Source organism: Zeus faber (assembly GCF_960531495.2).
Source record: "Zeus faber genome assembly, chromosome: 16".
NCBI lineage: Eukaryota > Metazoa > Chordata > Actinopteri > Zeiformes > Zeidae > Zeus > Zeus faber.
In genome coordinates, this window is record NC_137202.1 from 8655660 (window position 1) to 8719509 (window position 63850).

The window sequence follows — 63850 nt, forward strand, 5'->3', positions numbered from 1 at the left end:
GGTGGTGAAATAATAACCATCTGAAACTGCATCCTCACTGAGGGAAGCGTGCAGACAAATCATCGACCTACTGTTAATACAACAGGGGAGACAGTGCCAAACCTTTTTTTTTCTTATGGTCAGGCCCCCTTGGTAGTTTGTGGAGAGTGCAGCACTCATGATTTCACTCAAATAAGTGAGGTTCAGCATTTATGTTAAGCTAAAGAAGAAAACTGATTTTAAATTTTTTTTTTTTTGCTGAGGCCCCCTGCAATTCTTCCTGCACCCTTGTTTGGGGAACCCTTGCAACACAGGAACGGGTGTTCAAGCGGCAACATCTTTCATTATCCCTCCACAAATCATCGACATCACACGTTGTTTCGTGGTGACCTTATCACCCGCGTCTACATATCATCCAGATATTTATCACAATACGTATGTTCATCATGAGTTTATAAATTGTTGCCCAATCGCAGCTAGCACAAGCACTCTGGCTGGATTATTATGAAACTAAACTGCAACTCTCTTTCACTTTCAAAGTTCCTCTTGTTCCGTGAAGGCTGATATTTCATAATAACGAAAGTTTCCTTCTTGTTTTGTTTTGGTGCCATAGAATGAAGGCTCACGCGGCTCGTCAGACCACTGCAACACTTATGATATATTTTCTTAACTCATTTTAAGATTTACGAGCCTACACAACTCATCCCCTCCCCCTTTAAACCTATTGTAAGATCCTTCTGTGTGTCATTGGAAGGTTTCGTGCGAGGCCTTGACCTGACATTTGAAAATGTCTGGCATGTGTGTGTGTGTGTGTGTGTGTGTGTGTGTGTGCGTGCACGTGCGTGCATGTGTGTCTGTGTGTGTGTGTGTGTGTGTGTGTGTGTGTGTGCGTGTGTCAATCATATTTCAATGTATAGCTCCCCCCTCCCAAACACATCAAGCAATAAACAGTATAATGAACATTTAAAATAAATAATTGCATTTCTGATCAGGTTACCGGATAATACATTTCAGATATGTCACTTCTTGGTGCAGTTGTACTACACACACACACACACACACACACACACACACACACACACACACACACACACACACACACACACACACACACACACACACGCACACACACACACACACACACACAGCATTTCATGGTTTAAATGTCTGGAGCAGCCTGGCGTTTGAGTGAGAGATGGTCCTCAGCTGCTGGCAGCTTCAGGGGTTGAGGTCGGGCCTTCACTAAAAATACTGCCTGTAATTTAACCAAACCCTCACGGGGTGTCCACGCCGGCCACATGCTCTTAATTTAGGAGCTCATCTCTGTGATTGCCTGCACCACACGGCTCCTTCCTCCGCCTGTCCTCACTTTGCAAGCCCAGATGCTGATTGGTGTCAGGTAGTGACAGCTACAAAGAAACTGTGCGTGTGTGCGTGTGTGCGTGTGTGCCTGTGTGCGTGTGTGCGTGTGTGCGTGTGTGCTTGCGTGCGTGCGTGCCTGTGTGCGTGTGTGCGTGCGTGCGTGCGTGCGTGTGTGTGCGTGTGTGTGTGTAGTACAGCTGCACCAAGTAGTGATATATCTAAAATGTATTATCTGGTAACGTGATCGGGGACATGGGACTGAAGAGCGCTTGCATTTGTTTGCCTTTCCCAAAATAGCAACGGCAAATGACTTGCTGGCCACAGACGGCTGCCTACTACAAATAGAATGGCGTAATAATACACACTATTGCCTACTTGTGTATTTTGTATTTCAGTTCAAAAAACGGTTTTGCGTTTTGCACACACCAAGGCTTTTTATTTTGACTGAGACTTTATTCAAGTGTTTATTAACACTTGAATTAACTTGGATTAGAAAGGTGCTATATTAATAAAGAATTAAAACATATATATGATTATTATTAATATTATTGTATTGTTGATATTATTATTATTTATTTTTATTATGTTTTTTTACATCTACTCCTTAAGTGGGACCATAATGACATGTACTGTAAATTATTTTAGACAGCAAAATCTCATTGATGGTCTTCACCTTCATAGTATAGTGTGGCAGAGAAATAGCTGTCCGTGCCAGCACAATCGAAAAGAGCATTGATGCAGTTCATACATTAAAAAGTTGAAACTCTATTTCACTGTTTATGAGAACTTTATTAGATATAAGAAACGTAGTGTATTTACAGGTTTTTATAAAGGTCCTATCTGGATTTGGGTTAGGGTTAGTACGTTAATCCCCATTGTGGTGAAATCATTTTTCATAATGTTAGAGAGGCCCACATTATAGTTTACAACAAGCTATTTTAAATACGCCTGTGCAGCAGAGTGACAGTTTGTCTTAAAATTAGTCAAAAAACAGAACAATTTGAGGACAGGATGGACAGAACGTTGAAACAGGAAGGGGACCAGCCACCAAGGAAGCGCCTGAAGATGCAGCTCCTGTAGTCGAAAAATGGTAGAAATAAATGTAAAAAAAATTCAGTCCAGTTGTATTCATTAGTGCTGTGTGTGATTCCATCTCCTCTTTATACGTAAAACCCTGCAATACAGCATTACAGCCTTCCCATGACACACCTGTCCCGATGCTGCAAACCAGTACTGTCCCAACCCAGATTTTGAAAACCACTATGCTGGAAGATGAACTGCACACCTCTTCCCTAAACCATCAAATTAAACCATTTTTCCCCCACAGGAAGTGTTGACCCTAATGGCCCATTTCACTTGTTCTAATGTGTTTGTTTGGTGGCAATTTTGTAGAATTCTCAATCGATAGACTTTATGCACAGATGCGTTATAGCAGGGAAAACATACCTATATACACCCATATAGAACATACACTGACAATAATCAGTGTATGGTCTTGTTCACATAAATCACATGTTTGTTGTTACGTATAGTGTAGCGCTGCTTCTTCATTTCCAAATCCAACAGGGAAGCAAAAAGCAAAGCAACCGACAAGTCAAAGCAAAAAAGAACAAACAAACCAAAACAGTGTATCTATCTATCTATCTCTGTGTGGGGGCATACAGCTGTTTTAGATGAATAAATGTTTATGTCAATAAAAAAAAAAAAAAACCTTCATTCATTGAACACAATATACACACATTTTATTTAATGAAACACTAGAAAAGTCCACTATTATTTTTATACAGAAATAATCGTAAACCTAAAAATGCATCAACATTATATAGAGTAAAAGCAGGAAATTGAACATTAAGAGCAAATCAATATTATGATGATGAAATTTTTTATTATCCCCTATTATAGTTGCCTGCGAAAGCTACAATTATGTTAACAGAAGCAGAAGTTGCGAACACGGTTACATCTCTTTGAACCGGTATGACACAAACATCTCGTGGTTCAACTTTCATCCAAATCGATCCACATGCGGAGCAGAAATTTGTGAAAAGCTGACAAAATTTGACCCAAATCACAGACGTGGTCTAAGTCAACAAACACCCAAGTATCTACAATAGGGCTAAAACTATCTGAACCACAACAATGACAGAAGTTACAAACATGGCTGAGGTGTCATTCCAACCAGTATGTCACACACATATTGTGGTTTAAATTGCATCCAAATCAATCCACATACTGTATGGAGCAGGAATTTGTGAAAAACTGATCAAATTTGACCCCAAGTATTCCGACGGACGTCAACTCTGCGGTGTAGACTCGCTTTGTAGTGGTTCGACAGTATACGTTTACGTGTATATTTATGTACTTTCTTACCTGGTAGATGTCTGTGGATCTGTTAGATTGATATTTTATCTCCATGGTCTCCATTACTTTGCCGGATTATCGAAAATTTTGAAAACTGTAGACCACAAAAACTCGTGACCACATCGAGTCGAATCCACTGAAATGTGTGACTGAGTGATGTGTTCAAGATCCAGTGAGGCGTCTGAAAAATAGAATCCATGAAATGGTAATTACTCACAGAAATACCACAACGTTCTTTGGATTTCATGGATACATAACTTATTGAGAATGTAATCCAAGTAAAAAATTCACCAATAACATTACGCAAATTCGACTACTATCGTAAATATCAGTAAATATGTAAACCTGCGTAAATATGTTATAATTGACGTACACAAGACTCAACGTCACCCGCCGTCACTGTGACTCCAGATGTACTTACACACAACAAGTTATAATAATAACAAGATATGGTTTAAAGACAAAAATAAACCCTGGTTTTAAAGAAACTTCATGTATATACAGTTTCCTACAGCCAAACGTAGCAAACTTAAATGAAAAAAACGGAACGCGTTAAGTATTGACAAGTTCTTCCATTATAATTCTAATGACAAATGAATGTTAAAGTTACATAAATAGTGTAAATGTTGAAATGGGAATGCAGAAGTTGGATTTCGTGGAATTACATGGACTCAACTATATGATGTTGGTAAGTTTAGTCAATTTTGATGCATTTCCCAGAAACCTGAAAAATGGAACGTGTACCTAAAATGACGAAACTGGATTGCCGCCTGCAGCTTTATTTATTATTTTTAATGACAATGATAACATTATTATTATTATTATTATTATTATTATTATTATTATTATTATTATTATTATTATTATTATTATTATTATTATCATTATTATTATTATTATTATTATTATTATCAGTCGTCGTTAAGCACCTTGATGCTGTTGCCCAACACACATGAATTTCAGGGTAAAGTATGAGGTAATTGTTTGGTGACGTTAGAGCTGCAGCAACTGTCAGACGTGATGATGCCGCTGCACAGCAGCTGGCCACGCCCCCCGGAGCTGATTTGACGCCTCAGATCTGCTTAGGGACCGTCAACAAGTAAATCGGTACGACGCAAAGGTTCCCAAACTGGGGTCCCCGGCTCTCCTAATGGTCTTTGAAGGAATTGGGGAAAACAAACAAAACGATTTTTATTTTATTATTATTATTATTATTATTATTATTTTATTTTTTTTAATACTTTTATACCTCGTTTTCTCTCCTTCAATTTATCTTGCGCCCAACTGAGAAGCCCATGGCTAGTGGGCGATACCCTGGTTTAAATACACAGTATACCTTTTGCTCCATCGTGCATGAGCAAATAAAGAGGATAAAGTTATCTCTGCAGCGAATTGTACTAACAAGATATGGGAAAGGGAGATAAAAGATTGCCAAACATTTTCCAGAGAGAAATCTTGGGATAAAATGTTTGTGTGTGTATTGCTTAACAGCCCTAAAAAAAAAAAAAAGCCCCCCCCCCGCACAGAACCTTGTTTATTAAGATGTCGACAGCTGGCTCATGTGAGGAGTCAGCGCAAACCTGGCCGACCGCACCGCGGAGGTCAAATCTCAGTAGCCCTGTTCAGTGGTGAGAGGAGTCAGCGCCGGGGCCCCGACGCGAGATGGTCAAAGCGGGCCCCCATCACCATGCACCGCGTTCCGCTTGCTGTTCAGTCTGTCGGCCTGTCCTCCTCCCGCCTCTCCTCCTCCCCTCTCCCTCGGGTACGTGATCCTTCCGTTACAACAGCAGCCTCTGGTTCACTCATAAACCGACCTCGACGGAATTGTGATCAGGCGTTTACATAGCCCCTTAGACATTGTAGTACCGATTGGTTCCGGCACACCTCGTCCTCACCATTTCCGTTTCCATTTCTGAAACCCGCTTTTGTGTTTGTGCTTCTCCGTCGTGCCGTCTTTCACTCTCCTGTGTGAATTTTGCCACACAGTGGTAGTGCACCGTAGTACGCATGTCCGTTATTACCAGGTGTTAGCACAGAATTTCGCACGGGCACATCATTTATCAAATTGCTCATTAATCCTTATTTAAACGTAATTGTTTAATAATATGTAAAACTGTTTTATATTATTGTAAATTGTGATTTATTTGGTGAATGGATGACATCAAGTATGTGACACCATGGAGCAGATGACTTGACTCATTATACTTACTTTTTTTTAGTATACTGCACTTGCGCTTACCATAAAAGTTTAGTGGCTGCGTGTATAGACTCAGTGAATGCGATTTTATATGATAGTGGCGAGATAAATAGGGGCCCGTGAGTGCGGGCCCCAATGCATTACGTGCATGTATGGTAGTAACTGTACGCCACTGTCGTCGCCAACCCCTTAGACCCTTTTAAAGCAACCCTGGCGCCCCCCGATCCAGTCTATGTCCCTGTCCATCTAACACACACACACGCACGCACGCACACACACACACACACACACACACACACACACACACACACACACACACACACACACACACACACACACAGCGTGTGTAGCAAATGCCTTGAATTCACCGAGGGACTTTTGCAAGGACCGTCCAGTACCCGACACATTTTTAAACAGATCGTCAAAGAACCTGAAGGAAGTCTCTTGTCTTGAGGATTGTTTAGAGCGCGCTCCTCTTTCTGGAATATCAGGTCGGTTTAATATTGTCCGACTGTAAAATTCCCAAATCTTGGGCATTCTCCAGTACAGGCTAGAATCCCAAGATGTGTGACCCCTCTTGGCACGCACTACGGGACGGTGACTGAAACAACGTTTTGAAATATGCAGGCTTCATCTCTGTATACATGTCTTTTACATCTGTTTTTTTTTTTTTTTTTTTTGGTTTTTTTTTTTTTTAAGGCTTTCGTCTCCCTGTCGTAACAGGCGTCCAACAGCAGCCCCGGGTGCACTTTATCCACGGTCCCTTGCTTTCAAACCGTAGGCCCGCCCCGCCCCTCCGCGGATCGCACCCACCTTGGTCCACGGTGCCAGTGTGGACCAAGCGAGGGACCCAGAGTCCAGGGGCAGGCTGGGAAACAGGCTCGGCCACGGCGGAGACCACACGGACACGGATCGTGGCCAGGAAGCCCACCCCCCACCAACCCCGACACCCCCCCCCCCCCATCGGCGCACACAGCTTGGACCCACGGAGGACCGGGTCCGGGAGTGGGAAGAAGTCTCGGGGGGGGGAAACTCCTTTTTTTTTTTTTTACACTCACATTTCGGAAGCCGCGACCGGAGGAGGAGGAGGAGGAGGAGGAGGAGGGATGCGGGTCCCGTCGGTCTCCGTGTGCCGCGCAGCGCGACCGGGCTGCCGGCGGTGGTGATGCCCGCAGCGCGGCTCGGCAACACAGGGCGTCCGGGCCGGGGGTGGTGACGGGGATGCGGGCAGCATGGCGAACGGAACCGGCACCGTCATGCTGAAGTGCGTCGTGGTGGGGGACGGAGCCGTGGGCAAGACGTGTCTGCTGATGAGCTACGCCAACGACGCGTTTCCAGAGGAGTACGTCCCCACGGTGTTCGACCACTATGCAGGTAGCACTTAAAAAAAACAACACAAACATGAAGTCACCACTGTGTGCGTGGGATCTTTGCAATGCCTGGTTTAGAATAACATAAGATAGTGATCAGAGGAGATGACACTTAATTCATCCCCAATCCACAGGTAATGTGTATGTAGATAACATAATTTATTAGTGATTGGATTATATATTATGTTATATGAGATCATAGAGTGCTTACAAATCCCCTAGTCTCAGATTGCATCAAGGTCCAAGGATTGCGTTTATTTATTATTATTATTAATTATTCTTCACACCTTATGGAAGCATATATTGCTGCATGTGGAATTCTTCTAGACAGAGGCAGCTGCAACGCTGTAAAAAAGAGAAAAACCTCCAAATAGTATAAAAAAAAATATATACAAAACTAAACACGAGTCACGCAAAGAATTTCTAATTATATGTACACCTGAGTAAAAGGCAATGGCATTCTGCCTGCATCTGTTGCTATAATCAGAACCACTTGTTTGCCGTCTGCAGGAGAGAGGGGGGGGGGGAGGAAACCCCTCCTCCTCCCCTTTCTCTCCCTCTCTCCCCCACCCAGCCACCCACCCAGCCACCCCCTCCCTCTTTTTTTTCTCTTTCCGTTTTTTCAATGCCCTCAGTTGATATTTCTCCTTCCCTTGCAGTGAGTGTGAACGTGGGAGGAAAGCAGTACTTGTTGGGACTCTACGACACAGCTGGTCAGGTAGAGTTTTATTTTAACTGTGGCCCGGTGCCATGAATGCCACTTCCACCCCATAACGGACTCTCTCTCTCTCTCTCTCTCTCTCTCTCTCTCTCTCTCTCTCTCTCTCTCTCCCGCGCTCTCTTTATTGGCATTAGAAACATTGCCGAACATTTGCCGAAGCAAGTGGAAGACCAGAAGTGAATGATATAGTTCAAATAAGTGACGATAAACTCAAACATAAAATGTGTAAACATAGAAAATATAAACAGGGAAAGACAACCTTAAATATACACATGGGCCATCGGCTGTTGTACTTGAGCCAACATCATATTTCTCCATCCCATATACAGTATATAAAAATATATAGATAGGAAGATATAAACATTAAAACACCCTCCTCCCCTCTCTCTCTCTCTCTCTCAGCACTCTCTCCCTACCCATGTGCTTGGGGTAGGGGGCACAAAACTATCTAATGCCGCTTGCCGACACGCCCACAGGCTCCATTTTCGGGGCCAGACACTAAGCTGCAACAGGTGACGGTTCTCTCGGCACATGAGTTTTTAATGCTGGTGTGTGCTGGGCCGAGGACAGCGGTGGCAGTGAGGAGGTTCAATGGGTCCATTATGGCCAGAACAGGGCTCCTATGTCCAGTAGTGATGTCACAGTTTGGTTAATAGGGCTCTCCGACGCCGGGGTCCTTTCTCCTTTTTACAATGTGCCATTCAGAAGGGCGCACGCAACTGTGCTACGCACACGCAATAATGTTTGCATACACGCACACACACATTTTTATTCTCTACCCGAGACCTTTAACTGGCTGTACGTCCGGCCCCTAAAATCACATTGTGTCACATGTTGATGAATAGTTAACACTCCAACCTCGGGACCTGATTTAACTGCGCAAAGCCCCCGAACGGAAACATGATCCATTCGATTGGTTAAAAATAAATAAAAAAATAAAAAAATAAAATAAAAAAACACACTGAAGGGATGAATTTTGGATGGATACTGGATGCGCAAGTCTAAATCACGCTTGTACATCCATTGTTTCCTCGCTCCACCCAAACGACGACCATTTTTTCCCCCCGGATGGTCTTAAAAAAAAGTCTCTTCGCCGACTCATGTTCCAAGCCTCTCGTTCTGTTTATTCCGGTGTTTTGTGTTTCATTCAACGTGTGTGTGTGTGTGTGTGTGTGTGTGTGTGTGTGTGTGTGTGTCTGTCTGTCTGTCTGTGTGTGTCTGTGTGTGTGTGTGTGTGTTTGTGTGTATGTGTATGTGTATGTGTATGTATGTGAGTGTGAGAGTGTGTGTGTGAGTGTGTGTGTGTGTGTGTGTGTGTGTGTGTGTGAGTGTGTGTGTGTGTGTGTGTGTGTGTGTGTGTGTGCGTGTGAAGGGAGGGGCTGTTTTTAGTTGATTCATAGCGTCTGTGAAATGGAGAAGTCGTCCCCCCCACCCCCTCCTCCACCAGATGTCTGGTGTAGGCGCCTGTGGCCTATGTGAAGAGTAGAGTTACTTGGCTTTGGAAAACACCCCCAAAAACCCAGGCTGACCTCTGGAGGGGGCCGAGCGCCGGGGCCAGCTGGTAATGTTTATAGCCGCAGTGTCTGATCAAAGAAGAACTGATGTCCTGGAGAGAGAGACAGAGAGAGAGAGAGAGAGAGAGACAGAGAGACAGAGGCAAGAAGAGGAAGAGACAGAGACAGGGTAAAGAGGAAGAAGGAGTCGGGTTAGAGAGGAGGGGGAAATGGGGGAGACATGAAGCGGGGCAAATTTGGCGTGGAATCCAGTAAATCTGGCCAGGATACTAATGAGTGCAGTTCATATTTAATATCATGTACTCCAGTACAGTGGTTACATGTCCACACTAGAAGATGAGGAAATCAAATATCACAGTTCTTTTGACCTCACCACCATTACCTCGATATTGATCATTCGACGATTTGTTGGGATGTGTGGATGTTAGGACCAAGCGGACTGAGAGGCCAAAATTCCAGTTGATGTCGAGTCTCAAATCACAATTCTACCGATATATATATCTCCTGGCCCCTCCTCTGAGTTTGGTTTTCTGAAGTTGTTGGACGTTAAAAAAAAAACCCCTCTGCCATCTTTCTGCTTCTTTACACTACACGTGTTTTCCCAGCTACAAGACACACCGCCCGCCTCCCCAACTCTCCTTAAATATTTATATTCCAGGCAATGCGCCGCAGCCTCCACACTCCTTCCTTTGCCGGAGCAGCAGGGGGAACGACGACACGAGCGGAGCGTTTTACGGCGACACGCCTTGACGCGACCCCCCTTGCGCCGCCAAATGCAGCGCAGCCACGGCAGCGGTCCTTGTGTGGTGTGTGTGTGTGTGCGTGTGTGTGTTTGTGTGTGTGTGTGTGCGCGGTCGTTGAAGGCGGGGGGGTTTCCGGTGTCTTTTAATCGTTTTGATTAGGGGTGTAGAGGTGGTAGAGAAAGACGAAGAACAATCTCTTTCTCTCAGAGAGCCCGAATTATTCCGTGTGGAGGGTTTGACCGCGTTGCTGGCAGGATGCAGGCATGGCCGGCCTTTTACCTCCACCCTGATTCTCCCACCGCTCAGCCACCTAGCCGCCGCCGCCGCTGCTTCGCCGCATGCCTAGAAAAGAGGAGACAGAGGAAACGGGAAGCGGATGAAACGCGCTGCTGTAGTCATGGAAACATAGAGCTATGGGGTGGGGGGGCCTTGTTGCCCCCACCCGCCCCACCCGGTTAGAGATATGTCTTCTGCTGTTGTGAGTCCGCCCGCGGTCACCCATTTGTGGACGCTCCTCAGCCTCTCTTTCTTTTTTGCTTGCTCACACTCTGCCGCACCTCTCCTACTCATTTTAGAGAGAGAGAGCGAGGGAGAGAGAGAGAGAGAGAGAGACAAGGAGGGGCTGTGCAAGTACATGATGCAGAGTTTCAACCCTCGTGTCGTTGGAGCTGGGTATTGATAAAAACATATTTTGGATACCAGTGCATACACCGACACCCTGAATTTGCTATGAGTGTCTTAGTTCCTAAGTCACTTTTTTGTTGACTAAAGCCCCTTTCCAGCATTGAATCCGTAACATTAGTGGATACTAAATATCCAGAAAAGGAAGGAGGTAGTCATTTCCACACAGCCTCCTTTACGCAAAAGTTCCGTGTGGAGTCTGTTCCCACATACAGTACATGTCTGTTAAGAACACATTACGTAACGCTGGTGCGAGAATAGGAAACAGAACAGTTTTTCAGACCAGCGCTTCCCTCCCCGTCGCCCCGCCCCGCGGACTCATCCCTCCTCCGACAGAGAAGCGACAGAGTCCTCGTCCCCGGAACGCAATAACCCTCACCCAGTGTTATTAAATCAGTGTGATCACTTTCAACCTGTCCTACCCTCTCTGCCTCCGGAGAAGGAGCGTTCTCCACCCGTTCTCCCTTCTCCCTGTCTGCTCGCTCCCTCCCCCCCCCCCCCCCTCCAGCCGGCGAGCGAAGCGCTTGCGCCCGACGTCCCCGATGTGAGAATCAAGACCTGGCTCCGCAGAGACTGGTGTTTCAGCGCCACGGCTCTGATCGGAATCGCCATTATTCCGAGCGGTTTTGTTTTTTTCCTTCTCGAAAACAAATCTTTTTTTTTTTTTTTATATATTTGTACGAAATTAATGTTCCAACCCTACTTAACGGCAATGTTACTGCTTCCATCCCCACACACTTCGAGAGTGGAGAAATTCACAGAACCACTTTTAACATCGACAAGTATCCCCCAGGTGTCCCGTTCCCACACGACGCCAATACAGAACATTTAATGAGAAATACTCATTAAAGGTCATACAGTGTTGTTTTTTTCACAGCCTATATCACACTACTTGTTGTCATTATCAATTGTGTTGAAGTGAAGCCGCTGTTTTTGCTGTGGTTCTTGGTGAATGCATCGCCTGTAGCCAAGAAAACCAACAACCCCACAACAGGCAGAGCCAGGCTCCCCAAAGCAGTTTGAGTTGCTGCCAACCGCAGCTTCACCACCACGTTTTTAAAAATACTCGCTCGTATCGATCCAATTTGGTCAATACCAGATGACCAGGCCGAGTTCCAAATCTCCGTCCAGATGGGCCAGAAGGGGTGAAATCGAAATTGAACCATCGCTGTCTCTTCTGATGTACCAGGAGAGAGGTTAAACACCTCGTGGACGGTCGTGTGCAATCCGATGTGTTGAGTCAGTTATGGTATTTGAATTTCCTCTGGTCTATATAATTTAACCACACATCAGAATATATTGACTGACTATTTTTTTTTTTAAATTTAATTTTATTTAATTTTTTTTACGTATCACAGGTGCTTATACTTTCAAATGGTACCCTCACCTGTCAAGGCTTGCTTTGCTTCTGTGGACAGGCGTCCGTGACTCTGTCATAGCGTTGGCTCAGGGCCGCGAGGAGGTGAGAGGGGAAGGAGACAAGTGAAGGGTGGTGAGGGAGGGGGAGCACACACACACACACACACACACACACACACAGACACACACACACACACACACACACACACACACACACACACACAGAAACAGGTGCGCACACACACACACACACACACACACACACACACAGGATGAGCACGCAAAGCAAGGCAAGCCTCACCTTGATGGAGATGTATGGACGTGCATAGAGAGCTGTTGGTGTGAATAGGCCGTTACACAGACACATACAGACACACACACACACAACTTCACATGCACAAATTAGCATGAAATCGCTCACGTACTCAAACACACACACACACACACACACAAATGCACCCTTTGACCTTGAAGGACAGAAGGTTTCCCAGTCCCCCATGGCCATAATATTTACCGTACGCTCCTCAGTGGCTCGCTGAGAAGCTGCGTTGTGTAATGAGACGGGGAGGTGTTTGGACTGCTTTGGACCCGAACCAGAAAGCAGAAAGCAAACTAAGCCAAGATATGTCAAGTGGCTCTGGTGGCCGTCTCCAGAATCCAAACTTTTAACCCCGCCCACTCCAATGCAAGCCAAGGGAGGACAGGACAGGCTAAAAATTCAAAATGCAGGTTCGATAAATTAGTGTTCCGTGTTATTTCGCCAAGTTTCCTTCACGTTCATATCGCTCCCAATAGTCATGTGTCAGATAACTGTGTTCTACTGAAGTTGTTTGGTGATTTTCGAAGGTCAGGCCTGGGGATTAGTTGTTTGAACCTTTTTGACAGTTCAGGTGTAGATTCCGGGTTGCCATGGAAACGCTGCCCCACCCATGTGTCCGTACCATGCAGGCCGGCGGGCGAGATTGATGCGACCAGACCATTGTTTTTGGATTCCAAACAGCTGTGAGTGAATGGGGTCGTGCTGTCCATTTGCTGGAGGGTGCTGATGAAACCATAGGATGGAAGTCTGAAGACAGATTTTTTTTTTTTTTTGAAATCCAATGCTGTTTGAGGACATACTTGTTCCTACAGTTCCAGCCGGTGTGGAGCACTTAACCAAACCCAGGCACGGCAGTGGGTGATGTGCTCCAGACATCGAGCTGTCTGGATAACACACTCGGCCGAAAAATGTGGCGGGTTATGAAATGTATTATGGGATGTACAGAGGGAGTCAGTGTGAGATACAGAGATGGGGAACGGAACCCCAGAGCCTTTTTACTGTAAACTGCTTAGGGGATGAGCGGAATGTCTCTATGGGTGACGTGGGCGGGGCAAAGGTCATGGAACTGAAACATTTGCGCACAAGCAAATGTGCACGTGTGGGAATTACTGTTGCTGACCAACACAAAATAATACTTTTTTTTATATACCCTTATCAGTCCCACAACGGGGCAAATTCGCAATATGCAGACATACAGTGAAGCATACACTGCACACACACACACACCCACACACACACACACACACACACACACATACACACACATTATTGTACTGGTATCAAGGTGTCAAAGAGGACTCATGTTTCTGGTGCACTTCTAAACCTAAAAATAGTCAGTTCAAAGACCGGTCCTCACAAGTATAGTAGAACACACACAGACACACACACTTATACAAATACAGTGGTACCTCGACTTACGACTGTAATTCGTTCTACAAGAACGGTTGTATGTTAAAACAGTCGTATGTCGAAGCAATTTTTCCCATATCAATTATGAAATCATGAAGGGTGAAAATAAACAATACACACAGCACAAACACAGTAAAGATGAAAAAAATATCGATAAGCCACAAACTACGTGCACACACGACGTAGGTCGCCCGCTGACTGACTGCTGACTGACTACTGACTGGCCGCTGACTGACTGCTGACTGACTGCTGACTGACTGCTGACTGCTGACTGGCCACCGACACGCCAACCTCACATTTCCACGGTCGTATCTTGGAGCAGTCGGTCGCAAGTTGATACAAGTTTTCGCGACTATCGCTACTCGTATCTTGGATTAGTCGTAAATAGATGCAGTCGTAAGTCGAGGTACCACTCTACTAAAAATGCATGACTGTAACTGGCCTACACTATGCAGCACACACACACACATCATAGATGCACAAACACTCCCCTCTTAAATGACAAAGAGCTGCAAATATGAAGTGTCAGTGTTATTTATTTGGAATGTCGCAATGTTTTACTTAAGCAAAAAGCACCCTGAATTACATGGTATTTAAAGATTCTTATAGAATAGATATAGAAATCATCAGGACAATAGTGTTTATATACATCGTCTGACCAGCGATGGACACTTATCATCTGGTCCCCGGGCGCGTCCACGTATGCTGCCCACTGCTCCTGGCTGTGGCCCCGGAGGAAGGACAAGCCAAGGATGGGTTAAATGCAGAGGAACCATTTCACCGGCCACCATCAAGCATGTGCATGTGTGTGTGTGTGCAAGCATCTGTTGTAGTGTGGTGTGTTGTGTGACAAATAAAGACTGTTTCTTCTTCTTCTTTCTTCTTCAGTATAATTGGTGTTTATATTGAAAGTAGTAAACTGTCATAATAGAGGAACCCGGTGGATAAACTATGTGGAAATGTAACTTTCTTTATCTTTGTTGCATTTATTTTTAAAGTACCTCTATCCCTCTTCTGTCTCTTCCTTGGCTCCTGGAAAGAGTAAAAAATCGGCCTAATTTTTCACATCCCTTCAATAATGCATGCTAAGTAATTCCGCCGGTGTGACAAGAAAGAGATGATCTGTGCTCCTACTCTACGCTCACGTCATCCATCCTGCCAGCACCAACCTTACCACCCCCCAATCCTTCCTTCCTTGGCTGTAAAATAATATACTGAAAAAAAACAACCTTGTCCCTTCCAGGAGGACTATGATCGTCTGAGGCCACTGTCCTACCCCATGACCGATGTCTTCCTCATCTGCTTCTCCACGGTGAACCCCGCCAGCTTCCAGAATGTGAGGGAGGAGTGGGTCCCCGAGCTGCAGGAGTACGCACCCAGCGTGCCCTACCTGCTCATCGGCACCCAGGCCAGTGTTAATGTCACGCACACACACACGCACACGCACGCGCGCGCAGACACACACACACACACACACACACACACACACACACACACACACACACACACACACAGACGGACAGACATGTGCACGCCATGCCTCAAGTTCCCTAAAGTGATATTCACATCTGTCAATCACATCAGAACCATATCTCCATTTTTCTTTTTCTCTGTCTGTCTTTTTTTGAACAACACACAATCACAATCACAATCACAATCACAATCAAAACAGGTCTGCCATTTCATAAGACAGAAATTATAAAGTGTTGGTGTTGATTCAGGTCTGGATCGGGATGCAAATTTTGCATGTAGGGCATAAAATGACTAGCTCTGCCTGGTGTGGTTCGAGCAGCCATACCTGTCCTGGGTCTAGGTAATTGTGGCCCAGGATCAGAGTGGCTGCCTACCTGTTGCCTGTTGGGTGGTCTAACGAGCAACAGGTAAAACCCCCATCCCCCCACACACACACACAGGAGAAGAGCCCGTGTCATGACATGTGTCCATCTGCTCCGGGGCTTATTCCAACTAGCTCACTCTCTACAATAAACTGTGTTTTCTCAACACCATCTTCTGCGTCTCTGTGCCGGGGGGCCCTGAAAATGCCACCCGGGTGGAGTGCGGCCGGCAGATCTGCCACACTCCTGTTCACTGCATGTATACCTCCTGTTTATACAGTGAATTACTACTGTATAGTTAGATTGAAATAGCTTGTGCATCAAAATTTAGAAACAAAGGCTGTGCCTTTGAAAAAAAAACAAAAAAAAAAAGAAACAACCTCCACCTAGTCGGTGTCTCGGTCCGTGTGTTCCCTGGCAACCGAGCACCGTCGAGTGCTGTTGAGGAGGATGGAGTGGGTGTCTGATTTATCCTTCAGTCCCTGATGTTTACTGCTCTTTTATCAGACGGCCTGTTAATAGATCGCTTTTTGCTTCGGCGCCGTGAGGACACGCCGACCGACGTCAACCCACCACGGGGGACTGTTGTTGCCGCCGCAAATCAAACAAAACCCACAAATCGGTTAATTGAGGCTGCAGTTCTGGGCACGGAGGTTTGCAGCTTCCGCGGCCCGGGCGGCGTGCACTGTGCGGGTGGAAGGGCCCCGTCGAAAACGGCTTATTAGTGAGACAGCGAATGTGTGTCTGCACACAAGCTGTGTGTTCTGCATTCCAATGTATAAGAGAGAAGGAGTGAGGAACTTGAGGTCGGCTGTGAAATCACTCGGATAGAAGCAGGAAGTATGGACCAATGTGGCTTGATTTGAAAATGAGAGAACCACAGAAGCTAATGCCACTATACTTGCATATAATTGTTCAGTTCAGTGCAGTGTTTCTATTGAGACTATTATTAAAAAATTGTGTGTGTGTGTGTGTGTGTGTGTGTGTGTGTGTGTGTGTGTGTGTGTGTGTGTGTGTGTGTGTGTGTGTGTGTGTTAAACTGCATGTCAAGGTGTTCGATGGACAGGGACATAGACTGGATCAGGGGGCACCAGGGTTGCTTAAAAAGGGTTTGAGGGGTTGGCGACAACAGGGGCCAGTGGCGTACAGTAACTACCATACATTCAGGTAATGCGTTGGGGCCCGCACGTGTGTGTGTGTGTGTGTGTGTGTTAACAAGTGTGTTTTATGTCATTTCAGATCGACCTCCGTGATGATCCCAAAACCATTGCCAAACTGAACGACATGAAGGAAAAGCCGATAGCTGCGGAGCAAGGACAGAAGCTGGCGAAGGAGGTGCGAACCGCCTGTGTGTCTGCAGCGCGGTGAAATAATAGACTGACCATAATAAGAGGGAGGCCCTCGGATTGACTCGTCCGCTCCGGTTAGAATTCCCGGGTGCTAAATTGACCCCGGAATTTCCAGGTTGGAACACCGCCCCGATCGTGAAATGACTGGAATTCAGCCCCCAGTGCGGCAGCGGTCTACACCCTCGAGTAAATGCGGCAACAACTTCCTGTCGATGTCCACACGGAGCGTAGACGAGGAATGTCTGTCGCTCGGCGCTGCAGACATTCGGCGTGCAGTTGTCATTTTTGGCATTTCACTAATGACTGCTGTCTGACAAAAAAAAACCACGGCATTTCCCCAGTGTGTTTGCAAGAGGAAAAGTCAACATTGCCCGATACAGTATATTGATTCAGTACCCTTCCTGAGGTTATTTGATCTTCTGGTCACCTTTACATATTCGGCCAATTTACACCTTCGATAATTGCATACTGACCATTAGAGATGGCTGGGGACCAGAGTCAGAGTTTGGACATACAAAAGTGGACAGGATCTGATGGAAAAAATGTCAACGCTATGTGATCTGTTATACAACCATTAATTGCGAAACATTTGATCTACTTATATAATTGTATTATAATTTTTTTTGACTCAAGTGTGATTGTGTGATCATTGTAGTCATTAATTATTTTTTTGAAAATAGGCAACAATCCAGCACTCCAAAGCACGGAGACGATCTCTCAAGAAAACCTTTGAGAGGAACGATCAAAAGCCACGACATTCAGCTGAAAGAGATTTAGTCTTAACTATTCCAGCGTCAGCACTTTATTTAACTTAACTTAACTCCGGCATTACCTTCACGTGCGTTGGACAATAATAACTGCTATTCCACACATGCTACAGCGGTACAGTGACCATATGCTCGGACTAGATTTTGGCAAATTTACATATAATCTTTCTTTAACGAATGCCTCGATGTGGATAATTTTATTTTATTATTTTCTCGTCAGATCGGGGCGTACTGCTACGTGGAGTGCTCCGCGCTGACGCAGAAGGGCCTGAAGACGGTGTTCGACGAGGCCATCATCGCCATCCTGACGCCCAAGAGGAAGAAGGGAGCGCTGAAGACGAGGCTGGCGCCGCGCTGCATCAACTGCTGCCTCATCACGTGATGGAGGGAACCCGGAAGGGAAGGAAAACGGGGAAGGAAGGGGCAAAACGTAGACGATGGGGGGGAAGGGGGGGGACGCATGAACTGCAGAGAGAGAGAGAGAGAGAGAGGGGGCGAGCGAGAGAGAGAGAGATGGAAAAAAAGGCCATAACTCTCCCGCCGTGGCGCTTGGGGTTGAAGTTTACAACCAAAGGAGCACAAAACCCAAGTCAATCTGTTCTGAAAGACTTTGCTTTAAAAAAAAAACAAAGAATACCTTCTTTTATAACCATTTTTAATACCCTTTTTCCTCTGCAAATCTATTGGAAGCTTTGAGCCGAACACCCCCCCCCCCCCCACACACACACACAAAAGACGGACATTTTGACTTTTAAAAAAGGGATAACCTGCGTCATAGAGAATTAACATTTTTTCGCGCTGATCTTGCACAGTTCAATATTAGAATCCTAATTTGTGAAGAGCGACGATTTTCGGAATTAAGAGCCGTGACGCCAATTTGGTGTCATTAACAAACACTGATAATAAACGAGGCAAGCCCAAGTGACACTGTGACGGAGCCGGGGGGGAATGTTCTGGATACATGGGCACATTTTTAGAGTGGAAAGTCTTGTCTTCAACGACTACAGACTGTGACAGCAAATGTGAATTTCATTTTGAGAGTAAGTTGTTCCTCTCAGTTCTAGCTTTGTTTACTCAAATTTTCTTCTTTTCTGTTACACGTTGGTAATAACGACAGAGTGTAAGGGGTTAAGATGGAGCTCCACATCCCCTCTTACATTATGTTTGGGATTATATTCCAAAACCAACAGCATGCTGTCCAGAAAAGTGACTTTGGACTGTGAGCTGAACAGTTCAATTCCAAAAATTTGATAAAAAATAAATAAAAATAAAATCAAAATTCAATGTATAATCCAGTCTGTAAACTTGCTCAAGTGACGCTTTAAGGTTTTCCTCTCAAAAGCACAGTAGATGAAATTTGATCTGTTTTGATTTGTGATATTTTGTTTCGCTTGCTATCCAGCAATTTGTAAGGAAGTTAGTTAAGAAGTTATTTTGCATTATTATATTCTAGAGCTGGCAAGTGTGACTGCAGAAAAAGAAAAAGTCGCTTTTCAGTTTGTACCCGGTGCTCTAAAGAATCAAGTGCACATGCTTTCATCCATGTCAGGTGGTTGCCATTACCCAATGCTGTATATTTCTACTGCACAACATGAAGCATAGACTCTGTGAAACTGTTACATCCTTTCCCTTCTCAATAAAGCACATTCAAACCCTAAAAAAAAAAGGTTGGCGTAAGCACAGGGCAACGCACAGTCCGCCGGGGCTGGCTATCAGTGCCGTTGTCGATTTTGACATGATCGTAGCTCTCAAAACTTTTAAACTCTTTTGAAGGTGACCCAACACACAAGAGCCCGTCAACACCAAATGACGCCTTTGGTCATGACTGGCAGCACACCAGAAGGGTCAAAACGACAGGAAACGTCGTCAGTGGGGTGGCGTCTAGATGATAGATTAGGGTGAACCCGGCAACTGGTTCACCCTCAAGGTTTCAAAATCAGAACTGGACCTTGATGCCGACACCTGGCCCATGCAGTCCAACACAAGCCAACAGTTGACCCCTACTGTAGGGTGAGCCATTGGTCGTCATTACAGTTCATTACATGTCATTGTATAGGACTAGGGTGCATGGTGGGCTGGTGGGTAGCAGGATTAAGTCACAAAATATCCAAGCCACCCTCACAACAACTGTAAGTACTGTATGTGTTGCAGCAATTTAAACCTAAGAATCAACTAGTAATGAATGTGTTAAAAAAAAAAAAAAAAAAAAAAGGTGCAGTAACGTGAGGTGAAGTGTGTTGAATGCGCCTCGCGGTTTAAACCACTGCAAGGCAGGTTTTTATGCATTTGCCATTGGCTGTTTGATTTGTTTTGTTATTTATTTGAAAATCAAGCAATGGTGCCAATAATTGCTGAATTCCTTTGGAAACATCTTTGCTTTATTTCCACAGCAGTGCAGCATCCTGATTTATTGAAGCTTTAATGTGAACGGTGCTCCTCCCTCTCTGTCCATGCCGGTGTTTGATGCTGTCCCTTACCTGCTAAGACCCCAGTGGCTTGCAGGGCGACTGCCATCTCTCTGTCCCTCGGAGAGCCTGTTTTTTCTTTTTTTTCTCGCTTGGTTGTATGTTTGTTCCAGGTCCACCCTCAGGATCAAAGATCTAAGTGCCGCAGACATCAATGCATTTATCCTGTCAAGACTCTTCTCAATAAATGTGTTTTATTGTGTTAATAAACAGTCTAAGAGGGTTTACCTTTGGACAGTTGGGGAGCGGCTTTTATGAAATGAGCTTGTGCTTGTGTGTTTATTTATGGAACTAATAGCAGTGATCACCATAATGGCTCAGAAACGTTGGCTCCACTTGATAAGCAGGTCAGCTTATTTAGACTTTTTAGGTGATGAGAACCCGCTTCAATGCTTCATTGCCATGTTGCTTCTGTCCCCTAATACGGCTTAGAATTGTTGATTGAAAAATAGATTTTACATCACATTGGAATGTACTTAGATTAACCTCAACTCTATACTCAATTCTATGCAGGGCTCAGCTGTGTTTCTCTCTTAAACCGTGGTGCCCTCTGCTGGCTGTATCATATTTTGACATTTTGATTTGATATATTTAACCGCATATACTGTATATAACATATAATTGAAAGAAAAAAACATATATATATATATATATATTTTTTTTTTTCATACAGTACAAAACCGATTAATTTGTCTTGTATTTTGTATAGCCCTTCATTGAGAAATCCAAATCATACTGAAACCAAAAGCCATAGACATAGCTTACCCACGTAGAAATGACCTAATTGTTTCTATACATTTACACTGTAAGTTGTATCAATGTTAGCCGTATTAGAAATAGGTAATTCAATGTAGAATTCACATTCTAACCCGGATTCTCTGAATTAGAGCTTTAAGTTACACTTCTGGGCCTATAATGGATACATACAGTGATATCAAGAAAAAAGTACAGCAAAACTTGACATCGAGGTGAGTTGACGTAGCAATGCCTTATAAATAAAAGCTGGACAGAGAAAAGGGAAACTTAAAATATTGTATTTCAACTGTAAACTGGTTTGTAATTGTATAAGGAGGTTCGGGCGTCTCAGTTCTTCCTCGTAAGGGCGAGGAATTCCTTGCGGGTCTTGGGATCTTCTTGGAAGACGCCCAGCATGACGCTGGTTACTGTCTTGCTGTTCATCTTCTGCACTCCTCTCATCACCATGCACATGTGACTGCAGCACATCAAACAGACGGATCCATGTTAGATTCATTCCCACTATTCAAACGAATTACTCGCTGCTTGTGTTTTTCCTAAATCAGTTACAGTATTCAATTGACCTATTTTCTATTTAATGACAACATGTGGACATACTTATGGTGATAAAAAAGGGCTTGACCAAAATAAATGTTACACCCTTGTGGTGTAGAATCGAAATATGCTAGACATAGTTCCTAAAGCTTTGTTAGGTTGTATTATTGGGAAGGGAAGTTTAAACAACAACCACTATATTTAAGAGTTGAATAGTATTAACCAAATCAACTCAGTGGAATGTGTTTTTTCTCCATGGGATAAAACCACTTCACAATGGTTTGCCAAAAACTGTGGACCTATTTGAAAGTCATTTCAGGGTATTTTTATGTGACACAACCCAAATGTTTCTGTTTCACTAGTCTCTGCTTATTTGGTCCCGGGGTAAGAGCTAAACATTATGTACACATTAGAATAAAGGTTTGATTAATACTCACACTGCCTCCACCACCACCGCTACACCGGCCGGCTCCAGCACCTCGGTGATCGCTTTTGCGATCTGTTTGCTGAGACGCTCCTGAACTGTAGAGAAAATGTGACATTCAACGTTCAATTTTACAGGAAAAAAAAAATATTATTTATTCAGTATGAGTAAAAGAAGTAGTTAACCTATTTTACCTTGAAGCCTCCTGCTGTAGATCTCGACAATTCTAAAAAAAGGAAAGGGTAGAAGAGTAGACTTGAGGTAGAGAGAGACAGGTGGGCCGCCTGAGCAGCCCATAATACGAAAAACAAAAGGGCGAGACATCAGAAAGATCTGCGTCACCGGCCCACTTTTGATTATGCACCAGCCCTCAAAGGGTGCGCATCTCTCTCACCCCCGCCCCCCCAAATGTCAGCAGTCAACAGGAGAGAATTAACTGGTGGAATCATGGCCTGTCAAAATGGACAAAGAAAATCTGAGCAGAAAGAGGAAAGGAGGCGCTAAACAGGCGTTTAACTGCACTTTAGAAGTACAAATGTGTACAGTCAGTACCTGATGTAAATATTGAACATTTATTGTTTATAGACCTTCCCTGGAGAGTAAGTCCTTCAAGTTTCAAGGTAAAGTGATCAAATTGACAATGGCATTATCTGACTTATTACCTGTGAAATCGATTATACAGCCTGTTCAAATATGTACATTCATGCAACACCGACTGCCTGCATCATCATGGTATCCTTACAGTGGTGGCCTGCTGGCAACAAACCTTTCACTTGTTCTTAAAATATCTCTGTTTTAGTGTTAGAATAGCCTCGGGTATACATCCGTCATGTTTATAAGAGGTGGTATCAAGGGCTGGTGTGTTTGTATTTGCCTCAATGGGCCGGGGTTGGTGGAGTATCCACGGCTGGTTGTGGTGGGCTGGGCTGGGTAAAAACGTCCGGGGCCATTTTTTAGTCCCAGCCCAAATAGTTAAGTTCCACTCACCCTGAACCAAAAACTACATAATACAAGGTTTGTGTAACATCGTTTTTGGATCAGGATGAGTGTGTGAGTTTTGAGATTAAACTGCTGTCTCTTACCTGGCAAGCTTGCTCAGACCAACCACCTTTTTATTTGGGATGTAGGCTATGTGAACCTGCACAAAATTAAATGACAAATAAATATTTTACACATACACACGAGGCCTACATGATCTCAAGTGGGTCATAAGAAAGATGAGGCGTTGTGGTGTCTGAATAAATTCAATAATTACCTTTCCAAAGAAGGGCACCAGGTGATGCTCACACAGAGAGAACAAGTCTATGTCTTTTACAATCACCATCTCATCGTGGTTTTCATTAAAGATCGCATCGTTCAGGATATCTGTGTGGGGAGAATCAAGCCATGTCATGTTGGGCATTAATAATTATGCCAAAACTCAATTATTTCAACCAAAGTCCATGAGTCCACAAGTCCACCATGTCAGAGGAGGACCTTTCTAGGGCCCACATTGCCATTTGGCCATTCAAGTATTTTCAGATTCTCCCCAATGGAAATGGCTAATGGTTCCATTTAAAACCATTGCTTCTAATCAGTACCAAATGTTCTAACCTTGAGTGGTCTCGTGATATCCTTTGGTCAGGAACTGCATGGCCTTGGCCGCACGGAGGGGTGTACGCAGGAGCCCCTCTCGGCCCACGTCCTCGCCGAGCTCTCGCAGGATGGAGGTGTAGGCACTCTCTAGGCAGGACAGCTTGGTCGAATCGTCCAGGTTCTTCAAAACCTTCTCCCTGTGTTGCTGCTCGTCTTCACGGATCCCCTTTTCGTTCAAGTCGTTGGGATGCTTTGTGACCACCTTTCCATTGCAGATTTCGTTGATCTCTGAAGTTTGTTGGTAATCCATTTTCTTGGGAGATTCTTGGGAGAAGTGTCACTGCTCGAGTTTCAAAATGACTCAACGATCCATGTCGAGGGTTATCAGCTTTTAAACCCTCATGGGCGTAGTACCTTTCCCCCTCATGACCAGGAGACATATGGGCCCAAAACAAAATAGCTTTAGTCCATGACAATTTCTCCACGCCATCAAGGAAAAAAAGCATCTGATACCAATGAAAATTGATTGCAGAACTAGAGCATTCATTTTATACAACAAATATCAAGCACACACGGTTGACTGGTCGTGTGACTTTTGTCTGAATGACAATAATGTGTGTAAAGATCCCATGGTCTGCACTTCTACGACCGTAGGCTAAAAAGGCTTGTGATCTTGAACAGCCACCTCTCAATTAGAAATTATCCATTTCTTAAACAGTTGCATTGATACATGCTTTATTGTAAGCAGGGATCACATGGATGCACATTAGGTTCGTCACATTTAGCAAATCTAGACCAGGGACCTGTGTGTCATTCACAACTATTCAAACTAGAACCCAGTTTGATCAATCAGTCAATTAATTGGTCACTCACTCCCTCACTCACACCAATTCGATTTCAGTTTAGTTTGATTTGGTTTACCTGACATTTGGGTTTAAGAAAGCCATTTGTCAAGGTATTATTGCTGGCTGTAATAATAAAAGCAAAAAAAGCAAAATCTATTGAATCACAATTATTATTCTTCTGGTAATTAAGGGAACATGCATAGAGCTACTGTATATGTTACTGCATATAAGAATAGGTATGGCCTCTGGTATTCTTCACTCCTACTATATATGTCCAACTATATACAGTATTTCAATGTTGTATTTAAATGTTGTTTTGCTCAGATGACAATACAACATCTTTTGAATTAAAAGTTAAAGTAAGTCTCAAAAGGTACATGATGTGATTCCTTGAATGGCCACGTGCCAAATTGCTGTTCCTGGAACTTATTAACTGAAAAACTATTATGATGTTGACGGCGCACACCCTCTCTCAAGACATTTATCAAGATTTAATATCTTCTAATAGTTGTAATAGCCAGGACTTCTACTCTGTGAGGTAAGTGCTAGATGTAGGTTAAGGTAAGTTTCATTCAGGAGGATTTAAAATAATATTTAATACAACACAGACAATTAGTTCCATTATATAATTATAGAACCCAGAATCATGATTGTGGCGCCGCCCCCTGCAGCCGCCTGCGCGAGCACCTCATGTCGATTTCGCACATTTTAGTATTTCTAGAGCTTATAGAGCTTATTGTGCGTAAACACCAGGTGTCATGACATTTCACTACATATAAATATGACCGTATGTATATGTATGTGGCAAATAATCTCTTGAAATTGAACTTGAACTTAAACTAATTGTTTGTGTCTTGCAGTAGGGCATCGGAGCATTCCTTTCGCGCCCCGATTAATACATTTATCATTATTGTTTATCGTTTTGGCCAGTGAGCCAAGAATTCAGGATTCAAGAATATAAATTATACAAATAAACACACGCCACATGGCGTTGAGCTAGTCCTCGCTCTCTGCCTCCTCCTTACCACCCTGCGAAGTGGACCCTCGGCCACAACTGCACAGGGACTATTGGGCAGTGCGAGGCAGTAGGGGCAGGGGGGCAGTAGCTCAGGAGGTAGAGGGGGTCGTCTTGTAAGCTCCTGGCTCCTGTTAGCGTGCTGATGTGTCCTTGAGCAAGACACTTAACCCCCTAACTGCTCCCCAGGATGCCTCTAATGCCAGCCCACTGCTCCTAGATACGTCAGATACTAGGATGGGTAAATGGAGAGAAATTTCCCCGTTGTGGGACTGATAAGGGTATATAAATCAAAAAAACACTGGGTCCCGTCCCCGCTGGAGCAGATGGTCACGGGCCTCGCCCAAATGCCAGCCGACCAGGAGCCCAGCTGCTGCACCAGGAGCGCAAGAGTCCAACATTCCTCCTGCGCCCCCTATTTACGCATTTACCATTATTGTTTATTGTTTGGCCAGCAAGCCCCTAAGTTCAGGATTCAAGAACATAAATCATATAAATAAACGCACGTCACATGCCACTGAATCAGTCCTTGCTGTCTACCTCCTCCTTACCATCCTCAGAAGTAGCCCCTTGGCCACAGAACGGTTTGTGAATCTGAACTGCTGCTACTGTATCTTTGTATCTCTTTAAATCTTTTGACATTAGAGAAGTAGAGACAACTTGAGTTAACTGACAACTGGATTTGCTAAAGGTCACGGAACTCATACAAAATGTTCCCAATTACGCAGCAGAAACAACAAAACTAAAAGAGACCTTCCAGACAATACAAAATTAACTCATTAACAGTCAAATACAGATTTTATCCAAGACCGACAAAGACAATCCACAAAAGATCAACCAAGTCTGAAACTAATCTTGCAGTTTATACCTAATCTTAAGTTTAGACACAATTACCAAATGTGTAACCTCATTCTCTAAACAGCGCATCAAAACTCCACACTATGAATGCAATTGGCCACTAAATTATTTCAGTTCTCATTGTGTTGCTGCTAAATGCAATTGTAATCAAGAAGCAGACGTCAATCAGGGCATTGCAAGATGTCCGAATGCGTGGTGGTATGGCAGGTGGGAGAGGGGCACACACAGAGGACGGGGAGGCAGGGGAAGAGGAAGCGGAAGGAAGAGGCATGTGAATATTCAAAATGAGATCCAGGCAAATATCCAGACCACGTAGTGAGCCACGGACTAAGTATGTCTGAGTCAGGTTGAAGAGTGTATCCTTAGCTGAACCCGTCTAATGTGGCATCGATAATACGGATGTTCAGGAATAAGAACGGGTACTACACTTTACAACAGGTCACATACACACTACTGTACATTACTTTCCTGTATCCCTGTAAACTTCGTCACAGCATGCTGTAGCATTTCACACAGTACTGCAGAATTCTACCACTGCCCCACTCTGGTAGCAGAGGCCGAGTATTCACCCCTGAACAGGAGATGGCAATATGTCAACATGGTAAAAGCAAACAATGCCATTAGACTTTGAGAGATTTACAGTGCTGTTATTCAAGATAATGGCATCTTTCAGAACATTGACTCAGTGAGTCTCTCCACTATACTATAGACAGGGTGCTGAAGAGCAATGAGATTGATGATCTCAATAAAACAACTGTACAGGGTTCAATTAGAAAGGAATAGTGAGAGGGTAAGGGAGCTACAATACCGATATGTACAGGCCCGACAGCAATGTTTGGTGTCAATGACACCATGACAGTCATGAAAATTACAGTATGTGTGTCTTTTCGATATGTATGAGTATACTCCCAGACCATGTAAAAAATGTGGGCTATACAGTAAGTACACTGCCGTTCATTGTGTTGTTTTCCATGGTGTCCTATGCTATTTGGTTTTGATGTGATCTACTGTGTTTTTTTATGTTTTGTAGCGGGTGATGGAGCTTGTTGCAAATAACACCCCACACACATTTGTGTATGTGGCCGAGGCAGGATTCAACCTAAACAACGGTGGAAGACGTGGCAGGAACATCATAGGTCATCGAGACACAGTGGATGTGCTCGGCGGCCAATGTCGCAGTAACAGAACAATGTTTGCTGCGATCTCCGACAATAGTGTAATCCACAGTGTTCCCACCATCGGCCCCTACAACACAGCCCGTCTTGATTTCTTAGGGGCCTTTACAATGCGCTCATCCCTGAGAATGAGGGGAGTGGTGAGGCCTGTCTTACCAAATAATGTGATGATTTGGGGACAATGTCAGTTTCACCATACCCTTCTCAGGGAATGCTTTGCTGCCCGCCAACCAATGCTGATGTAGTTCCTTCTGCCCTATTCAACTTCCTCAATCCAATTGAAGAATTATTTTCAGCATGGAGGTGGAAGGTGTATGCTCGCCATAGCGGATGCAATGAATGCTGGTTGTGAGGTCATCACAGTTTCAGTTTCAGGGTTTATGCAATGATCAGAAGGTGCTATTATTTGGGGACATTGTTGTCGAGAGACTGACTTTGTGCGTTTTGATGCATGTCGTTAACATTTTGAGTATTGTAGGTTTTTTTGCACGGGTGGTATAGTGCTATGAGAAACGTTTACTCTTTTGGGAATTGCACTTGCAGTTTTGAAAATGAGGTTAGGTTTCAGGAAATGCATATAAGTGATTGAGAAACTGTAAAATGAATAAAAAAATTTAGGGACATTGACTACAATAGACATTTCAGAGGAGAAAACATTTGCCAGGGTACGCTGCATAGGGAAACAAAAAACGATGACACGCAGGGCACACCGGAATTCTAGGACACAAATATGTAACGGGTATAGGGAAATCACTAGAAAAGGAAAGCCCTGTGGCGTTAAAGATCCGTTCCCTTCACAGACAGAGGCAAAGCTTTCCTCTCAGTGTATCAGGCCGATCCAGACAAAACCATGACAAAATTACTATCAATTGCGCTCTGTATGAGGGCCAACACATCACCCGCTGGTGGTATTAACAATCCAGATGACCTGGGAGACTAGTGGGCAAATCTGAGGAAACAATATCAATGTTTCCTCTTCTCTGGGTAGCAGTAAAGGAGGAGGAGAGAGAAGAGATCCACTTAAAATAAATAAGTAAATAATGGAAATTAGCTTTTGTGTTGCAAGATTTTTTTTACACTGAATGTGAGAATTATAGGCCATAATGATATGTACAGTTACAGTACACATCTTTGTGATGTTTTGTGATTTTTTTTTTGTGGTTATCAGATAGTTGTGTGAAAAATAGTTGGGAAACACTGCAATAGACTTTCTGTCCACTGTGATTTTTTGGACTGTGAGAATGTGCATAGGCTAATAGGCTCAAATAATATCTGAGTTTCTCAGATATTATCTTTAAAATCACCTTAAAATAATTGTAAGTAATTTTTGATTAAATATATAAAAATCAAATCTTAAAATTCTTCATTTCAAACTATGTAAATATTGAAATGTGTGTGATTACATACGTTTTGGGTACAAATACCCAATTTGGATGTCAATTCCCTTATACCCAAAATATATTTAGATGGGGCATTAGCTGTAAAAGAAGCTGAAACTTACTTCAAAGGTATGTCTTTCTAAATCATAAATTGTAATAATAACAAATTCACATTAGGGCAGAATGTTTGGCATACCAGTGGACTTTCATCATACCAATTAAAATTCAGCATGATTTGAATGAGCAAAATGTCTGAATCTTAAATCATGTCCCTTGTGCCCTCAGTGCTTTTCTCCGCCATGAAAGGATTACGTGAAGAACAAAAAAACAGTAAATACAATTTGGTATGGAGGAATGTATTAATTTAAAATATTACCATGTACACCTATTACCAACACCATTTCCCCCAAAACACTCTGCAATCAATGGAATTGAGGATTCCTTGGGGGCTGATTGTTACAACACTTGTGACCAATGTACACTTGGAATGTCACAATTGCCAAGCTGTAAGACTTTAGAGGCTGTGGTGACCATGGCTTTAATTTAGATACCGCCTTTAAATGCACCCAAGGTCACTCACACACACTCTGAGTCTTGTGACTCAGATTTGAGAAGTGACAACATACACAGCATTGTCCTCTTATCATCTGGAGAATCCACCCCAACATTACCCTAAGATTCATGTCTTTTCATGGTGGGAGGACACGGCAGCAGCCAATGGAATCCCACGCAAACTCTGAAGAGAAAGGACCTCGGGCAGCCAGGGTTTGAACCCAAGACCTTCAGCGCTAACCGCGGCGTCACTGTACCAGCATGTGGCAGCTCACGTTGTTTGTGTGAACACCAAGTAAATGCACACAAGAATATCCCCATCTCACATCTACCAAAAATTCTTACAGGAGAGTGGGGTTATATGAGCCAGTTTTTACTTATGTTATACTCCAGATAAGGAAAAATGAGACAGAAGTACAATGAAAACATCTACCCTTATTTCAGGATGTGTCTTATCAATTAAAATTATAAGAATGCATCTATGACAAAATAAAAGCGTTCCTGTGGTTCCCAGGTTAGGGGTAAGTTGAACTATCTGGGGACAAATTGACCACCTGACTTTTTCAGTTCAAACCAGAGCATAATTTCAAAAATAATTTAACTCTTTTAAAAAAGTCTTTTCATAATACATTTTCCTCTTCCAAATACTCTTTTATTTTCTTATAGCTAACTTAAACAACATAAAATTAACCAAATAAAGTTGAATATTCATCTGGGGGGAAGTGTGGGGTGAAATTGTGAGCATAATACCTTTCATCTTCGCTAAGTATATTCAATGTCCTCAGTGAAATGTGGGCCTCGTGGTTATCAAGGATCAGCAGCATGGGATGTCAGAGGAGCAGTTGGTGTGCTGAAATGAAACAGTCTTTGTATCTAACCCCTTGGACGATTGAGAGATTGCATTCCCAGTAGCATTGACACCACAGTCATAAGCTCTCAGATTTTGTCAGATGTGATGGCACCCACTTGCATCTTTCCTTTTTCTGCCACTACCAGATTTGGTGTCTGCACTGTTGTGACACCTGTTTTGTCAACATTAGAAATCAAGTTTGGATTTATGACTGTAAAACAAAGACAAGACATGAAAGAGCCATGATGAGAATCAAAGAATAGTTAAACCTTACAAGTAATGCAAAAAGCATTTGCAACTAAACGGCCCTGGTAAATATCCTGGTAAATGTATCTAATAGTTAAACACATGTGTAAGTGTGTTGTAAATGTACTTAACTGCTGTTTATAGTTGTCATTAATAGTTATGATTGTAGTCAAATATATTAATTCTGTCACCTGTCCATCACTTTCGTCAGATTGTCAAAGAACTCCCCGACTGCAGTATTATTGAAGGCTGTAGCTCTTTCCAAACATGTCGCTTCAGGCATACTGTAGGAGAGATGGTGGCGCACCATAAAATTTGTGAACCAAATTTGACCTAAAAGAATATCATTCAATCAAGATATTGTATGTATTTAACTACACAAGATAAGTTGGCCTTAGCTGACCTACCGAATCATGTGATTTGCGGCAAACCCCACCTGCTAAACCCTTGTCTTTCCAGTTGTTGGGGACAGGAATGGTGTTTCTTTCTGCCAATCCTAATGCCAACTCACAGCATTTCTTTGGAGTAAGGCCATGGGACCGGTTAGCCAGCTTTTTGAAGGGGTCTGCAAGAGCCTCCTGTACCTCCTCTGTGGAGACCCTCTCTGCTTACGCTGTTCCACTACGCCCTACTGTTTTTACTTCCTTTACTGGACTACTTTTTAAATGTACCTCCTACCTCCTGTCTATGCCAATGATCTGATGGATTTTCCACCCCTGACATCAATGGCTGTTTTCTCTATCTCTTCAAGGGGTAGTGAGCCCCAGTTGGTTCTTCTCTTGTAGGTCCTTGGCATGACAGTTTTTCTACAATGTTTAACAAATGATGAAACAAACCAGTTACCACAATTAAATACCATTCATCCATTCACTCATTATGAGACTTAACTTAACTTCAGTGCCTTAGGGTAAGTTGAACCTCTGGCTCAATTTACCACACATCATTTGGCTCACATTTCCCCCATGGCCACCATTTTGGAAGAAAAAATATATTTAAAAGAAAATCCCAAATATCCAGTGTTCATATCATATCTCTTTCATGAAGGCTCTAGCTGGAGGATCACAGGTGACAGAGATCATGATTATGTAAGGATTCTGTTTTTTGTTCTGTACTGTCTGTTATTTTCTCTTCCCTTGTCTCCCTTTTCCCTCATTTTCCCTTGGTAGGGCATGTATGCGGCCGGAGGCATGGCTGGCTCCTCCCAGGCAGCAATCTGGCACACCTGACTGCACTCATCATCAACCTCTCCATATAAGCCTGGCCAGATAATTCCATCTAGTTTGTTTGTCGCTGTATCCCTGATGTCCGAGTGTCCATGTGCGCAGCCATCGTGGTGGTTTGCCTCCATCCTAGCCAGTTTTCTGCTTCTACTGCCTGCTCTCCAGTTTGTATAAACTCTGTTCTATCTTCAGTTTCGTTGTCAGTCTCTGCCTTTGGGGTCCAACCTAAAACAAAACTTTAACAGAATTATCTGGTCAAATGGACCCCAGACTGAGATTGAAGCAGACATTATCGTCTCAAGCAGCTCATGTCTGGCTACATGAAGAAGCCCTTCAAGAGATTATTGACACACTTCGCAAACTTTCTGCCAGTGTGATTCAGCTGTATGTCTCAAGTCTCTACTCATCTCATCACGCTGTTGGCTCCAGTCCATGCTTCGGCCCCTCTGGTTCCTCACGTTGCTCCGGGTTTTCCAGCCCAGCCATTCCTGAGAACCATTTATTCCCACTCCTGTCAGGTATTCAGGAGTTTTAGGGTCTTGTAGTCCTTCCATTCCTTTATCAGTGTTCTCTTGAGTTTGATCTGCAGCCTGTTACTTACTTCTCCGTCAAATCTAAGATCGCTTTTATTATGAGTTTGTTGTCTGAGAAAGCATCGGCTTGGGCCTTGGCCATGGCTAATGATGACTCACCAGTCTGTCATTCCTTTCTGTTGTTTAAGGCTGAGATGCAGAAAGTGTTTGCTCACCCGCTACAAAGGAAGGAAGCCAGTAACAGGCTCCTCCTTACGTCAGGGCTTGGATTCTGTCTTTACATATCCTGTTTTTTGCATTTTCGCATCCGAGAGCGGGTGGGATGAGAAGGTGATACAAGGGGTTATTCCTCCATGGTTTAAGTGGGGAACTTAAACATGAATTGGCTGCCCGGGACAAAACATCCTCCTTAGAGGTTCTAATTTCCTTAGCCATCCGTCTGGATAACAGCCTCTGTGAGAGGCGCAGGGAAAGATCAGATAGGAGTCCAAACCTACTCAACAGCCGGCACCATCTGCATCTCCTCTGCCACCTTCTCCATCGGCCTCATCACCCCCCAGCACCCAGAAACCCATGCAAGTGGGAAGGATAAGGCTCACTCCTGTCTAACGTCACGGTGCCGCCAGAGGCTCTGCATTTATTCCGGCCAGGCTGGTCACATCATTGCAAACTGCCCCACTCTGCCAAGAAGAGCAGGCTCATCAGCCACAGTGGGGGACTCGGCGAGCCATACATCTGTTTCCCCTTCCATTAAACGCCTTCAGTTGAAAGGCACTCTTGGTCGCAAGTTTCCTTACCTCCAAGTTTTAGTGGCGTCGGGTTCGGATGACAATTTTATTGATTCTTACTTTGTTTCCTCTTACAACTTACCCACCGAACCTCTTCCGAGTTAAAGGAGTTTTCATGCTTGACGCAAAGCCCCTCGCCTGTCTCACTCACCGTAAAGGTCCAGTGTCACTGCTCCTACCTGGTCATCATCACGAAACCATCTCGTTGTGCATCATATCATCCCCACTTCGCCGCTTTGTCAGGTCTTCCCTGGTTAAAGCTTCACTGCCCACACGACACTGGTTATCTGCATCAATAACTAATTGGAGTCATTTTGTCACTCACTGTTTACACGCCGCCATTCCTACCAAGGTCACCACTATACAAGCGCCCGCTAAACCTATTAATCTCCTCTGTTCCCTCAGTATCATGATCTCTAGAAGGTTTTTGATGAAAGGGCCTCATGCCTACCCCTCATAGACCATACAACTGTGGTATTGATTTGCGCTTTTTTACTGTCCAGCAGACTGTATAATCTTTCCAGACCTGAAAGGGCTAAGGATATATACATATATGACTCACTTGCTGCTGGCCTAATTTGTCCCTCCTCCTCACCAGTGGGGGCAGGCTTTTTCTTCATTGAGAAGGACAAGATGCTTTGCCCCTGTATGACTATAGCGGCCTTAATGACATTACAGTGAAGAACAAATATCCTCTTCAACTGATTCACTCTTTTCAGTCCCCTCCACCAGGCTACCGTTTATCTAGGTTGAACCTCTAACACCTACCATCTGGTAAGGAGACGAGTTGGGAAAACTGCATTCAACACGCCGCTGGGACATTTCAAGTATTTGGTTGTGCCATTTGGGCTAACAAATGCACCTGCAGTCTCCCAGGCCCTTATTAATGATTTCCTACTGGATATGTTCAACCATTTTCAGTTTGTGAACTGAAACGACATCTTTGGGGTTTTGTCCAAACAGACCCCAAGGCCATATAGAACACGTCAGACTACTTCTACAGAGTCTACTCGAGAACAGACTAGGTTAAAGCAGTGAAATGAGAATTTCATGTGCATTCTGTTAGGTTTTGCGGTGAAGGGGCAGACCAAAGCTGACCCTGCCAAGGTTCAGGCAGTCGCTGACTGGCCCCCTCCTACAACAAGGAAGCAACTCCAAAGCTTTCTTGGGTTTGCAAACTTTTACTGTTGGTTTATCCGCGACTGTCAAGTTGCTACACCGTTCACTAAGCCAACCTCGGTCAAGGTTCCCTTTGTTTGGTCTACTGCAGCGGAAGCTGCTTTTTCTAAGTTAAGTGCCTGTTTTCTTCTGCTCCTGTGTTAACCCACCATGACCCTACACCTCAGTTTGTGGTGGAGGTGGATGCCTCAGACTCTGGTGTGGGGGCGGTGCTTTCCCAGCGCTCTACCTCCAACCAGAAGATGCATCCTTGTGCTTTCTGTTCCCACCGGTTCACCCCGGCGAAGAAACTACGACGTAGGGAACCGAGAGCTGCTGGCAGTGGTGTTGGCCCTACAGGAGTTGAGGCATTGGCTGGAGGGCTCCTCTCATTCATTTGCGGTATGGACCAACCATAAGAACCTGTCTTGCCTCCAATCCAGCTGCAGGCTCAACTCACACCAGGCTCGGTGGGCCCTGTTCCTGGGCCGTTTGAACTTCATGCTTACCTATCGGCCAGGTTCCAGGAATGTAAAACTGGACGCCCTATCACGCCAGTTTACCCCTCCGGTGGAAGATGTCAGAGGAGACAATCCTTCCATCTTCCTGTGTGGTGAGAACAGCCAGGTGGGAGAAAGGTGGCCTAGGAGGATCATCCAACTCCCGAGGGTTGTCCGGCTGGTCGCGCCTCCACCTGCCAGGGCTCCAGTGGGGACACTCTTCCAAGGTGGCATGCCATCCGGGTTTTCTCTGGACTCTCACCCTCCTCCAACAACACTTCTGGTGGCCCTCCATGTCCGCTGACACCAAGGAGTACGTCTCCGCCTGCTCCATCTGCACTGGTAGGAAGGCCTCTCACCGCGCCCCTGCTGGTCTTTTTCGCCTGCTTCCCATTCCACACAGACCTTGGTCCCACATTGCCGTGGATTTCGTCACTGGCCTGCCTCCTTCAGAAGGTAACCACTATATTGAACATTGTGGACCCTTTTTCTAAGCTGTGCATTTCATTCCCCTGCCTAAGTTAGTCTGCTTTTAAAACTACCACTCTGCTCACCCAACATACAGTATATATTTTTTTTAATGTACATGGCATACCAATAGATATAGTTTCAGACAGAGGTCTGTTTCAGACAGAGGTCCTCCCAGGTTTGGAAAGCCTTTGGCCAAGTGTTGGGGGAAGCTTCCTCTCCCACTGCCTGCTTTCCACTTAGTTTGTATAATAAACTCTGTTCAATCTTCAGTTTCATTGTCAGTCTCTGCCTTTTGGGGTCCAAACTAAACCATAACAGATTATCAACTATCAAACGGCGCTTCAAGTGAGTTGGAGGCTGCCAGGTATGTACTACAATTTGCTTCAGAACATTACAATTATTAAAACTCAGCTGAATGAACTGGCCTACAGCACCAATGCTTCACAGGCAGTTAACACCTGATAATATTGTCTGCAGCAGAGGGATAGTCATTGTTTCCAATGTAGAACTTTCTCAAAGAACTAAACGTTTTTTATTTGTCAAAACGAGAGGTGGGAGGTTTATCCCGATCATATCCATATAGAATTTGGTAAGAAAATACAATATCTTGGAAATTGAAAAAGGTTAAATATTTTCTATTTCACAATGGTTTACTTAAAGGACCAGTGTGTAGAATTTAATTTAGCATCTAGCGGAACAGACTTGGCAGAAATGGAATATAATAATGAGGGTTAACTAGTGTATAATCCCATGGTAATAAGAATTGTTTCTGTAACCTTAGAATGAGCCTTTTATATCTACATAGGGAGTAGGTGTTCTTCCACAGAGGCTGCAATATTGTACAGCTACTGTATGTTTATACAGTAGCCCAGAAGGGTCAGACCAAACACTGGCTCTTTCTTAAATTTTGTGGGTGGCCGGAAATGCACCAGTTGGAAGACAAAGTGGAGGAAATGGTTGCTGGTGCTGGCTATTAGTGGCTAAACATTTTGTGTCAAGTTTTTTTAACCCAAACTGTGACAAATGGAGGATCACTATTTAGCACAAGAAAAATCAAGGTAGTATGACTCCTTGTCAAAGTGAAAACATGAATCCAAACAAAGTTGGGACAGGTGATGGCAGAAAACGAGTTACTGTAACTACAGTTCTATTGCTATAGATCCAACCCCACATAGCAGAACTACTGAAATTAATCACCTCCACTCGGTTCAACTAATCAGAATGGAGCAGCGTCACATATATAAACGCCAGAGGTACCCCTGTTCAAGACTGATGGGGTCCAGTGGGGTATAAACCCTATGGGGCTACGCCTCCTTCAACTGAACTGTAGTTACAAAGCTACAGTACAACTGGTGTACCAGGGGCGGAGACCACCGATACTATACACCCTGCAAGCTTCATGGTCCAGGGTGAAGGCTGAAGCAGCCACAGTTTACAGTGAAGGTGCATGCACACGTTACAATTCATCATGCCCAACTGAAGGGCCAATGGGAAGCAACTAACACCACACACACTGTATACATGGAGAAAGTGTGAGTCCCTTACACACAGTGGCCCATGGGGGAAAAAAAACAAAAACAATCCCCAAGTCTGCTTGGCCACAATGACTGGGAAAGAGACCCTGCAGAAACACTGCGCAGGTAAAAACAGACAAATGCAGATGGCCAGACAGCCAGGAGGCCACCATAACAAGGTCCTCAACCCCGAGGCCCCTAAAAAGAGCAGTCGAAGCTGCCACACCTCAAGTAGAGTGGGCACGGAAAGCTGTCAGTGTCACCCCACCCGCCATCGTGATACAAAACATACCACCTATGCAGTTATCAGATACCCAAACTGGCTACCACCAATCCAGTTATGATTCTACAATATTGCATTAAATAGACATGACCTTATCTTCAGGAACAACTACAGCAGCAACAACGTCATCAACAATGGCAGGACCTTGTTCTGCCATTAATGAAGACAAATATTTCAAATGCAGTTTCAATTTGTGAGGAATTTTCCATCCGAGGCCTCAGCAGGAATAATGAATTCAAGAAAAAGGTAAGATTTGTTGTGCAATTTGGTTTAGTCGTTATGCATTTCGTTTATCGTGTAGAGAAATGAAATGTACCTAAATGTACCTAAACCTTTAAAAACTTTGATTTCTGTGTATCCCTGTGAACATGTAAAATAGTGTTTGGAGAAACAATGTCACATCCCAATTGGAGCATGCCCATTTACTCACATGGAGGGATATTTTTGCAATTTATGGTATGTTTGATCCTTGGACATGCACGTGGATATTGTGATTGTATGCACAGATTTCAGCTTAATGTTTTATTGCAAATACTAATGATAAAAACAGCATACTGAAATGTGGCAAACAAGTTTTTTTTTTTTCTCATTTGTTTGTAAAAATGTGTATATATAACATACCACATTATCTATGTACCTTGTATAGCCTATACATGTACAGTATGTATGTCTGTTACCAGAAAACATGCCAGAGGAGGCCGTGGTGGGGTGTCCTCTTCCTTTTTAAGAGAGGTGTGCCTGCTGGGTGAACCAGAGGACACTCTGGTGCCAAAGGGACAGCTGAGGCCCCAGCTCAGCCAAAATGGGAACCTCTTCTCTGAGGTCCAGTTCTGGCGGGAGTGGAGTGCAGCCCAAGTAACTGGACATACATGGCAGGTTTTTGGAAACAAGATTCCACAAAATACACAGTAAGTCAGAGTCCCTACATCTGCTCACAAAAGCTACCTCACCATGACTATCCGAGACTCTAACCACCCCACTGAATATACGTTACCACCTCCAACGTATTAATTACCACAATAGACCCGACTGTCCAAATACTTGCTACAGCTACCACACAAAGTAATCACCCACTTGAACGCCTCAACTTCAACCACAACTGAACATTCTATAAATAGTGTAGCCATCTCTTGACCTGTCTGATTTAGGGTTATGACTTGGAGAACTAAAATACATATTTGATCATGATTTGATGGTCCACATAACCCCATGAGGTTATGGGTCATACTGTTATAATGGTATCAGATGCTGTTGCTCCGTTTCACAAGTGCCTAGACACTGGCGTGTACTGTAAGTCTGTTAGTTTTTATTATTATTATTATTATTATTATTATAGGAGCCAGAGTGCAAAAATGTAAGTGCCAATTTAAGGTGAATAGGAAAACAAACATTTCATCTCTTTGATCACTATAAGGGAGGAATGCAACAGGCAACACGCCTTTTAAAAGCACAGGACAGGTGTTCTCAATCACAATAAAGGTAATACAATCATTGGTTAACAAAGCTAGGAGCTACTTAGAAGTCACATGATTATTAACCAATAAGACTGAATTTATTGTGATTGAGAACACCTGTTCTGTGCTTTTAATGCCGTGTTGCCTGTGGCAATGGCCGTGTCCGGCTAGTACCGACTTGCAGATATCTGTGCAGTTCTTCACAGTACATAGAGAAGCATTATCACATCAATTTCAGGGAGTAAAACACCAGTCAGGTGGACGGCTGGGAGCTGGAACCCTGCCCAAGCGAACAGGGCAGGTAGGCCGAGTCCTTGGGAGGGCCACTAGGGGGCAGGGCCCCGGAACGGGACCGCTCAGGAGTTCGACCTGAGTGGTCGGACCTCGGGAGATGGGGTCGACGGCTCGAGAACGGGCCGGACCTCGGGAGAGGGGGTTGACTGCTCGGGAACGGGCTGGACCTCTCCTGAGGTCCAGCCCGTAATGTGTAACATTACCTGTGCATGGTGGGGTGTTAACACCTTATTGATGAGGCATGGGGTTCAACAAAGATGTTAATAGAGGCGGAGAGATGTGTTACAGCCTCCTCACCCAACCTGTAGCAAATCAGGGATTTGTACTCTCATATTTCTAGGGGTGTTTAGTATCGCAAAAGTGAAAGTTTAATACTTTATACTATATTTAGTTAATTAATTCTTACAGTGATTTAACAACTGGAATGTGTGGATCATTCACACTGGTTATGTATTTGTTTTAAGGCTACTGAGATCGACACTGACAGTCAAGTGGAGGAATCCAACCCGTCCCACAACCAAAGACCAACCCTCCAACAGCAATGACCAACCAACCACTTAGTCCTATGGATACATTGGGCTCGGGTTTGGGTCGGACTCGGACAGCGATGAAGAATTCAATCTGGCAATTGGGGCTAGCCTTGAAGATTGGTAATGTTTTAATTCAAAAAACATTTCATTATGAATAAAAATGGCTCTTATAACATGCTGTACTTAAATATATTTTAAACAAGGAGAAAGAATTATTATTTAATTTTTTCTAACTTTAACAGCTTCTACATGTAAACATTTCTCCGCAGACAATCACAGCAAGCTGATGCAGAAGTGGTGTCTGCAAAATAAATACTTTTGGGACTGGCCTCAGTAATTTACTCAGCTTCAACAAGCGAGTTCAATATCAACGGGACTGACATCCTGGATGGGGTCGGTGGGGGGGTTTCTCCCGCAAGACTTTCCACCCAGAAAACAGCATTTCTGGGAAGTTTGCAGATGAGGACGGCACCCTCGAGAAGGCGGTAGATCTGGGGGGTCCATGCCCGGAATTTTGCGCTTGCTTAGGTGGTGTGCAGTTTGGGTGGTGGATGTCTGGTAACAGGATACTGTAGGTGGTGTGCATCAAATCTCCATAGCTCTCCATACGTAGCACACCAACCCGCACACAGGACACAGACAATGAAGTCACTCTTCCTGCACACTCTGATGTGGAGGAGGAAAATCTGCTTGAGCTCATCATCACCTTAGGTGTGAATGCCGGGTTAGGGCGCAACACTACACTGCTGAGATCGCCATTAATGTTTAGGCAGGCAGGTTGCACGGACAGAGCGCACAGATCCCTAACTTGCTTTGCAGAGGTCAGAGCGATAAGCAGCACTGTCTTAAAAGACAGCAACTTTAATAGGAACTGAGTCACAGGTTTAAAGGTCCCGCTACAGATCGAGTCCAAAACCACCACTATCACTGAGGGGTCACGGCTTGCGTCACAGTATGCACGTGTCGCAACCCAATTAGAAAACGTTTTATGAGTGGGTGACTAAACACCGGCCCATGACAAGCTCATGACAAGCTGCGTGCGTATGCCCTAATTTTGGATGGAGCGTGCTGCACATAAAGGCGAGAAGTGGACTGTGCACAAGAGCCCACGATGGTGGAGATCACAGCGTGTGACAGTCCAAGCTGTTCAAGCCTGCGCAGTTCAGGCGCCAGGCCAACAGAGGATTTCCCAGGATGGGTCACTGAAAGCCTGTTGCCCCTGGCCGGCGACAGTGCATTGCGGCGCATTCGGGAGCCATAGTAGCAGCCATCTCCACAGCCTCTAGGCTACTAAATGGAGCGACAGTGATCTCACTACCCCCTCATGTTTTATGTAAGCCACCGTAGCCCGGTTGTCTGACCTGATCTGCACATCCTGGCACCGTATTAGGGGTTCAAAGTGCGTCAGGACCAGAAACAGACTGCAGTTCCAGGAGGTTGATGTTGCATGCGGACGGGGGCCACACGCCGCTCACCGCCTGACCGCGGCAGGTCCCGCCCCATCCCGTCAAGGAGGCATCCATCAAAACCTGTGCGTAAAAAGAAACTCGATCCAGACACACGCGCTGTGTGAGGGTCTGGGGTTCTCTCAAGTAGGCTAGATCGTGGCACAACCAGCAAACGTAGTCAGTGGCGCACCGGGTTCAACCGGAGCCCTCCAAAATATTGCAGGATACTGCGCATGTGTAGGAGGCCTAACGGCACGACAGTGTGGGCTGCTGCGAGCAGCCTGAGCAGCTTCATCATGGTCCGTGCCTTCACAACATGCAAGCTCAAGATTTTCCGTATTTGTCCACCAACATTTTGTTTGCTGGCAACAACTACACAAAGGTTGCCCGCTTGTTCAAATTTATGAACATGAGGATGGTGACCAAGAACACCTTTTCCATTCAGGACATGTACTGTCGACACAGCAAAGGTTTTCTGGAAAGAGAGGACGACTGAGCCCCTCAGTCGCCTTTAAGGGAGCGATGTTGTGGTCCTCGGTGCATGGTTTAATCTTTACCGTGTTATATAAGTATTGAAGACATTAGGCAATGGTAGTGTGATTTTATGTAAGCAGCTAACTCTTTATATGTTTTTTATTGGCTTTTTTCAGCTGATGGACTGACTAGGCCATTGTGCACAGTGATGCAGCTACACCACCATGGAGACACCAACGTGATTATTCATGTTGCCACCATAGACAAGCGGCAGACATCCTGGAACTCTGTCGTCATGGAGAAGGGGGGTTTTAACTAGACGGTGGACAAGCTTACATCAGAGATAAAGCTAGTGGAGATCTGTGCAGATGCTCATGCCCAGATCAGATATATATCACATATAATCACATATATGAATACATGTGATTCCACACTTCACAGACCCAGACAAAGGCAGATACAAGGATGCTTGGCATGGTGCCAAGAATCTGGCCCAAAAATTGCTGCCGTAGTTTTAATAAGTGGCTCATGTTATTGCCTATATCTTCGTCGTAAAGTGACTATATCTGACGTCAGGGGAATTTCACCATGTGCCAATGATGGCCGGGAGTCCGTACAGTAAGTTGTCATTCCAATCAAAGACAACAAACGCTGATTTCAATGGTTAGCTACTCCTCTTTGGCTGAACGTGTGTTAATCAATGAAATAATCTGGTGTAGTCTTCGGTTGGGATGAAAATCTGCATGCTCTCAGTACTCTATGGGATATGGTTGAATACCCATGTCTACACATGGGTATTGGAGGTCCATTCCCCTCCACTGGCTGAAAGATATCGTAAACCATTTTTGACGGTGTTGTAAGACAGCTGACACAACCGAGCAATTTCTTGTTAGCACATAATTTATATAATTCATTTCTATTGGTAAGTTCATTCATTTCCTTATTATGGGAATTTTTATAGTGCCGTTTTATTTTTTCGCTATTACTTCCCATTTCTCTTTTCTACAATCAATGTTTTGTATGCAAGGGATTATTTTTTAACATGCGCATTCAAGGTTGCCAGTTGTTCTAATGAATAACTGATATTTACTGGTTGAAATTAGTGTAATTACATTTTCAGAAGTGGTCCCGTACCCGTTACGAGAATAACGGCAGACGATACAGCGTATGGAGTGGGAATGCCTCGAAGGAGAAGCCTTCGACCGGAGCCTTGTTCGACTGTTACAAAATAACATTGTGATCTGGTGTAGTTTTTCCATTCGTTTGCCACCAGATGGCAAACCTGCTTCTTTTATCCTGAGAGCAAGGTCATTGTACCGTAAGGCAGAGTGAATTCAAAACCCTCAAAAAGAAACTGAAATGAATCATTTGGATCTGTACGGGGGTTTTTGTTTTTTAAATGTCAATAATATCAATACGTCATATCTGATTTTAGAATTACTTTATTACTTTTTTGTATTCATTAGCTACACACCCCATCTATTTCCTGGGGGTATGTCATCAATAATGCTGACATGATAATCTTCACATCATCCAAGATTATAAGGGGAGATTTATTTGCAAGGGCCACTCCCTTATCGAAAGCACTGGATCGGTTCAGACAGCGAGAAGTAGATACAAAATAGATTTTTGTATTATGTACACAAATAATATTTGAATTCGGACTTAATATGGTTTAATGCTTAATCACAAAGATCCACAATATGTCTTCTTCACTTTAAATTTCTATAGCTCGCCAAACCTAATTAGGAATGGCAACAGCACCATAGTGGTCTGTTGACAGTAACTATACAAACTTGTGCTAGACTGGAAAATAAATGCAATAGTCTCCTTGCCATAATAAATCACTCCCTTCACTCCCTACACCTTGGTGTCTTCTCCACTGATTTTAAAACTGCTTTAGTGAAACTGCTTTTAAAGAAAGGGAACTAAATAAATGATTTTGTATCTATAGATGACCTCTCCACCAAACAACAATCAGCTGTATGCGGCCGTGTCTCCCGATGACACCGGGCCAACTGACTCACCTGTTAACTGTATTTTAGATATAAAGGCCCAGATGTCACAGCATTTTTTACAGATCAACCAGAATAAAAAAGAAGTACAGATCATAGGTTCTAGGGCTCAGAGATAGAATACCCTACGACTTGACCCAAGCCCAAGAAGCAAGAAATCTAGGAGTGATTTGACTGTGATTTTAATTTCAAGGCTCATGTGCGAGGTGTCACAAACACAGCATTTTATCATGTGAGGAACATCAATGAAGTGAGCACATTTCTCTCGGCGCAACACAGAGAGACTGATGCACGCTTTTCTATCTAGCAGGCTCGACCCTTGTGACGTTCTCCTTTCTGGTCTACCCAAGAATACAATAAATCAGCTGCAATCAATTCAAAATTCTGCTGCATGAGTGCTGACTGAGACCAAAAGGAGAGCAAATATTATCCCTATTTCAAAGTCTTTATGCTGGTTACCTGTTAGTTACTAAGGCACTACATGGCCTTGCACCAGACCACCTCTCAGAAATGCTTTTGGTTTTATGAACCCCTCAGATCCGCTGGCTCTTCTCTTTTATACTCTTTTCTTCTATGTCCACAAAGCAGAACAAAACCTTTGGTGACGCTGCCTTCAGCAATTACCCTCAAAGCCACTGGAACAGCCTTCCAGAGGATCTGAGAGAAGCTGAAAATATTGATTTTTTTTTTGTCCTATTCAATTAACTTTTTTTTTTTTTTTTTCCCCCCGGTGGGGTGATTGTTTTAGTGTGCATTAGTCTCTAAATCCATTTTTAACATCCTAGGTTTTGTCAATCGCTTATAAAGCACTTTGAATTGCATTTGATTTGTTTGAAAGGTGCTATATGAATAATGTTTGATTGATTGATTGATTGATTGATTTCATTTTTCCTTTTTTAAAATAGAATAAATTCTGCTTCCCCTCCCCATCACCACTGTCATGTGGATAAGACTTTGGCTGATGACCTCATCTGCGTGTGTATGAATACTCCTCTGAGATAATTAAATTTTCTCAAAGGTTTACGCAACAGTGTTTTCAGTTATTTTCTAACGTAAACTCTGGAAATACTTTGACAAATTGACAATTTGAACAATTGTAGAATTAACAAATTGATTCTACAATTACCATTTTTTGTGTTGGGAAATTAAACTCAAAAACTGAGTTATTAAAGCAGTACATATTGCGTCTTCATACCGTTGTTTTAAATGCAGCTAAAGCTATGTACAGACAACCAAATAAAGTGCACACATCTGCACTCTAATGTAATGCACAGCCCGCCACGGTGCATTTAGCATAAACTGGTTTAAGAATGGTGCCAATGTGTTTCAATGATGGTTGATGGCTTTGGGTTTTACAACCAACTGTTTGGAGGATGAAACTTTAATTTACCCAGTACCATGGTAAGGTTTTTGAACTCAAATTTGGAGCCAGCATTTCAAATATATCTCAATATTATTATTAGGTAATTAGCGGCCACTCCTTAAGGCCAGGCGCAGTCATACTGTATGTAAACACCATCCTACAGTAAATGCAGTGTGCAGTGCTGCAGCCATCCACAACATCCATTTGCAGGGCACCTGGCCTGAACAAGCCTGGGACTGGGTGTTCACCTCAGGGAGGGACTGGGCCGGCGGACACACTGGGGCAAGACTGGGCCTGGGCTCACTGTGGTACTCTCTGAGAGGGTCACACGAGGGGGGTGGGGGTAATGAGAATGTTGCTTCCCATCATTTATAACTGTTTATGCAGTTTATCCATGTTCGGATATGCTGCACTCATTACCAACTACTATTTTAGACAACATGACGGTCATGGTATTTTCATCTAGTAGAGAGGACTTAGGATCTAGTGAAGTGTTCAGGTTTGTACAAAGGGGGGCAGTAATGCTCAACTGTTTTAAAAATATGTATACGTATCCTGTACTGTCAAGTTTTTTGTACATTTTATTTATATAGACTTAAATAGATTTGCATTTATTTTTCAAATAAATGACAAGAAAAAGGTGTGTCTCGTACATGCTATCCAGCGATCCACTATTTATATAAAGCGTCAAATGTATTGCGCGCACGTAAAACGTCAATTGTACCTTTGGCGAAAGGTGAAATATGAATGAAATATCATATTCATAAGCACGTTTTAATTTGCGTGTAAGTCCCATGAAAACAAGGATCGTTGTGTTGACGTTTACCTCAGGACGCGCCGCGTTTATCTACTTGGGGAGCGGGTCCACTTCCGCGGGGGGGGCCGCCATGTTGCCCCGCTACAGGGGGGCGCTCAGTAGGCTGCGGCCTCACCCCGAGACGCCACTAAATCCTACACAAATGCGCCTTTAAGTAAAAGCGTCCGAGTGCTTCTCCCCACCGCGGCCCGGGTGTTCTGGCGCGCCGCGTCCCTCGCCTGTGTTCGAGAGAATTATAGACGAGAACCACGTGGTTAACGTGTCAATAAAAAACGTCAATATTATCCTGGCGTACGCTGCACCTCCCGCGCCACCGGAAATTTACCCCCCCCGGGCTCCCGATTGGACGCCGCCGCCGTCACTCGGTCTCCCAGACGCCAGCCACGGCGCCGCTCCCGTTCTCCCTGCGCTCCGCCGTCACGTTGGTCCGCCGGGGGGGGGGGGAGAAAAAGGGACGAGCGCGGCCCGCGGAGCGACCGGACCACGATGAGGGAGCGGGACCCGAAATACACGCCACCCCTCTAACGAGCTCCGGATCCGTTTTTTTTGTTTGATTTTTTTTTTTTTATTATTAGAGCCTCTCTCGGCATGACGCCGGCGACCGTCTGCGTGTTTTCTTCTGGTTCCATCCGACGCTGCGGACCGCAGGGGGGATATGTGCTCCGCTGCTCCTGAGAGCTGTTTTCCCGCAGACAAAGAGAGCTGTTGAGTCGGGGCTTTCTGGAAGACAAAAGGGGGTAAGGGCCGAGCGTGCGGAAAGCTACCGAGTCGGTGCTTGTGCGGTCCGCTCCCCTTAGCGGCGCACGATTTTCTTCTAACCGCCGCGCCGCTGGCTTGTGTGTGCACGGTCTAATCTGGAAACGATTCTTATTTTGCGTGCTAACCTGGCTAATTGCTAGCAGCCGTTTTGAAGGGATGGCTAACAGCTAGCATCGTTTGACAGTCCGGGGGAAAAACAAAAAAAAAATCCGTGTCTTTAATGTCAAATTGCTTTCTGTCTCAATCGCGCTCGGGCGTCTCCGTCGTTGAAATAGTCACGCCGATTGTGTGGCCAACGAAGGACAAATTCTCGTCCGCGAGTCCGATAAAATGTACATCTTTGTCCGCTTAATGTGTTAGCATGTGGGCCTATGCTAAACTAGCCGGGACGAACACGGCCTCTCGTCAGAGGCCCTTTCCAACAATCCCAGAAGAGCGTGTCAAGGCGGGTACTGCTGCGCTAGTGACGACGGTTACCATTAATGGATAAAGCCAGCAAACTAGTTGGCCAATACATAAAGATGTTAATAACTGTTACGGGCACGGGGGCACGGTGCTGGCACAGCAATAAGGTCCCGGGTTCAATTCCTGCCTGGGGCGCTGCTGGCACTGTGCTCCGGTGGGCTATCTCCTGATTAGGGGCCTCTATTGTGTGGACATGTTCTACCCGTGCTCACATGGGGTTTCCTCCATATAACATCGGTAAGGACCCCCACCCCACCCCACCCGCACCTGACCATTGGGTCCCCCGGCAGCATCGCTGTTTGCTGCCCACTGCTCCTGGCTGCCACGGAGGAAGGACAAGTCGGGATGGGTCAAAAGCAGAGAGCAAGTTCCACTTGTGTGTGTGTGTGTGTGTGTGTGTGTCTGTGTTTGTGTGTGTGTCGTCAAACTGGAAATAATGACTAAGGAATGAGTTAATATGGGTACAATGACCATGGCACTTGCGCACATTGAATGTGACTTCCGAATCTCAACGACGAGTCGAACCTTTAATCACTACTAACTGTCACGAAGAATGACAATTCATTTAAAATCGGATTGGTTTATCTTGGAAAGGGTCGTCAGGTTTGACTTTTCTATGTCCAACACTGGGGGGGGGGGTGGGGATGAAGTTTTGTCAAATAGTTAACTTGCCTTGCTTACTTGAGTTACATTTAGTCAATGCTCTTGCAAATAAAGTCTGCATTCACTAGCATCAGGGTCCCGGTCTCGATGAGTTTTACTGGAATGTACTGAAACACTGAGTTGGCTTTTGCCCGTGCAAAGGAGGCTTCCTCCCCTTATCTTGTCCGCTGCCCCGGCCTCTCCTAGATCACTGGGATCCCATGAGGATGGGTGTGTGGCTGTGGAAGAGCTGATGTAGCCTGGTTCTTTTTCAAGGCAAGGCTTTAAATGGACATAACACTAGCCTAAAGGCATTAGCAGTGGTGGCAATCGTAGAAAATGACATAAAATAGCTTTGGTTGACCTTTTTTCTCCTTTGTTAAGTTTGGAGTTAATATAAAGATGCCGCCCGCCTCACTTCACCCGGTCTTATTCCAGTGTCTCAATGCTTTGGAGGACGGTAAACAAAAGATGGCATAACCTTGACCATACTACTTATATTGTATCCTAAAATAGTGTTCACATCACTGAAGAAAGAGCCACTTTTCATATTATCTGATAGGCGGGATCTATGAGAGGCTCAACATTTTTAGAATTATATTTTATCCCTTAGATCACCGATTCTCAACCTGTTTAATTTCAAGGACCCTCAATTTTATACACATTAGGCAACAGGCCATATTTGATAAATTCTCTCAGGCATGCCATCTGAAAATATTTTTATTACTGGATGTGATTGAGTGCCTAGTCATAAGCTGCTTTCACACCTGCGCTCCGGACAATGTCCAGACATGATTATCCGGACATTGTCCAGATTTACCCTTTCACACAAAAAACAGATTGTGCTTGTCAGACGCATTTACAATACCTGGAAATAATCCATTTGGATTAGACGAGGGGTGGAGCCTGGGTAGAGCGTGCAGGAGGCAGGATGTGATGCAATGATGCTGTCCACCCAAGATGGCGGACGAAGGTACCAACTAACCAATAGTTGGGCTCTTTTTTTGCATTGATGGTCTATGTATTTGAATGTATCCGCAATATAAACAAGAGAGTGTAAAGTTATAATAAAGAAAGGAGTACGCAACAGCTACGCTCTGTGCACGACGATCCACACAAAGGTAAATAACTAGTGCATGATAGACGTCATCAACACGCGACACGCCCACGCTTGCTGTGAATGATCCAGACAATTTACCTTCTCTCTTCACATAGACTCAATCGGACCTTACCCAGACTTTGTACTAGGGTGCTGGCTTGGTAAAGTCTGGGTCAAATGATTTGGACATTTGCGTTCGCACATACAGCTCAACCTGGTAAAGTCTGGATAATTTCAGGTTTACAGTGCATTTGTGAAAGCAGCTATAATCTATGTCTAAACCTAAATCAATCATTATTGTACATTGTCTCTTATTTATTTTTTTAACCTGTGCTGGCAGCATGCTTGGCATACAACGGATTATTTGTATGCCATTGCATCTAGGACAGAGTTGGTCTGCAAGTGGAGTTCAAGTTCTCAACTTGCAATGACACTCTTTATTCATTCTTTAATCATCAAGAACTGCTGCAACAACTGTCCTGTGAACGACCTGTAGGATGACAAGAGCACAGCTTTTTGTTACAAAGAACCGCCACCAATCCCACTCTTTGGAGAACAATGTTATGTCCCAACAGACATTACTTTACTATAGTAGTAATGGATAGTATCAAAGTAAAGTTGTTTCACGAGTGTTACTGGTGACTATCATGTCAATCCTATCCCTTAATATGTTTTCTGGCTTAAGGTAAGAATTTTTGGTCATTTTAATTTATTTATTGTAGACCTTCCTTGCATTGTCGATTCTGTGACTATAGTGGTTGAGTTTTTATAAGTTTTATAGGTACAGAATAATAAGTAAAAACCGAGCTGAGCTTCCAACTGAGGATCATTTTCTTTTTGCCTTTTGGGTGGGACCAAGTTTGTAAAATCCAGATGTATCCAGTAGTGGAGTGGTAATGGTAGTGGAAGAGTTCTGTACAATATACTTTATTTGTTCATGGTCTCTGTCAAGCCTCAGTCCCTTCGACCAGTGGGTCACGTGGTTAGGTTAGTGGCATCTCAATATGTCCCAATATTTCTGACTCGGTATTAAAAAGTGTGTGTGTGTGTGTGTGTGTGTGTGTGTGTGTGTGTGTGTGTGTGTGTGTGTGTGTGTGTGTGTGTGTGTGATTTTCTTTACTGTTGTAAGGTCATAGTGATGAACTTATTTGATTTTTATTAAAGGCACAAAACATTATCAGCTCAAACAGCAGGTTATGTCACATATATTACAGCAGGTTACAGCCATGGAAATGCTATCGCAATATTTGTGAATACACTCCTAGCACCTTGCCATTCAGACGTGCTGGAATTATGTACATTGTATATATTACATTCCTATTAAAACAAGTTTAAACATTATTATCATCCTAATATTTTTCATTGCTATTGTGAATTTTTTTTTTAATATATTTAATTTTTTGCTTTGCCATAATTTTCCCTACTGTAATTGTGTGTTAGGAATCCCTACCTATTGACATTGAGCCAGACAATCTGCAATGTTAATACAGATCTGGGAGCAAAACAAGTTCCAATTGTGTGAATGTGTTTTGGCGTTTGCGTTTTGGCCGATTTTTAAAAAAGTATCAAAGTGAGGAATTTGTAGACTTCGCAAAAAAGTAAATGGACAAAAAAAGATAAAATCTTACCTTATCTCCAAATAGTGTCGGGCAGTAGCTGAAGAGGTACAGCAGGTCATCTAGTAATCCAAAGCTATGAGCAAGTTAGAACATTGTTGTCCCGTTTCTCATTGTGTCGAGTTGAATGTTAATTAGAATTAATTATAAAGCAGAAGACGGTGGTTTTATTTGATGCAAAACATGGTAAAAATATGCTAATCAAACAATGTTGTAGCGCTAAATACAATTTGAGCGGGTATAATTATGCTTTATACTGTATTTTACCATGGTATATTGTAAAACCATCCCACCCCCAGCACACTTTACTGTAGTAGGTAGAAAATTAAGCTTGTTTGAGATGCCTCAATTTTGGTGTGGAATAACTTTGCGCTTCGAGGCAGACAAGCGGTTGCTCCAAAACAAATGGTCCTATTGAACACTTGAAGGGAGAAACAAATTGAACCAAGCCAATCACAATTTTGGGTTCATAACTAAAAAAAAAATAAATCTATTCATTGTTTTTATTCATAATTAAAAATAAATCAGCGAAATATACATTACTATGCCCTAGCATTTAATGTCGTTGTTCCGCTGCACTCAAGACATTCTTATTCTTTAAATTTGTATTTCAGTCGCCATTATGGAGGAGGATCACACTCAACAGAGAATTTATGTGAAGATTTATATTCTGGAAACATAAACAAGACAATGTCTGGTACTCGTTATCAACTCACCTTATAAATGATCTACTGTTGAGGTTGACCTTCCTGGTTAACGCTGTGTAGCTGACCATGTTTTATATCACTTTTGCGTATGGTCCCCATTGTTCAGTAAAGTGTCTACTCAAAATAGAATTTTGGGCTTTTAATTATTTGATGCTTATGGTCTGTCACTGAGCTAATTTACATGTTTGGCTGTACTTGAAGTACACGTAAGTTCCTGTTTATTTGTAGTTTACAAAATGTTACTTGATTTTATTTAATAGTCCTTGAAAAATATATGCGTTGTATCACCATCATGAAACTAGTGCATCTGTTTATCGTTTCCTCTATTGTGTAATAAGAGCACAAATAGTTACTGTTATGTACTGTCGAAGACCAGATGCAACAGTTTTATTTTGTTTCATACAAGTTTTTTTTTATGAAAGCTTATGCCGAAGAGTTCGCATTACAATGTGAAATTTCCCCCGGCATTGGAATTGACGACCAAATTTCTGGTATTGTCCATCCCTACCTCGGATGCTTAATAACTATAAAATGTCAACCACACATTTCATCATTTATTGGACAGTAAAAAGAAAATCTCTGGTCCATTGCCTCTTGTGTGGAACTATAAACTTGAGAATTTTGTTGCTAGTGTTTTTGTTGAGGTGATTAGCAAGCAGAAGAATAAAACGTGCCAACCCGCATGGAAAAGTTGAGCCTCCCTAGATGGAGCTGATATAACATCTTGCCTCACAATTCCAGTTCTTGGAGGGTTAACAGAGGGCTGTGAACATGATGCAGCACAGCCGGCCACCAGCCAAGTGTTTCTCGGCCACATTGTGAAAATGTCTAGTTATTTGTTTAAAATCTTATATATTTCAAATGAGGTTGTCAAGTTGAAGGGCTCTTAATAGTTAATTTGATCAAATGTGTATCCCCTGCTGACAGTGAGGTAATCCAGGTAATCTTTATTTATTATTAATGTTTTTAGGCCTGGTTGAAAGACGCATAAAATAAAATATTGCTGCAGTCAAACTTTGAATTGTGATCTGCTTTTTGATACAGCAAATAACAGGATGTGATGTGTTGTATTTTCTTACATTTAAACTTCTGTTAGGACCTACTTCCATTGGAATGTCCACTGCGGGAGACACATTATCATGCAACATAAGATGTATTTAAGTGTAGTGTATCTACAATCGGTGGAAGGGATATCTAAAGTTCTTTATTAACTAAATTAAGATGACAATCATTAATTTTCTTTTCTGTTTTTGTGTGTTTTTCCCAGAAGATATGCATGAATATTTGGCAGCCTTGTAGGACTAGCAAGCCTTTGGTATAGGGATAATTGTGAGGCAGGTTTGAGATGCTACTGTACGTGTCTCTTACATCAGCGACACTTGAGAAAGCAGTTGACCACACTGCTTCAGACTGAATCGTGTGGTAAGCACATGCATGTCGAGCTCAGGATGGCAGACAAAACCACAGCGACTTGAGTCGCGTCACACTGGTGATGCATCCTAAGTAGTTGACAGCTTGACCGAGAACTTGTTCCGTTCACCTATCCTCGTCAAGGTCGAACACACCCTGAATGTTTGAATGCTAGCAACAAGAGCGGTTTCGTGATATCCCTTGTAAGCTGGCGTGTATATTAAAAAAAAAAAAAAAAAAAAAAGAGGCCAAGTTGAATGAATCTACTAAAGGCCTGGCCTAATATCATTAGTTCGGCAAACGATAGTCCTGGTGGGGGAGGGGCAATACAGTGCTCAGTTAATCAACTTAATCCGTCATGTGCTGGAGAACAATCCTGTTTCCCATCACAGGACCTTCCCTGTTGCTCCTGATTGGGGAAAATCCACATAGGATCGTTTGTATTCATTACAACAGGCAACACTCTGCAACCAGGTCGATGTTGTGCACGCTCACATTTTAGCTTCTTGGGATATAAAGACAATGATAAAAATGATCGTTAGAAATTGGATCGGTTTGCACAGACTGAAGCTGGAGACGAGATACATTTTCCTGGTCCTTTTAATTGTGTTAACTTGTACTGCAAAGTATGGGGGAAAAGAATGAGCTATGAACTAGTTCAATATTGCAATGGTGATATTACATGTGATATAATAAAATAATTAAGCACAGTGTGATGTTATTGCAGCTTAAAACTAACAAGTTTTCTGTTTAGTTTAACCTGCTTAGATTATGTTGGCAACCCTGATGCTTGGGTCCTGTGCTTAGATACACCCAACTTGTTCTGCATGTGCAACTTCTCTATCACTTGCATTTCCTTTCAGTCCTCTCTTCGCAAGAGAGTCCCTCATCCCCATTAGCTCTGTTTTGCGTTAAATGATGTTATTCACACTTATGTCAAGTTACAAATTCCGGGTTCAGTGTGTGTGTGATTACTTTTTTCAGTGAGAGTTGGTTAGGTCTAGACTGGCTCTGTAATACAGTACATACCAGTGGATCAGCTGGGAGCAGATCCCTGGGTTCATTTATAGCCATGGCCTTGTGTCCCTGCACGTCTGCCTGGCAACTCCTCGCTCTTTCAGCTACTCGAGCACACCCACTTCTCAGACACTTTGGCCCTGTTAAACTCGCACAACATTTAATTACTAGATGCACGTTAGTCTGGGGAATTTTAATGTAGGACACTCTTATGTTACTTGCGACTCTTTGTTTAGCACAGCGCCTTTCTCTTGTGACATTTTATTATCTATGACTTAAAAGCTTTTTTTTTTTTTCCTTATTCACAGGTCCCCACGGGCTCCAATCGATGGAGAAAGTGGGCAAGATGTGGAGCAACTTGAGGAGCAAATGCCAAACTCTCTTCCACACCGACAGTTCTGGACCTGGTGAAATGGGCATTGAGGCCAATGCTGTTCACTGTGTGGTGGAGCTCAGCCAGGGAGCCGGTCTGGATGATCCACCGGTCCCTGTGGCCCCCAGCCCCACCAGGAACGTTTTGCCACTCCCACTGGTAACAGCAGGGCGTCGCCACCACAACTGTGTGTCAGACATCCCCCAGATTGTGGAGATCACCATCGATAAGGATACTGAGGACGTGCGGGGGGGAACGGGGGCCGTTCCCCTTGCTCGGAGAGACTCCTACTCCCGACACGCCCCGTGGGGGGGTAAGAAAAAACATTCATGTTCGACAAAAACCCAAAGCTCCCTCGAGGCAGACAGATGGTCCACCCGCTCTCGGGGGGGCGGCCGCCGGGACCGCCGCTACGGTGTGAGCTCCATCCAGGAGATCGGGGACTCGGTGTCCGGGACACGCAGCCTGAGCGCTCGCACCCTTCGCCAGCGTCTGAGTGACACAGTGGGCCTCTGCCTCCCGTTGCCCCCCCGCCGGCGGTCCCGCTCGTCCAAGACACCCACGACTTCCAAACGGAGGATCCACCTGGCGGAGCTCATGCTGGAGACCTGCCCCTTCCCGCCGGGCTCTGACCTGGCGCACAAATGGCACCTGATCAAGCAGCACACAGCGCCTGTCAGCCCGCATTCCTCCACCGCCCTGCTAGACGCTTTCGACCCAGCGCACCCCTCTCCCGAGGACGAGGAGGAGCAACTGCGGGAGCGCCGCAGGCTCAGCATCGAGGAGGGTGTAGACCCGCCACCTAACGCTCAGATCCACACCTTGGAGGCTTCAGTGTCGGGCTCATCCCTCTACAAACTGGGACCAAAGATGGCGCCCGGCGTCGGTGAGTCCTCCGGCGACGCCCGGGGTGCCGGAGCCAGCTGCTCTGGTGGTCCTGGGTCATCAAGCATCTGTGGACAGGCATCGGGTGCTGCCGCATCCACCCAGGACTGCGACTCAGAGGAGGACTCCACAACCCTCTGCCTGCAGGCCAGGAGGCCCAAGCAGCGGCACGCCTCGGGGGAGGGCCACCCTGGCCGGCAGCAGCCGAGCCCCTGGAAGGTCCACACCCAAATCGACTACATCCACTGCCTGGTGCCTGACCTACTGCAGATCACGGCTCTGCCCTGCTACTGGGGCGTGATGGACCGCTATGAGGCTGAGGCGCTGCTGGACGGGCGGGCTGAGGGCACCTTCCTGTTGCGAGATTCCGCCCAGGAGGACTACCTCTTCTCCGTCAGCTTCCGCCGCTACAACCGCTCGCTGCATGCCCGCATTGAGCAGTGGAACCATAACTTCAGCTTCGATGCACACGACCCTTGCGTGTTCCACTCGTCCACTGTCACGGGCCTGCTGGAGCACTACAAGGACCCTAGCGCTTGCATGTTCTTCGAGCCGCTGCTCACGGCCCCACTCCACCGGACCTTTCCCTTCAGCCTACAGCACTTGGCGCGCGCCGCCATCTGCCGCTGGACCACATACGACGGCATTGGCGCCCTGCCTCTTCCTGCTACCCTGCAGGACTTCCTCAAGGAGTATCACTACAAACAGAAAGTGCGAGTTCGCTGGCTGGAGAGGGAGCCGCCGCTCAAAGTCAAATAGGACGGGGCTTCCCTAGGAGGATTACAAAACTTAGCCAATCGGGCGAAGCCGCACTTAGACGGCTCCTCGGCGTGGCGGTGGGTGGAGTTTAGGTGACACGAGCTACATAGGATTCATTCTAATCTCTATTGTTTCAGTTATTAACATCACCGAAAAAATACCTACAATTATATTCAGTATAACGCTGTCTGGCAAGCACACGTTTTTAGTGTTGAACAGGTTATTTTGACAGAGATGGGGAATCACAAATATCAGCGCTTTGTGTCTTTGCTCTCCCGTTTGTTTCTATACCTGCCTGCATGCAAGTCCCTCGTTTATCCAAAATCACTAGTTAGGTCCCCACATGGTTTATGTTGTACAGTTCACTTTGTGCTTTCTCTAACCCTACCCCCCCCCCCCTCCCCCCTTCCAACACACACTTTGATGACAAAGCGCTTAGTGGAGGGTTGTGCAGTGTGTTTGGGCTTTGAGGGTGTGTATGTGCATGCCCACCTGCCTATGGGTTGCGAGGGGCTGCGAAACTGCAGTCATAGCTTGTCCCATGGATAGAGCTACAGTCACACCACTTGCCCTAATTGTCGAAGGGATTAATTCTGAGAGGGTCTGCGGACAGGAAGGGACACCAAACGGTCCATAGGAAAGACTACTTCCACCTCCTGCGGCACTAGATAATAAGCAGGAAAGTAGCTGCTGCATGCTACGTTAGGGCTGGATATTTGGCACAACAAATCATGTTGAATCCGATATTGATTAGATAGCTCATGATACAATTCTATATCGATATATTGACTATTACTAATATAGAAATTTGGTATTTCAATTCATCTTTTATGGTGGTTTTTAATTTAATCAGAAAATGGTTGCATAACTTCCAAATGAAGGAACAATTTTGGCCCAGCCCTACTATGTGGCCAGCATGGTGAGCTTATCCATTTTCATTTTGACTCCTTGATCCCACCACTGGTGACATATGAGGGTTTACTTCTTGTTTAGATGTTTTTTGCCAGACTTTAACCCCTCCACCATTCTATTGTTTTATTTTTTCCCCTTAAGTTAGTTTTCAATGACCAATGTCTAAGATTTAGTTCCCAGGATTACTGTCTAACAGTCTGGTGTCCTTACAGACTTGCAACGTAGCTTTATGTAGATGAACACGGGGATGCACCAATACCGCTGTTCACTGATACTAATTCCAAGTACCTTAAGTATTGAATACTTATCTGATCCATTAATGTTACTAGGCTGTATGTGCTTAAACAGTTAATTTATCCAAATGAATTGCCTCTATTCGAGACATGTAACATGCTTATGTATGTCATAAAAGCACATATAGACCACAGTGTTGGGTATTTGATTTAGGGATATGCCAATATACTATTTTAGCCTTGTATCGAATACCAGTGTTACTATCAGTGCACCCCCCACCATATGGCATCTGAGCGTTGCTCCCCACCATTCTCCCACAATCCCAATTATTTGGTGGTATCTAGCTTTACTGGTCAAATCTGATTTACAAAAAAAAAAAACTGATGTACTGCGATACTTACCACTGCGATATCAAGTGATTGCTGCATATGAACATGTGATAGATGAGGATGGATAGCTTTTCATACATTTGAAAATTTTTAAATAATCCCTTTTTAATGACTTGTTTACTATGAGAACCAAGTCATTCTGGTGCTTCAAATAATTGCTTCCTTTGCAATGTTATATTTGTCTTTGAAATGAAGGTTAAAAAAAAAAAAATCCCCAGGTCACAACTCCACAACAAACTGCTTGTAAGGGTAGAGAATTTGAAGTTCCCCAGGGCCCTACGGTAACTTTGAGAAGCGGTTGCCAAGATGACAACCATGCATCAGCTTTCAGTTGCCAAGACTGACAAAATGGCTGCTGAATTTTAACCATTTTATAATTGAGTGAGAGCATATGATATATAGATTAATCAACAGATTTCTAAACAGGTGTATACCACACTGGTTGAAAATGAGGTAACCAGACTGCAAAAGATGGTTGACAATGGCCCAAATCTGGTTGCCCAGGGCAACTGTTATTGTCGAACCCTTCTCCTTGGCATAGACTGCACTATTGTTTCTGTTATTTGAGCAGGTTGTGCTGTTTTTATCATTCAATGGTTTCGAGGAAGTTGCTGTTAAAATTGCTCTCACTTTTTCCACGCAGTTGTTCAGAGGAGAAAGGGAGGCTGCAGCCGATTGGCGGGAGTTGCGATCTCTCTATTCGGGATGTGTTACCAGTGGTGTCTTGTTTGTTTTTTTAGTTCTTTGTTTTAAAAACCTGCCTCCAGGGTCGTATTTTGTGTGTGAGGAACCCTTATCTCCCAAAAAAGCCTGACAAAACCTTCACCCTGATATAGTTTGTAATCTGAACAAAGCCAGTTTGACTGTGGACGTCTGCACTACTGGCCGGCTCGCTCATTTTCCATTGAGTTTTCAATGGGGAAAGAGGATCTACAACCATGTGTGACCTCTGTGCCTTTTTAAGAGGTTTGTGTATTGTACACAACATTTAGTTGCTTTTCAGTCCCAAACTGGTGCATGAAATGCTCCAATTGCGACTGAAGAGTTATCAAGAGGCGCGTGAGCTAAGAGCTCATCCTATTATTCACGGTGCACGTAGTTGTATTTTATTTTTTAGGTTATTTTTTTTTTGTAATAAAGTGTTTTAGTGGTGCTATATATTTTTTATTTTATTTTTTTAGCTAAGGAGTTTGTGGGTTGGTTAGATGTAGTTGTGTTTCTGTTTTTCTGCACTTGCTGACACACACATCAGACTCTCTTTGGGGTCATGAAACTTTTAGATTTAAGAGAAATATTGCTTTGGTCTTCATTGGGTCCAATGCCAGCCTGATCGAAGCACACGGCAAATAATAATCTGTTTGTCCAGATCTCACCTGAACAGAGTCTTCTGACCGCCCACTTTGCATTTCATAACCCTGAACCCTCTGCCATTTAAGGAATTGGCTTGATTATTTAAATACAACTCTGTGTTATCATGGCTGTAGGATGATACAATGGGAGTGTGTGTCTGTGTGGGGCATACTCACAGGATGCAAGTGGGGGAATTGTCTTTGAAATCCCATTTCTTATCCTGTCAAGACATAAGTATTATAATTTAAACTCTGAGAAACTCATGAGGTAATGATCATAGGAAAAGCTATTTGCAAATTACCTCAAAACGTAAGATTTTTGTGTCGTTTGTGTTTTTCAAAAGAAAGGTCATTTTTCAATTTTGTCCATGAGAATGAATTATGAACAAGCTTCCCACGGGTGTCTGTGACCAAACAACTACAAAGCTGAGCTCGCCGCTGTGTCCCAGCGGTGGCATTAATCAATAAGGACCGCGCAGATGTTTCATTTTCATAACTGTGACACAGAATAACTTTTGGGCGTTAAACGCGTCGGTCAGGAGTTAATGCTTATACTCGTCGCTTCTCGTCCTCTCAGGGCTTTAACCATCTCACCACTCGCCCAAACTTGAATCGGCTCGGACGTGAGTCCCAAACACTTTGTCCCCACACTACTCTTAACCCTCTTCCCTGCACTTTGTTTTGAGAAAGCTTGAATATTGCCTGTCTTTGGCCCCTTGTGTGCCAATAAGTACACAGGTTGGACCAGAGAAGGTCTTTTGTGGGGCATTGGGGGGGGGGGTGCAAAGCTGTTGACATCCAAGTCACTGGCATGTGCACTTTTTTTTTTTTTTTTGTTTGTTTTGGGACTCATTTAGACACCGACGGTTTGTCTTCTGACAGCCACACAGCACTATCTTGCCAACTTCCACCTGTCCAGGAGTGAGTAATGGGCAGGATTTCACAATTCAATTTGATACAAACTGTTAAGATTTGATTCAATATCAATTGAATGACGAGATGGCTCACCATATGACTATCCATATATTGACATTTAATACACAATGAGAATTGCTACCAACTTTCTGTCTGTCGTGCAATACAAAAAATATCACGCAGTAAATTCAAACAGAAATCATTTATTTAGTGGCTATGGTGGTATGAAATTTAAGCCCAAAATGGTTGCATAACCAAACAGTATTGATACTAGAATTTCAGAAATTGAAACACAAATTTTATCTCATCAGTTTCTGGAATTTTATTCAGTAGCTCTGCTCGCAGACGACTCCCTGGCAGTGCCCCACCCAGCCCCACCAGCGCTAATCACAGGCTAAATTTACCCCCCTAGGATCTAATTTTACCAGGCACTAAAAGGGCCACTCTGTGTTGCCTAATAGGTGCTGTGCGAGTCTTCGGTGAGGGAGAGGTTTTATTTTCCTTATTTCAAACTCGCACCGTCATTGCCGGTGTGGTGAGAGGTGGACAGGTGGTCTGTTGTTTGTGCACATGCATGGGCAAACGCCCACCTCGCCCTCCAGAGATGGTATACGACAGGGGTCGAAACTACGGGCCCTGGGGCCACATCTGATCCCCGAGACAATTAAGTGCAGCCCACTACATGTTTATAACATTGTTAAATATGGCCCGCAAATTTTTTTTTTTTTTTAGTCACGATGCGTAAGATAAGAGTACTTTATGAATCTCAAAATGCAAAATTAGTAATTGGCTTTTTTTTTTTTTTTCTTAAAGAAATATATATACATATATATATATATAATTATAATACATTTTTAATCCTTGCAATTTTACATTTAGTTTTTCCCTTGATGTTCATAGCCTCCCCTTAGAAGTCAACCTGGCCAGCACCCCCCAGGTCATTGGAGTTTGGGACCCCTGCTACAGGGTGTAGTTGGCTTACACAATATCCCATTGAGTGCTTTGGCTTCCTGTTGTGGGGAGCATGTGTGCACGGAGCAGGCCTCAGGATTTGTTGACGTAAATGGCACTTTAATTTCCTTTTTTGTATTTTGTGTGTTTGCTCCGTGTGTGTGTGTGTGTGTGTGTGTGTGCGTGCGCGTGCGTGCTTGCATTAAGTAAGAGCTGGTGGTTCCAGATTATTTCACTTTGGTGTGAGGCATCATCCGGAAATGTCGAATTTGGGAGGATTCTTTTTTTTTTTTTTTTTTTTTTTTTTTTTTTTTTTTTTTTTTCTACAGTGTGGTGTATATTTGTGTTGTATGGAGCCACCTGAAGGGGTCTGGTGGGGAGGGTTCTGCAGTCGGTTGTGAGGGGCTAAAAAACCGGCGGACCCCGATGAACAAGGCCTGTTCCCAAACCTCTAACCACCCACTTATTCTCAGGCACGACCCCCGTACGAGCCCAGGTCCCAGGAACCCTCTCAGCCCACTTTTCCCTATGGGAAATAATGTGACATGAATTGTAGCACATGTGTGTGATGTATGACCTGTAGAGATTTTTTTTATTTTATTATTTTTTTTTTATTTTATTTTTTTTTTTTTGGACGGGTGGCAAATAATAACATACATACATATTATGTATGAGCTTGATCACCAAGAAGAAAAAAGGCATTTTGCTCATCCACGGTGCGTTCTGTTCGGAACACCATGCACCGCTCGCCTTCACGTGTTGACACTTCCCATCCCACATCACCGCCCCCACCCCTGCTGTAAACTAGGGGTGTGTAAACATGGACCACATGAAGCCAGCACCACCTCCCCACCAGCCAGTCTGCCCACTGACACACCCCCACAAAGAGAACGACAAAGATAGGTGTTTACATGTATGTTGTGGGAAAGCGGGGTTGCCGAGTTGCTGTGAATTGAGCTATTTTGATCTTCTCTCGTTGTTGGAACCACACTTATTTTAGCTGCACTATGAGCGCCTCATCGGTGGCTTGACACCACAGTCCCGTCTGGATGGGGAGACGATAGACCGCTCCTGCCCCCGTCCCGTCCCGGTACCACTCGTGGTTTCAGTGCTCACGAGGGCAAAACAACAAAAAAATAATAACTTTAAAACAAATCTATTGTCATGTTTCCCATATATATTTTTGGAAAGCTGGGTTAAGTGCTATATGCAAACAGAATAAAATATGTATGAATTTAAACAAAAAAATGATATATATATTATTTTTCATTATTACTCTTCCCTAATATGCAATGGAGTGTACTTTAACAATGGTTGCAATCCTCTGTCACTTTAAAATGCTGTATGTGCACATCGGTTGCTGTGTGGATGTGGGTGCCGAGGCAACAGGACTTGACAATGATGGGATCTAATAGTCATCACTCTCCACCGCCACTTTGTTCCCGCACCGCCTTATTCGTTCTGACCTATCAGGAAGGACCCTTTCTAATCCTGGGGGGGCCGCGGCCGCCGGCACAGACTAACAAAACTCGTCAGACGAATATCGCTGTTCTTTCTTTTTTTTTTTTTTTTTTTTTTTTTTTTTTAACTGCCCCTCTCTCCACTTCTGCTGTCGGATAGGAAGTCGGAGAGTGTAAACTCTGTAATCATGTTCACATTTCAGTGTCGTTGTTCTGTGTATCTCCTTCACCATCCCCCATCACCCATCTTAAAAAAAGAAAAAGGCAAAAGCAGTTGTTTCTTTCCAGTATAACCTGTTCATTTTAAGGAGCCGTACGATGCGACACTTGTAGCTGTCACTCTTGGTGCTTGGCTTACGCTTCATTGTCTTAATATTCCAAATAAAACTGTTAAGTGTAATCCACCTCGGCCGTGTTTTTATATGGACTACGCATTGTCACTGTTCTTTTACAGGGCTTCCCAAACTGGTCCGAGGCCCCCCCGAGAAGTCGGCGGGAAGAATTTGGGCCTTTCCATAGAAAAGTTTGGTAATCCCTTTCCGATTACCCTGCTGTTTGAACTAGGATTGATATGCTGTAGAAGTCAGTGTTTATTCTCGGTTCGGTGTTTCTGTCATGGGGTGATGTCTATGTAACATTCTGTTGGTTACAGGTATTTATCCAGAGTTTTAGACCCTCGGCCTCTTTCACCCGGTCTCACCTCAACCGTGCAGCTGCAGCGTCAGTCGCTTCATCAGACAGGTGCCCCCTTCCTCACCCATGGCCAAAGTTGGCGACGCAAGACGACTCAGGCTGCCTATTATATGCTCATTTGAAATCAAGTATAAACAGCATGTATGTTATCGCTTTTCAAATTTGCCACCCGATGCTTATAAATAAATGATGCTCATCCTGAAGGGGAGCGAGAGAGTGCTAGTCAGTGATGCGAGCCAGCGCTCTCTGACTTTAGGGCTGTCAAGGTGGAAAACACAATGTCTAATCTTTTGACACAGAAAGCAGTCATTAGCTTTTCCCAAAGCTAGGGCTGGGCAACAATGTGATATTATCATTTAAACTAAACCCTTAGATTTCCCATCAAATTAAGTGTTTTATTTGAGAAATCAAAGGTTCTTTTTGTTATCCTGCATTTCCATGGGATGAAAATCATCCTCTCACGTGGGATTCATTCAATTCATACGCACATAATGTGATAGCGATCGCGTGAGAGCTAATTATTTTAAGCTTCTCTGTGGACACATGCTTCCCCTTTTGTGCCCTTGGGGTATTGGCTGGTGAAAAATGAACATCAGCCCTGCAATAAGTTGTTGAATTTAGTCAAGCACATGGGCATCTGAAAGACTCAACGTTTAGAAGATACAGCACTTGTCAGTGTACAGTATGTGCCAAACCAAAAGAGTTTGCCTGCGAGCTGATCGGTTTTGTCACATCCACGCCTTGTCACGGTATCTCAACTTTCCACACTTTAATCCCTTTATTTTCGCACTGGGCTGGTACCCAAAAGAACTGAAGTGATTGTGAAAGTTTTCCCTAGCTTTTATGAGCACAGCCGGGCTGTGCAGTGCAGCGGCATCTTGTACTTTGTCCCTTAAATGAATCAACGTAGAGTCCTCCCTCCTCCGCCCGGACACCCGTTCTCCTTCGTGGACCGGTTCCCTTTTTCATTTCCTTTTCTTTTTGTTCTACCGCTCGCTCCCTGGATCCGCATTTCTTCTCCGCACGCGGCAGGAGCTCGGTGCCGGTCCTGGCCACGGTTTCTTCCGCGCGGATCAACATCTGCACAACACCGATGCTTGGCTTTAAAAGGAGGAGAAGGGCTGTGAGGACAGAACGGGAGTGGAAGAGAGACGCCACTGCCTCTCCAGCGCCGTTGGCGTGCCGCCAAGTCTGCGGCGGCAGAGTGAGCTCTGACCTCCGTCTCACCTCGGGGCAGATGCACGGTGTGCGCTGTCAGCCAACACGTGCACACACAGGCATGCCTCCATCTTTCATACCAGAAATATGTTCGGCTAACAGCGTTTGCCGTTGGGGGCTGAGCTGATCTTGCTGCTCCACTGTGTGTGTGTGTTGTGCGTGCCAGAGCCAACACCAACAGGCGAAATCGCACCGTCAGCTGCAGCGACCGCGGGGCCCGCAGCTCCAGAACCATGACACATTATCTTTAAAGATTCTCCGTGTGTGTCTGTGTGTGTTTGTGTGTCTAACTTTATTTTCCCCTCCACAAGGCCTAAATTTATGGTTGGATAATTGAGCCGTGACTGGGTGGATATGGCTGACTCTTGCACCGTGGTTGCTGTTATTAAAAGGCCATATGGGTGAGACCCTCGCTGCAGCAACGGTGCCTGAACAAGAAAATGTAAATCCACCACCTGTCTGACATCTGTGGGCACAGGGCAATGTTCCTCTCACTT

The 63850-nt window shown here is 44.2% G+C and overlaps 3 protein-coding genes across 3 annotated transcripts; 2 read left to right on the plus strand and 1 right to left on the minus strand.

Moving 5' to 3' along the window:
- The first annotated feature begins 6780 nt into the window (after positions 1-6780).
- rhoq (ras homolog family member Q) lies at positions 6781-20689 on the plus strand. Its single transcript, XM_080016679.1, has 5 exons — positions 6781-7270; positions 7926-7984; positions 15257-15421; positions 17088-17183; positions 18185-20689. The coding sequence occupies exons 1-5, from the start codon at positions 7129-7131 to the stop codon at positions 18344-18346; spliced, it is 624 nt and encodes a 207-aa protein (XP_079872805.1). The 5' UTR covers positions 6781-7128; the 3' UTR covers positions 18347-20689.
- Positions 20690-21501: 812 nt separating this feature from the next.
- Positions 21502-24028, minus strand: LOC307242541 (GTP cyclohydrolase 1 2-like; the record flags this gene model as incomplete). The annotated part of the gene is made up of 6 exons (XM_080017046.1): positions 21502-21642; positions 22157-22241; positions 22338-22369; positions 23226-23281; positions 23399-23508; positions 23737-24028. The coding sequence occupies 6 exons, from the start codon at positions 24026-24028 to the stop codon at positions 21513-21515; spliced, it is 705 nt and encodes a 234-aa protein (XP_079873172.1). The 3' UTR covers positions 21502-21512.
- A 29500-nt stretch (positions 24029-53528) lies between these two features.
- On the plus strand, positions 53529-55232 carry socs5b (suppressor of cytokine signaling 5b; the record flags this gene model as incomplete). The annotated part of the gene is made up of 1 exon (XM_080016617.1): positions 53529-55232. Exon 1 carries the CDS (start codon positions 53544-53546, stop codon positions 55230-55232), a length of 1689 nt encoding a protein of 562 aa, XP_079872743.1. The 5' UTR covers positions 53529-53543.
- Positions 55233-63850: the final 8618 nt, after the last annotated feature.

Excerpts from the sequence above, each read along its gene's own strand:
- rhoq (XM_080016679.1), top strand. The coding sequence starts at position 7,129 with ATGGCGAACGGAACCGGCACCGTCATGCTGAAGTGCGTCGTGGTGGGG. Across the intron at positions 7,985-15,256 it reads TCTACGACACAGCTGGTCAG|GAGGACTATGATCGTCTGAG; the intron begins GTAGAGTTTTAT and ends TGTCCCTTCCAG. Across the intron at positions 17,184-18,184 it reads GACAGAAGCTGGCGAAGGAG|ATCGGGGCGTACTGCTACGT; the intron begins GTGCGAACCGCC and ends TTTTCTCGTCAG.